Below are 60,948 nucleotides of genomic sequence, written 5' to 3' on the forward strand. Positions count from 1 at the left end.
AAGGAAGAGGAGGTGGTGGACAAACTCTTCAACAATGCCAACCAGTGAGTGTGTGTGGGGGGGGGGGGGGGGGGGATGATGTTTTGTTTCTTTCTTTCTTTCTCAGGTCCATAGTAGAGTGGAAGACTTTAGTGTGTGTGTGTCTCTGTGTCAGGTCTATAGAAGAATGTGAGGCCCGGCTTACTGTAAAATAGTGTAAAGAGTTGCACTGATCGAATCTGGTATCAGGATAAGTATGAGACTGAGTCACCAATTTTATGCTATGTATTTTTTATTAGCTAAGTAATAAGTGGTAAATGCAATTTTTGTATATACGGGTCTGCTGTAACACCACGTAGGGTAGAACAGAGAACTGGCCAACACCCTAAAGATATCTTCTTTAAATACTCTGACAGTAGTAGTTCCTGCTTCCGAGCTGGCCTGTCAGAGTAGAGATCAAGTGTGGTTTAAACTTACTCGACCTATGTTGATTGTTGGCACCCCAACTGGTCCCAGCCCCCGGGCGTTCCCATTGACAGGTGTAGTTGTTGCTGGGCAGAATATCTATGCGCTCATACCCTAAATACCGTACCGTTATCTCACATCTGGTTCTGGTTACTGCTAAGTTTGAGTTCTAACAAAAGACAGTCTGTTTAACTGCCTATCATGAGTTTTCTTCCAAAACTCATGATAGCTGCCTATACCTCAAGGCCACCCACAGCGTTTTCGCTAGTCACATCATATGTTGTAAAATGTTGCTTTTAACATACACAGACACCCTCATGATAGGCCAAGCATATTTTCAATCCTCACAATAGGACTGTTGTGTGTGTGTTACCGTCTGTGTGATTCTCTCCATTGTGTCTGTGTGTTGCAGGTCCATAGTGGAGTGTGAGGCGCTGGTGAAGTCCACCTACAGTAAAATGGGTCTGGTCTACAAGGAGAGTTCTTCAGAGGACGAGGGTGGAGTGGGAGGGTTTCAGTCCTCTGATGTCATAGAAATTGACGATGATGATGACGATGATGATGTCATCGCTGTGGGCTTACGTACGTACTGCCACTTACTCCCAGTGAGCTAAACAATATGTTTACCAAAGGAAACCTGTCCAGGGGTGCAGCTCCAGGATAAGACACAGGAGTGAATGTCTAACCTGGTTTCTTTTCTCTCTTCTCTGACCTCTTTCCTCTCAGTGGTTCCACCCAAGAAACCTGGGATGCCTGTCCATGATGCAATGGTGAGAACAAATAATTAGTCACACACACACTCGTGTTAATTGACCCTGTTATCTGCAGCTTTCCAGTGTTCCTCCCAGCCGGTGTTGAAGCTAGTCTCTCTCCCTTCGCTGTCTCTCTCTCTCCCTTCGCTGTCTCTCTCTCTCCCTTCACTGTCTCTCTCTCCCGCCCCATCTCTCTCTCTCCAGCCCTGTCTCTCTCTCTTCCCCATACATGCATACATACATGCATACATACATACATACAGTGGGGCAAAAAAGTATTTAGTCAGCCACCAATTGTGCAAGTGCTCCCACTTAAAAAGATGAGAGGCCTGTAATTTTCATCATAGGTACACTTCAACTATGACAGACAAAATGCGATTTTTTTTTCTCCAGAAAATCACATTGTAGGATTTTTCATGAATTTATTTGCAAATTATGGTGGAAAATAAGTATTTGGTCAATAACAAAAGTTTATCTCAATACTTTGTTATATACCCTTTGTTGGCAATGACAGAGGTCAAACGTTTTCTGTAAGTCTTCACAAGGTTTTCACACACTGTTGCTGATATTTAGCCCCATTCCTCCATGCAGATCTCCTCTAGAGCAGTGATGTTTTGGGGCTGTTGCTGGGCAACACAGACTTTCAACTCCCTCCAAAGATTTTCTATGGGGTTGAGATCTGGAGACTGGCTAGGCCACTCCAGGACCTTGAAATGCTTCTTACGAAGCCACTCCTTCGTTGCCCGGGCGGTGTGTTTGGGATCATTGTCATGCTGAAAGACTCAGCCACGTTTCATCTTCAATGCCATTGCTGATGGAAGGAGGTTTTCACTCAAAATCTCACAATACATGGCCCCATTAATTCTTTCCTTTACACGGATCAGTCGTCCTGGTCCCTTTGCAGAAAAACAGCCCCAAAGCATGATGTTTCCACCCCCATGCTTCACAGTAGGTATGGTGTTCTTTGGATGCAACTCAGCATTCTTTGTCCTCCAAACACGACGAGTTGAGTTTTTACCAGAAAGTTATATTTTGGTTTCATCTGACCATATGACATTCTCCCAATCTTCTTCTGGATCATCCAAATGCTCTCTAGGAAACTTCAGATGGGCCTGGACATGTACTGGCTTAAGCAGGGACACACGTCTGGCACTGCAGGATTTGAGTCCCTGGCGGCGTAGTGTGTTACTGATAGTAGGCTTTGTTACTTTGGTCCCAGCTCTCTGCAGGTCATTCACTAGGTCCCCCCGTGTAGTTGTGGGATTTTTGCCCACCGTTCTTGTGATCATTTTGACCCCACGGGGTGAGATCTTGCGTGGAGCCCCAGATCGAGGGAGATTATCAGTGGTCTTGTATGTCTTCCATTTCCTAATAATTGCTCCCACAGTTGATTTCTTCAAACCAAGCTGCTTACCTATTGCAGATTCAGTCTTCCCAGCCTGGTGCAGGTCTACAATTTTGTTTCTGGTGTCCTTTGACAGCTCTTTGGTCTTGGCCATAGTGGAGTTTGGAGTGTGACTGTTTGAGGTTGTGGACAGGTGTCTTTTATACTGATAAAAAGTTCAAACAGGTGCCATTAATACAGGTAACGAGTGGAGGACAGAGAAACCTCTTAAAGAAGAAGTTACAGGTCTGTGAGAGCCAGAAATCTTGCTTGTTTGTAGGTGACCAAATACTTATTTTCCACCATAATTTGCAAATAAATTCATAAAAAATCCTACAATGTGATTTTCTGGATTTTTTTCTCATTTTATCTGTCATAGTTGAAGTGTACCTATGATGAAAATTACAGGCCTCTTTCATCTTTTTAAGTTGGAGAACTTGCACAATTGGTGGCTGACAATACTTATTTGCCCCACTATACGTACGTACATACATACATACATACATACAAACAAACACAGGTGGTAGTTAAAATTCAGAAAGAAGTTTGAACAATATCCACATGTATGTGTTAATTGTTTGTGTGTCCTGTAGTTTAAGGAGGCGTCGGCAGCTCTCCAGCGTTCCTCCCAGCAGGTGTTGAAGCTGGCCCAGACAGTCAACAAGAACTCTTCTTCCGGGCCTGCTATACAACAGACAGGTAATGGCACCAATGTGCAATTCTATGTCTGTGATTGATGTATACCTCCGGGTCATGGCAGTGTCTTTGTGTGTGTACATACTGCACAAACGTGCACATGCATTCTTTATTTTGTGTAGGTGGCCCAGTGCCCATGCCAGCAGTGTTTGTGTCCCAGGCCACACCCAGGAACACACCCACCCAGCCTAACCCCTCCCTGAAGGATGATGAAATCAGACTGGAGATGAGTCTTCTGGGAAAGAAACGCACCAAGACCTGGCACAGTGGAATGCTCATCGCCATCAACCCTGTCGGTGAGACATGCATACACACACCTCTCCACACACACACACACCTATGCACATGGTGAAGTTTGACATTGAATGTGTGTGTTTGTAGGTAATGGTTACAGTAAGTACAAGGTAAAGTTTGAGAACAAGGGGAAGAGTCTACTCTCTGGGAACCACATAGCGTTTCACTACCACCCCACCCTGGAGAGGCTATACGTGGGAGCCAGGGTGGTCGCCAAGTACAAGGACGGCAACCAGGTCTGGCTCTACGCTGGCATCGTGGCAGAGATGCCCAACAACAAGAACCGCATGAGGTGAGAAGCTGTGTGTGTGTGAGCATGTTTCAATATCCTCTGTGTGTTTGGTGAAGGGTTGTGAAGCTGTTTCAAATATCCTCTGTGTGTTTGGTGAAGGGTTGTGAAGCTGTTTCAACAGTTGTCTATGTGTGTTTCAGGTTCCTGATCTTCTTTGACGACGGTTATGCCTCCTACGTGACCCTGCCTGAGCTCTATCCTGTCTGCAGACCAAGTAAGAACCCTCCTTTCTGTCTTCATGTCCTCTCTTTCCTTTCAATATGCTCTCTTTTCTCCTATCAATCTGGTTTTGGGATGTGACCTCAGCTTACCCTCTTCACATCTTCACTCACCATCTCTCCTCTCCCCCATTGTCTCCTCTCACCATCTCTCCTCTCCCCATCTCTCCTCATCTCTCCTCTTCCTCTCCCCATCATATTTTCTCCCCCAGTGAAGCGTACATGGGAGGACATAGAGGATGCATCGTGTAAAGACTTCATAGAGGAATATATAACATCATACCCCAACAGGCCCATGGTGCTGCTGAAGGCAGGCCAGGTCATCAAGACAGAGTGGGAGGGGACGTGGTGGAGGAGCAGAGTGGAGGAGGTGGACGGCAGCCTCGTCAAGATCCTCTTCCTGGTATGATGACATCATCACTGGGATTTGATTACCAGCCAACTTTATTTATAGTCTGATTTAACATGACGGTCGCAGCATGTTATAAACAGGGATAGTTTAGTTTCTGGTTTTGAATCATGTTTTTATACTACTTCTGCAGACACTCAACAAAATATGAAAATAAGGTAGATAAGATAAAGCAATTGAATGACTGACAAGTGATCTCCGTGGTAATCCGTTTGTATGGTTATTTGTTCTCCTTCAGGATGACAAGCGTAGTGAGTGGATCTACCGCGGTTCAACCAGGCTGGAGCCCATGTTCAACCTGAAGACCAACTGTGCCAACACCCAGGAGAAGAAGATGGCTGGCCAGCAGAGGACACGCCCCAGCATGGGTAACACTCACTATATTCAATCAATCATTTAATATATGAACAATCAAACCAATCACTTAACCAATCAATCCATCTTTAATAACCCAGCAGGATCACATATTATACTGTACATGACAGAACCTTGACCTGTCCTTCATTGGATAACTCTAGTCTCTACTTCATTGGATAACTCTAGTCTCTACTTCATTGGATAACTCTAGTCTCTACTTCATTGGGATGTCGTTAACCATTTTCTCTCTGTCTGTAGGAGCATTGAGGACCAAGGGCCCCGTGGTCCAGTATCACAGTGGGGGGAACACCATAACCCCCAGTGGGACCCCCACTAAATCCCCCCATCCCCTCTCCCCACCCTCCTCCATCCCTCCTACACCCTCCCAGCCCAATCAGCTTGCACGAACAGAGTGAGTATCACACACAGTGTAAATCTTGTGACATTCCTTGAAAATGGACATCCTCTCTCCCCTCTCGCTGCTACATTTACCCCTTTTCTCCCTGATCCCCCCCCTTCTTCCCTCCTGTTCCCCTCTGTCTTCCACACCCTCAACAGTCCTAAGTATCAGATGGCTAAGAAGAGTACTTCTCCATACATTCCCACGCCAGGAGGCTCTCGCACTGGATTGGCCAGTAACAGCCACGCCCCTAAAGCCATGCAGCCCCAACCTCCAACTGGTTCTCCTGGAAACTCATCCAGGTGAGAGAGGGGACAGGAAATGTATGATCATAAAAAAATCATCAAATCTGCATTAATTAGTTCCCTTCTCCTTCTGCTATTGAACATAATCTCTTACTAAAGAGCCACACTCACAAATATGCAGTTTTATAGGAATCTATTTGTAACTCTACTTCACTCTCGCACCCCCCTCCAGAATGTATGTCCTTCAGACTGGCAACATCCAGACTCTCACGTCCCTACAGCCTATCCAACACCAGCAGCAGTCTCTGCCCCCTCCTCCCCAAGCCCCTCCCACCGCCCCCGCACCTGCAGTGACCCCATACACCTTCAGTAACGACCGGATTCCCCACGAGCCCTCGTACCGCGCCCCCACAGACCGCATCTTCTACCTGCCTCACACCTGCCAGCCTGCTTGTCTCAACCGTATCCGGCCCTCCAGACCAGATATGCACCGGGGCAGGAACCCCCTGCTCACCCCTCTACTGTACGAGTTCAGACGCATGACGGGCCGAAGGAGAGTCAACCGCAAGGTAAAGACAGAACAAGAGCTTGGAGAAGTATTTTATCTTTCAGGAAGCAGGAATTGGATTATTATAGGGGGACAGATTTTGGCATTAACTATCTTTCATCCCCCCTGCCTCTCTCTCTCCCCAACCCGTCCGTCTCTCTCCCTCTCCCCAACCCCTCTGTCAGATGTCGTTCCATGTGATCTACAAGTCTCCTTGTGGGCTGTGTCTGCGCAGCATGGCAGAGATCCAGCGCTACCTGTTTCAGACGCGCTGTGACTTCATCTTCCTGGAGATGTTCTGCTTGGACCCCTATGTCCTGGTCGACCGGCGCTTCCAGCCCCAGAAGCCTTACTACTACATTCGAGACATCACCAACGGCCGCGAGGACATTCCCCTGTCCTGCGTCAACGAGATCGACATCACACCACCCCCCGACGTGGCCTACAGTGAGCAGAGGGATTTCTCAATCAGTATATAGGCCTTGAGTTACTATAGAGGCCTCAATCAAACGATTACCCATCAGAGCGCTAGGTCTTCCTGTATAGTACGGGCCAATGGTGGTGCACTAGCTACACAACACGTAAGGAAAGGGGGATACCTAGTCAGTTGTACAACTGAATCCATTCAACTGAAATGTGTCTTCTGCATTTAACCCCTCTGAATCAGAGAGGTGCAGGGGGGCTGCCATAATTGGACATTCTTTGGCGCCCGGCGAACAGTGGGTTAACTGCCTTGCTCAGGGGCAGAACGACAGATGTTTACCTTGTCAGCTCGGGAATTTGTTCTAGCAACCTTTCAGTTACTGACCCAACGCTCTAACCACTAGGCTACCTGGAATAGGGAGTCAATTGAGATGAAGGGTGAAGAATTCCTGAAGACGTCAGTGACTGATGTCTATGTGTTCCCAGGTAAGGAGCGTATCCCTGAAGACGGAGTGTTCATCAACACCAGTCCTGAGTTCCTGGTGGGCTGTGACTGTACCGACGGCTGCAGGGACAAGTCAGTACTATGCCTCTTGACCTTCCTGTGACCCCCCCTCATCTGGGCTCTGTCTTCTGCATGGCCTCCACTACATAGATTTCACCTGTCCAATTGTTAAATCAGGGATTCATTTATTTAGTCAATTGAAAGTGTTGAAATTGGGATTGTGTGTGTTGTGCAGGTCCAAGTGTTCATGTCACCAGCTGACCCTGCAGGCCACAGCCTGTACCCCTGGAGCACAGATCAACCACACGGCTGGATACACACAAAAGAGACTGGAGGAGTGTTTGCCCACCGGGTGAGAGACGCACACAAACAACACACACAGCCACAAACACAGACATCCCTCTTACTAATCTCTCCCCCTCTCCGTCCTTCCCCCTCTCAGGATTTATGAGTGTAATAAGCGTTGTAAGTGCTGCAGTCAGATGTGTACTAACCGTCTGGTGCAGCACGGTCTGCAGGTGAGGCTGCAGCTCTTTAAGACCCAGAACAAAGGCTGGGGCATCCGCTGTCTGGACGACGTGGCCAAGGGGTCCTTCGTCTGTATCTACGCAGGTACGTCGCTGGGTGGTGGTGTGGTGGAGGAGGGGACAGAGCGGTGTTATAGCAGGCGTTACACATGGATAACAGTATTCACACTGCATTACATGTAGGAAGTGGACTGCATGACAAGACCTGTCATTAACATTCATAACAGCACATGGCTCCTTGTCAGTGTATATAATTGTTTAAATGCCTACATGTGAATGCAGAATGAATACTAACGTAGAAAGTCTTGCCCTATTTCCTTTACTTCCCTTCTTATCGTCTCTCTCTCTCTCTCCTCTCCTCACATCTCAATTCAATTCAGGGCTTTAATGGCATGGGAAACATGTTTACATTGCCAAAGCAAGTGAAATAGATAATAAACAAAAGTCAAATAAACAATAAAAAATGAACAGTAAACATTACAGTTTCAAAGGATTGGAGACATTTGAAAGATCATATTATGGCGATCTACAGTGTTATAACAAAGTACAAAAGGGAAAATAAATGTAAATATGGGTTGTATTTACAATGGTGTTTGTTTTTCACTGGTTGCCCTTTTCTTGTGGCAACAGGTCACACATCTTTCTGCTGTGGTGTCTCACTGGGGTATTTCACCTAATAGATGCGGGAGTTTATCCACATTGGATTTGTTTTCAAATAGTTAGTGGATCTGTGTAATCTGAGGGAATTATGTCTCTCTAATATGGTCATACATTGGGCAGGAGGTTAGGAAGTGCAGCTCAGTTTCCACCTCATTTTGTGGGCAGTGAGCACATAGCCTGTCTTCTCTTGAGAGCCAGGTCTGCCTACGGCGGCCTTTCTCAATAGCAAGGCTATGCTCACTGAGTCTGTACATAGTCAAAGCTTTCCTTAAGTTTGGGTCAGTCACAGTGGACAGGTATTCTGCCGCTGTGTACTCTCTGTTAGGGCCAAATAGCATTCTAGTTTGTGTTGTCCTGGGATTTGTGAACAGAGCCCAATGGCCAGCTTTCTTAGGGGACTCTTGTCTAAGTTAATCTCCCTGTAAGTGATGGCTTTGTTATGGAAGGTTTGGGAATCGCTTCCTTTTAGCTGGTTGTAGAATTTAATGGCTTTTTTCAGGATTTTGATCATTAGCGGGTATCGGCATAATTTAGCTTCTGTATGCATTATTTGGATAAGTCTCAATTTGGTGTTTGTCCCATTTTGTGAATTCTTGGTTTGTGAGCGTACCCCAGACCTCACAACCATAAAGTGCAATGGGTTCTATAACTGATTCAAGTGTTTTTAGACGGATCCTAATTGGGATGTCGAATTGTGTGTTCCTTTTGATGGCGTTGAAGGCCCTTCTTTCCTTGTCTCTCAGATCACAGCTTTGTGGAAGTTACCTGTGGTGCTGATATTTAGGCAGAGGTATGTATTGTTTTTTGTGTGCTCTAGAGCTACGGTGTCTAGGTGGAATTTGTCTTTGTGTTCTTGGCATCTGGACTTTTTTTGGAACAGCGTTTTTGTATTACTGAGATTTACTGTCAGGGCCCAGGTCAGATTCTAGTAGGGTAAGGCCGGGTGCTGCAGACTGCCCTCGCCAGTTCGTTGATATATATGATGGAGAGGGTGGGGCTCAAGCTGCATCCCTGCCAGGAGATGAGCTGTAGGTGTATCTACCGTAGGAGTCTCCTCGAAGCCAACCATTGACTATGTAGAGACCCAGCATGCGACAGAGCTGCAGGAGTTGTGACCCATTTTTGTTGGTTGTTTTGTCATAGTTGTGTCTAGGGGGGCATATTTGGGAGGGAATACTGTCACTTCCAGGTAGGTGTTTGTCCCCCTGTGTGCTGAGGGTGTCAGGTTCCTGTCCAGTTCTGGCATTCAGGTCACCACAGACTAGTACATGTCCCTGGGCCTGGAAACGGTTGATCTCCCCCTCCAGGATGGAGAAGCTCTTATCGTTAAAGTATGAGGATTCTATTGGGGGAGTTTAGGTAGCACACATGAGGACATTTATCTCTGTTGGGATAGTTTCCTTATTCATTTCTGGCCAGGTGTAAATTGTTCCTCTTTTGACTAATTTAATAGAGTCCGTTGGCTCAGCGCTACACCAAGTTAGCATTCCCCTGAGTGTCTTTCCTGTTCCACACCTGGTAGTTCAGTGGATGAGACTACCAGCTCTCTGTAACCTAGAGGGCAACCAGCGGGTTTGTCTCCTCTATACCATTGAAGATTCCAATGTCTGTATTTCCACTTTATTTGTAGTCTGGGTTCCTGTTGTTTAGACCAAAGGCAGATGACCTCAGACATGGTATATTCCAGGATGAGATGGTAAAACCTTTGTGTTCCATAGTGTCTAGTGTTGTTTTTGTCTCTCTCCCTCCCTCTCTTCTCTCTCTCCGCCCTCCCTGTCTTCTCTCTCTCTCCTCCCTCCCTCCGTCCCTGTCTTCTCTCTCCTCCCTCCCTGTCTTCTCTCTCTCTTCTCTCTCACTCTCTTCTCCCTCTCCCTCTCTCCCAGGTAAGATTCTGACAGATGACTTTGCGGACAAGGAGGGTCTGGAGATGGGTGATGAGTACTTTGCTAACCTGGACCACTCTCTCTGCCCTCCCTGTCTTCTCTCTCTCTGCCCTCCCTGTCTTCTTTCTCTCTGCCCTCCCTGTCTTCTCTCTCTCTGCCCTCCCTGTCTTCTCTCTCTCTGCCCTCCCTGTCTTCTCTCTCTCTGCCCTCCCTCTCTTCTCTCTCTCCGCCCTCCCTGTCTTCTCTCTCTCCTCCCTCCCTGTCTTCTCTCTCTCTTCTCTCTCACTCTCTTCTCCCTCTCCCTCTCTCCCAGGTAAGATTCTGACAGATGACTTTGCGGACAAGGAGGGTCTGGAGATGGGTGATGAGTACTTTGCTAACCTGGACCACTCTCTCTGCCCTCCCTGTCTTCTCTCTCTCTGCCCTCCCTCTCTTCTCTCTCTCCGCCCTCCCTGTCTTCTCTCTCTCCTCCCTCCCTGTCTTCTCTCTCTCTTCTCTCTCTCCCTCCCTCCCTCTCGTCCCTCTCTCCCAGGTAAGATTCTGACAGATGACTTTGCGGACAAGGAGGGTCTGGAGATGGGTGATGAGTACTTTGCTAACCTGGACCACATAGAGAGTGTGGAGAACTTCAAGGAAGGGTATGAGAGTGAGGCCCACTGTTCAGACAGTGACGGGAGCGGGGTGGACATGTCCAGGCTAAAGAACCCCCCCTCGTCCTCCCTGGCTTTGCAGAACAAGACCCTTCCCAAACCCCCCCAGAGAACCAATGCCGCCAACCCCGCTGGCAAAGGTGAGGGGTCACAATTTAGCAGTCTAGAAAGTGTCTGGCTTTTACTTTTGACCAGAGCCAAAGTAGTGCACTATATAGCAATTATGGTGCCATTTAGGATTCACATTGAGTCTGAAATGACACATTTTGCCGTTTTCCGACTTCCTTCTCTCCGTCAGCGCGGGGTGCTGGTGGCGACTCCTCTAAGGATGGGGATAGTGATGAAGAGTCGAACAATGACAAAAGTTCAGACGACACGTTTGTGAAGGACCCCTACTATAGCTCCAGCTCTGTGTGGAGGAGCTACACCACCCGTCGCCAGGCCAAGGGCGTCATGGAAGGTGTGTGCGCACTTAACTGAACCCCCAGTTGTCACGCTGGGCCTGCAGTAGGAAGTTATGTTAAAGGCCCACTGCAGTCAAAAATGTGATACATATATTTCCACACCGAGGTTGGTGTAAGAGCTATTTGAAAAGACCTCCTGAAATGTCAGCCTGTTGTGGTGGGATGGAGTTTTGTCCTGCCTGATGACATCACCAGGCAGTTAATGAGTTAATAAGGAAGAGTTCCAAACATCTCTGCCAATAACAGCTAGTTATCTGTTTCCTCCTCCCCACTTGCCAGGATCAACTGGGGATCCTTAATAAATACACAAATACCCTCAGACAGTCCTAGCAAGATTCATGCTTGAGAAATTGCCATTTTCTATAAACTTTTATTACATTTTTTACTATTTTAATTGAAAACAATCACAGTAAGATACTTAATTGTTACCCAGATATATTTGATATTGAGAAAAACAGCTGAACCATTTTACATGTAGCAGCTTGATGTAAAATGATATTTATTTGATCTGTCCCCCCCCCCATCCAGGGAGCCAGGACAGTAAGGATGGGATGAGTGTGTCAGTGGGGGGGAAGGAGGACAGGAAGCCGCCCCCCATGCCAGAGGAGAGTGGGAAGAGTAAAGTAGCGTCCTGGCTCACCAACCAACCCTCTACCTCCCAGGCCACCGTTAAGATGGAGGGACTGAAGATAGAGAAGAAGGTAGGGGAGGGGGGGGGGGGGTAGCCCATATCCATCTCAGCTATTTTGTGTAGATCCTATTACATATATTAGGATAATTCAATCATCCTCGATCTCTTGCTTTCATCTGGTGTTCTGATTGGACACCCTCTCACATGATGATTGATTCCTTCTCATGTTTATTCATGAGTGATTTGTGTTCCGGTGCTCTGGTTGGATACTGATACACCTTCTCCTGTGTTCTCTGTTCTAGGAGCCCGGAGACCAGAAAAGGTACGTAATGAATGATTGTGAAATGTAATTTCAACCTATTTAACTCTGGCTTGGCCCTTTTAGGCCTGTGGTGCACAATATCAAATATACCTGGTAGAATGTGCCATATGAATAACGTTCGATAACGTTGAGTGACTCTGTAAATGTGTGTTTTTGCACCCTCCGCAGTCAACAATCAGTGAAGACGGAGGGAGGGAAGAGACAGGATGTGATGACGCTGTCGGACAGTGATGACGTCCAGACCATCAGCTCTGGATCTGATGACAACAAGGAGAGAGAGAAACGCACACAGGGTGAAGATGGGGGAGGTAGGGAGAGGAGAGAATGGGGTAGGTAGGGAGAGGAGAGGATGGGGGAGGTGAGGAGAGGAAGGGGGAGGATGGGGGAGGTAGGGAGAGGAGAGGATGGGAGAGGAGAGGATGGGGGAGGTAGGGAGAGGAGAGGATGGGGGAGGATGGGAGAGGAGAGGATGGGGGAGGATGGGAGAGGAGAGGATGTGGGAGGTAGGGAGAGGAGAGGATGGGGGAGGAAGGGGGAGGAGAGGATGGGGGAGGTAGGGAGAGGAGAGGATGGGGGAGGTAGGGAGAGGAGAGGATGGGGGAGGTAGGGAGAGGAGAGGATGGGGGAGGTAGGGAGAGGAGAGGATGGGGGAGGAAGGGAGAGGAGAGGATGGGGGAGGAAGGGAGAGGAGAGGATGGGGGAGGTAGGGAGAGGGGAGGATGGGAGAGGAGAGGATGGGGGAGGTAGGGAGAGGATGGGAGAGGAGAGGATCGGGGAGGTAGGGAGAGGAGAGGATGGGGGAGGTAGGGAGAGGAGAGGATGGGGGAGGTAGGGAGAGGAGAGGATGGGGGAGGAAGGGGGAGGAGAGGATGGGGGAGGTAGGGAGAGGAGAGGATGGGAGAGGATGGGGGAGGTAGGGAGAGGAGAGGATGGGGGAGGTAGGGAGAGGAGAGGATGGGGGAGGAAGGGGGAGAAAAGGATGGGGGAGGAAGGGGGAGAAGAGGATGGGGGAGGTAGGGAGAGGAGACGATGGGGAGGAAGGGGGAGAAGAGGATGGGGGAGAAGAGGATGGGGAGGTAGGGAGAGGAGAGGATGGGGGAGGAAGGGGGAGGAGAGGATGGGGGAGAAGAGGATGGGGAGGTAGGGAGAGGAGAGGATGGGGGAGGAAGGGGGAGAAGAGGAAGGGAGAGGAGAGGATGGGGGAGGTAGGGAGAGGAGAGGATGGGGGAGGTAGGGAGAGGATGGGGGAGGTAGGGGGAGGAGAGGATGGGGGAGGTAGGGGGAGGAGAGGAGAGGTAGGGAGAGGATGGGGGAGGTAGGGAGAGGAGAGGATGGGAGAGGAGAGGAAGGGGGAGGAGAGGATGGGGGAGGAGAGGATGGGGGAGGTAGGGAGAGGGGAGGTAGGGAGAGGAGAGGATGGGGGAGGTAGGGGGAGGAGAGGATGGGGGAGGTAGGGAGAGGAGAGGATGGGGGAGGTAGGGGGAGGAGAGGATGGGGGAGGTAGGAGGATGGGGGAGGTAGGGGGAGGAGAGGATGGGGAGGTAGGGAGAGGATGGGGGAGGTAGGGAGAGGAGAGGATGGGGGAGGAAGGGGGAGAAGAGGAAGGGGGAGGAGAGGAAGGGAGAGGAGAGGATGGGGGAGGTAGGGAGAGGAGAGGATGGGGGAGGTAGGGAGAGGAGAGGATGGGGGAGGTAGGGGGAGGAGTGGATGGGGGAGGTAGGGAGAGGATGGGGGAGGTAGGGAGAGGAGAGGATGGGAGAGGAGAGGAAGGGGGAGGAGAGGATGGGGGAGGAGAGGATGGGGGAGGTAGGGAGAGGAGAGGATGGGGAGGTAGGGAGAGGAGAGGATGGGGGAGGTAGGGGGAGGAGAGGATGGGGGAGGTAGGGGGAGGAGAGGATGGGGGAGGTAGGGAGAGGATGGGGGAGGTAGGGAGAGGAGAGGATGGGAGAGGAGAGGAAGGGGGAGGAGAGGATGGGGGAGGAGAGGATGGGGGAGGTAGGGAGAGGAGAGGATGGGGAGGTAGGGAGAGGAGAGGATGGGGGAGGAGAGGATGGGGGAGGTAGGGGGAGGAGAGGATGGGGGAGGTAGGGAGAGGAGAGGATGGGGGAGGTAGGGGGAGGAGAGGATGGGGGAGGTAGGGGGAGGAGAGGATGGGGGAGGTAGGGAGAGGAGAGGATGGGGGAGGTAGGGAGAGGAGAGGATGGGGAAGTAGGGAGAGGAGAGGATGGGGGAGGAAGGGAGAGGAGAGGATGGGGGAGGAAGGGAGAGGAGAGGATGGGGGAGGAAGGGAGAGGAGAGGATGGGGGAGGTAGGGAGAGGAGAGGATGGGGGAGGTAGGGAGAGGAGAGGATGGGGGAAGTAGGGAGAGGAGAGGATGGGGGAAGTAGGGAGAGGAGAGGATGGGGAGGAAGGGAGAGGAGAGGATGGGGGAGGTAGGGAGAGGAGAGGATGGGGGAAGTAGGGAGAGGAGAGGATGGGGGAGGAAGGGAGAGGAGAGGATGGGGGAGGAAGGGAGAGGAGAGGATGGGGGAGGTAGGGAGAGGAGAGGATGGGGGAGAAGAGGAAGGCAGAAGGGAAATGCACACGGGGAGAGGGGAAGGCGGAGGAAAACGTGCACCGGTTTAGGAGGAAATTGGAGGGGGGAGGAAGAATGGGAGACGGGGGAGAGGATGAGGGGGCAGGGGGGAAGAAGAAGAATGGTTGGAGGGGGAAACACAGGTGAGGAGAGGGGGAAGTTGGGGCTGTGGGTTCATAGATCTGTGTTTTATCAGGTATTGCCAGACCTGTTCATGTGGTGCTTCTCCCTGAATTGACCCTTTCTCTCCAAATCAAATGTATTTATATAGCCCTTTGTACATCAGCTGATATCTCAAAGTGCTGTACAGAAACCCAGCCTAAAACCCCAGACAGCAAGCAATGCAGTTGTAGAAGCAAGCTCTTCTCCCCTTCATCCTCCCTCTCCTTGCCTCCTGTCTCAGGTGCGGTGAAGAGGCAGGTGGCTGTGAAGTCCACGCGAGGCATTGCTCTGAAGAACTCCCATGGCCTGATGGTGAAGACTGGAGGGGCTGGGATGGGGCCAGGGGGAGGCCCGGGGGGCCACGGAGGGGCACAGGGTAAGGGTGGGGACGGGGGAGACAGTGGACCTAAAAACACACGGCAGTTCTTCGATGGCGAGGAGTCCTGCTACATCATCGACGCCAAGCTGGAGGGCAACCTGGGGCGCTACCTCAACGTGAGTGTGATACGTGTGTGTCACTTTCCATTGGCCGGTAATAGCTGGCTTTTGTCTGATTTTAAAATAAATGCATAAAAAAGCCGATAAATAAAATTTCCGCTGGCCAATAGAAATAATCCCAGTGTGAAGTTTTTGCCTATTCATTGATGGAAATACAGTTGACTGGTCATGCTTATCGGTCTATCACACGTGTACAGCATACAGATAGTCTTTTAGTGGAGCATCTGTCAGACAGCAGAAGAGCTGCTGCTGCAGCAACTTGTGCTGCTTTCAAGACAACTGGGAACTTGTAAAAATACAAGGTCAAATCATGACGTCCGTGAACTTCAGGTCGGAAAGTCGGAGCTCTAGAAAGAGACCCTAGTTGGAATTCCTTGTTGGATGACCATTCAAAACAATTGTTCCGAGTTGGAGCTAATTTTTTCTCCAGTTCCCATTTGTCTTGAACTCACTGAAGTCAGAGATTTCCGAGTTCCCAGTTGATTTGAATGCTGGCATCAAACAGCAACAGAAGGCATGCTTCATCAGCGCGCAACATTCCAGTTTGCAATGGAGACTAAATGCATTTTGACAAAGGGAATTAAGCTCTCTCTCCTCTCTTCCCTCTCATCTCTCCCCCTTACAGCATAGCTGCAGTGCTAACCTGTTTGTCCAGAATGTGTTTGTAGACACACACGATCTGCGTTTCCCCTGGGTAGCCTTCTTCGCCAGCAAGTGAGTGTTCTGTATTAGACATGGTTACATAGACTTGGTAGAAGCCTGTTACTCTGATAAAGAAACATGTATTATTTGAAATGTGGTTTTGTGCTGAGCACTTGTGAATGTTGCCTGTTGACCACTGAGTCATCCACTAACGTGTGTGTGTGTGTGTGTGTGCGCAGGCGTATCCGGGCGGGGACAGAGTTGACATGGGACTATAACTACGAGGTTGGCAGTGTGGAGGGAAAGGAGCTACTGTGCTGCTGTGGCTCAACAGAGTGCAGAGGAAGACTGCTATAAGAGACCACCCTCTATACCTCCATCTCATCCCTCTATTTCTTCATCTCCTCTCTGAGTGTAGAAGAAGCCTGCTGTAAGGACATACTATGCTAGATGGGACACCTGCACCCACAAGTCTCTGTCCATGTGTCTCTTTTGTTCCTCCCCCTCTATCTTTTTTTCTGAATTGTTTGGATGCCTATTGCTGATGTATTGTAATTCTTTACTGTTTTGTCTGAATTCCCAGTTGTATTTGACTGTCTGTGAATTCAGAAACAAACTGTGCTCTTCTCACAACTGAATAAAATCCTGTTTTCTACACATTCCACATAGTTTTTAATGTTTTATACTGAAGGATTTCAGTGTACCTCAGGCCTAGATATCATTTGTGCTCATTACAGCTGTAGTAGTGTTTCCCTCAGGAAAGCAGGAAACCACTTTCATAGACACTGGAGTAGCCTGTTAGTGATGTTGGACTCAGTGTCTGTAGATGAGCCCCTGTGGACATGGGTCTTCATACATGTACACTGAGCAAAAATATAAACGCAACCATTTCAAAGATTCTACTGTTACAGTTCATATAAGAATCAGTCAATTGAAATAAATTCATTAGGCCATAATGAATGATTTCGCATCACTGGGAATACAGATATGCATCGTTAGGTCACAGTACCTAAAAACCAAACGGGAGTGGTATGGATCAGAAAACCAGTCGGTATCTGGGGTGACCACCATTTGCCTCATGCAGCGCGACACATCTCCTTTACATAGAGTTGGTCAGGCTGTTGATTGGAATGTTGTCCCACTCCTCTTCAATGGCTGTGCGAAGTTGCTCGATATTAGTGGGAACGGGAACACGCTGTCAATCCAGAGCATCCCAAACATGCTCAATGGGTGACATCTCTGGTGAGTATCCAGGCCATGGAAGAACTGGGACATTTTCAGCTGCCAGGAATTGTGCACAAATCCTTCCGATATGGGACTGTGCATTATCATGCTGAAACATGAGGTGATGGCAGCAGATGAATGGCACGACAATGGGCCTCAGGATCTCATCAATATTGCTGTGGATTCAAATTGAAATCGATAAATTGCAATTGTGTTTGTTGTCCATAGCTTATGCATGCCCATACCATCACCCCACCGCCACCATGGGTCTCTCTGTTCGCAACGTTGACATAAGCAAACTGCTCGCCCACATGATGCCATTCAGTTGAAACTGGGATTTATCCGTGAAGAGCACACTTCTCCAGCATGCCAGTGGCCATCGAAGGAGAGTATTTTCCCACTGTAGTCAGTTACGATGCAGAACTGCAGTCTGGTCAAGACCCTGGTGAGGACAACAAGCATGCAGATGAGCTTCCCTGAGATGGTTTCTGACAGTTTGTGCAGAAATTCTTCGGTTGTGCAAACCCAGTTTCATCAGCTGTCCGGGTGGCTCATCTCAGACCATCCCACAGGTGAAGAAGCCGGATGTGGAGGTCTTGGGCTGGTTGGACGTACTGGTTGTGAGGCTGGTTGGACGTACTGTCAAATTCTCCAAAACGACTTTGGAGGCAGCTTATGGTAGAGAAACGAAAATTAAATTATCTGGTAACAGCACTGGTGGACATTCCTGCAGTCAGCATGCCAATTGCACACTCCTTCAAAACTTGAGACATCTGTGGCATTGTGTTGTGACAAAACTGCATATTTTAGAGTGGCCTTTTATTGTCCCCAGCACAAGGTGCACCTGTGTAATGATAATTCTGTTGAATCAGCTTCTTGATATGCCACATCTGTCCGGTGGATAGATTATCTTGGCAAAGGAGAAATGTTCACTAACAGGAATGTAAACCAATTTGTGCACAACATTTGAGAGAAATAAGCTTTTTGTGCGTATGTAACATTTCAAGGATCTTTTATTTCAGCTCATGAAACATGTGACCAACACTTTACATGTTGCGTTTGTATTTTTGTTCAGTGTATGTTGGTGTAAGCAGTACCTGTAACTGGGCTTTAGGCTTGGCTGATGTTGGTGATGACATTTGTGTGGACCAGGGTGGTGCCAGTATTGAATGGTCCCACAGTGTTACTTAAACTAGCAAAGAAAGACACCTTTGGTCTCTGAACACCGGGGAGAAACATTATCATTCATTTGTGAGCATTGTTGAGAAAGGTATTCTATGCTCCCATTGCTATAAGAAATAGCAGGTATTTTTTTAGCAAGACAAGGTGACAGATGAGACTTTTCTGAACATCTGTTTTACCTGTGTAGGCCCAGCCCTAACTTGTGTGCTCTCACCTCTGGCCGCATTGCAAATGGCCCAACAAAAAACAATATGGATGTATGATCTCTGTGGTAACTTGTAACTGTTTAAGGTGAACTCTCAACACTATGCAAGAAGGTTTTATTGTCTTTTTTATTATTAAATGTAGATTGTTAAATATTATTCACCACTACAGCTGCCTTTTCTCTCTAGCTCCACCTCTCTCTCTGGCTGTCATCCTGGTTCCCATGGCAGAGCATGGGGAATAAAACAAACATCAGTTGACCCTTATTTCAACCAATGAAAACAAATCCCTTGTTCATAGTCAGACACACTGTATGTTTGCTACCTGAATTCTCTCTCTTCAGCTCCTCCACCTCTCCCTCACTAGCTCTACCTCTGGCTCCAATGGTGGGCAGTTCTGCAGCTGCTTGGGTTGAAAAACCCCATCAATAAACATGAAGGTAATCAATTCATCAGTGTAATGTTATACTGTGTATAATGCTGTTTAAAAATGCATATTGTCATCATAATGTTGAGAAACAACCTGGGCAAGAATCACGAGCTAGAACATGTTTGTTACAGCAATAAACTTTCCATGTAGGAAGAAACCTTGGGAGGAACCAGACTGGCGGAGGGAGTACTGTATATTCTGTTTGTCTGTATATTCTGTTTGTCTGTATATTCTGTTTGTCTGTATGTTCTGTTTGTCTGTATGTTATGTTTGTATATTCTGTTTGTCTGTATATTCTGTTTGTCTGTATATTCTGTTTGTCTGTATATTCTGTCTGTATATTCTGTTTGTCTGTATATTCTGTCTGTATATTCTGTTTGTCTGTATATTCTGTTTGTCTGTATATTCTGTTTGTATGTTCTGTTTGTCTGTATATTCTGTTTGTCTGTATATTCTGTCTGTATATTCTGTTTGTCTGTATATTCTGTTTGTCTGTATGTTCTGTTTGTCTGTATATTCTGTTTGTCTGTATATTCTGTTTGTCTGTATATTCTGTCTGTATATTCTGTTTGTCTGTATATAATTTTTATTGTCTATATTCTGTCTGGATATTCTGTTTGTCTGTATATTCTGTTTGTCTGTATATTCTGTTTGTCTGTGTATTATTTTTATTGTCTATATTCTGTCTGTATATTCTGTTTGTCTGTATATTATTTTTATTGTCTGTATATTATTTTTATTGTCTATATTCTGTCTGTATATTCTGTTTGTCAGTTGTCGTGGAAATTCAACACCAGGGACACTCGAAGTCAATCTTAAATGAATCAGTATTTATTATCAGCAAGCTGGAGAGGTCACAGTCAAACTTAGATGAATCAGATGAATCAGTATTTATTATCAGCAAGCTGGAGAGGTCACAGTCAACCTTAGATGAATCAGATGAATCAGTATTTATTATCAGCAAGCTGGAGAGGTTACAGTCAACCTTAGATGAATCAGTATTTATTATCAGCAAGCTGGAGAGGTCACAGTCAACCTTAGATGAATCAGTATTTATTATCAGCAAGCTGGAGAGGTCACAGTCAACCTTAGATGCATAAAGTACCAGTCAGAAGTCAGCTCCGTCGGGCCAGTCCCATTTGATCTCTAAAATACTGCTTACACAGACAAGTTACCTAGGCATGGTTCATAGGGTTGGTTCCTGCATGTGTCTGTCACCGTCTCCTAACTTAACCTATAGGCCATATTCTGGCCATTCTGACAGATGCCCCCCTCATACCTTTACCAAGCAAAGGCAGGAACCAAGTATTATTTATGACACGAGACAATATGAACATTTTCAGGGCTGTCTCTTCACATAACATTTTCTTCACACTGTATATTCTGTTTATTGTGGCAGCACCATTTCACACTGTATATTCTGTTTATTGTGGCAGCACCATTTCACACAGTCGAATTCCTGTACATGCAAATGTGTTTGAATAAAGGTGATTCTGGTCTAACACTGATGTGCCTGAGACAGACAGTACAGCAACACCAGCAGAGCTACAGCACCCCTCATTCTGAAACAATGTCTCTTCAGAACTAATGTAGTCTACTGGGCTCAGTCCCCTTCTTTATATAGACACTGGTCTCAGTGGACCAATACATGGGAATTTAACAGGTGTCATCTGTGGAACATAGCCAAAGACTCTGTGATGTAATGGAACAAGGGAACATTTTAAAAAACATTCAAAGTTGGGGGTGTTTAAGGCCATGGGAGAGTCAAACCTTTTCAAGATCACTCCTTTTCTCAAAGTTTGCTTATAAAAATCTGTCTAATGCTGTGTTAAATTTGTGTCTGTGTGTTTTAAATTAAATGGATTGAATTGCATTTTGTTACTGCTGAGACCTCCCATCCCATCCTCCTCTCCCCTTTTCTCTCTCTCTCTCCCTCTCTCTGGGTGTCACGGTTGTCTTAAGAACAGGACCAAGGCACAGTGAATATTGAGTTCTACATATTTATTCCTGTAACGCACTTGGGCGTAGTGTTAGGGTCGCGTCAATTCCAATCTGGTATCAGGATAAATATGACAATGAGTCACCGATTGTATACTATGTATTTTTTATTAGCTAAGCAATAAGTGCTAAATGCAATTTTCGTATATACGGGCTCTCTGTCCCACCTCGCAGGGCAAACAGAGAACTGACTTGTTCTTGACAAAGATATTATAAATATACTCTTAACAGAAATAGATCCTGCTTCCGAGCCGGCCTGTCAGAGTAGAGACTGGGCGTGGTTTAGACTCACCCAGCCTATCGTTGATTGTTGGCGCAGAGCTGGTCCCGGCTCCCGGGCGCTCCAGTTGATAGATGTAACTGTTGCTGTGAAGAATATCTATGCGCTCACGCTTGATACCGTTATCTCGCACCTGGCTCCTGTTATCTAACAAAAGACCGTTTGTTCTCGCAACACTACGTTCTGAATGTGCCGCCCCAACTCATTGCACAGTTCCTGTCTTCATGTTATTCTGTATTTTTCCATCATGAGAAAGGCCCATTGCCCTGAAACTGTTGACAATGTTTCAAGTCAGCTATGTTGCATAACACATACATACATCCACACAAGCCAACAGCAGATAATATTCAATCACATATATGGTAACGGGCTATAGTGCATAACACAGAATCCTCATAATCCCCCTTTTTACACCCCTGTGGGGTGTAACCATACCATCCGATATACTAGGTTGCTGATGAACCCAGGAACTTTAAACCTTTATTTTGTGAATATATGAAGTGATGCACGTCCCTTTGTTAATTAACATATATACACTGCTCAAATAAATAAAGGGAACACTTAAACAACACAATGTAACTCCAAGTCAATCACACTTAGGAAGCAACACTGATTGACAATACAGGTGGACATTATAGGCAATTAGCAAGACAGCCCCAATAAAGGAGTGGTTCTGCAGGTGGTGACCACAGACCATTTCTCAGTTCCTATGCTTCCTGGCTGATGTTTTGGTCACTTTTGAATGCTGGCGGTGCTTTCACTCTAGTGGTAGCATGAGACGGAGTCTACAACCCACACAAGTGGCTCAGGTAGTGCAGCTCATCCAGGATGGCACATCAATGCGAGCTGTGGCAAGAAGGTTTGCTGTGTCTGTCAGCGTAGTGTCCAGAGCATGGAGGCGCTACCAGGAGACAAGCCAGTACATCAGGAGACGTGGAGGAGGCCGTAGGAGGGCAACAACCCAGCAGCAGGACCGCTCCCTCCGCCTTTGTGCAAGGAGGAGCACTGCCAGAGCCCTGCAAAATTACCTCCAGCAGGCCACAAATGTGCATGTGTCTGCTCAAACGGTCAGAAACAGACTCAAACGGTCAGAAACAGGGTGGTATGTCCACAGGTGGGGGTTGTGCTTACAGCCCAACACCGTGCAGGACGTTTGGCATTTGCCAGAGAACACCAAGATTGGCAAATTCGCCACTGGCGCCCTGTGCTCTTCACAGATGAAAACAGGTTCACACTGAGCACGTGACAATCTGGAGATTACGTGGAGCATGTTATGCTGCCTGCAACATCCCCCAGCATGACCGGTTTGGCGGTGGGTCAGTCATGGTGTGGGGTGGCATTTCTTTGGGGGGCCGCACAGCCCTCCATGTGCTCGCCAGAGGTAGCCTGACTGCCATTAGCTACCGAGATGAGATCCTCAGACCCCTTGTGAGACCATATGCTGGTGCGGTTGGCCCTGGGTTCCTCCTAATGCAAGACAATGTGGCTCATGTGGCTGGAGTGTGTCAGCAGTTCCTGCAAGAGGAAGGCATTGATGCTATGGACTGGCCCGCTCGTTCCCCAGACCTGAATCCAATTGAGCACATCTGGGACATCATGTCTCGCTCCATCCACCAACGCCACGTTGCACCACAGACTGTCTAGGAGTTGGTGGATGCTTTAGTTCAGGTCTGGGAGGAGATCCCTCAGGAGACCATCCGTCACATCATTAGGAGCATGCCCAGGCGTTGTAGGGAGGTCATACAGGCACATGGAAGCCACACACACTACTGAGCCTCAGGACATTACATCAAAGTTGGATCAGCCTGTAGTGTGGTTTTCCACTTTAATTTTGAGTGTGACTCCAAATCCAGACCTCCATGGGTTGATACATTTGATTTCCATTGATAATTTGTGTGATTTTGTTGTCAGCACATTCAACTATGTAAAGAAAGTATTTAATAAGAATATTTCATTCATTCAGATCTAGGATGTGTTATTTTAGTGTTCCCTTTATTTTTTTAAGCAGTGTATAATATATAGCATATTACATTATTACAGCACTCCTGTGTTCAGACAGACCAAAAGTGGCATTCCATGCTGGTTTAGAAAGAAGGATGGGATCTTTTTCTGATAGTGAAATAACTCTGCACTAATGTCACCACAAATACAGCCCAGTTACAGGTACTGTTTACACACCTGTACATGCATTAACTCACATGTCCACATTGGGTAGTTACAGGTACTGTTTACACACCTGTACATGCATTAACTCACATGTCCACATTGGGTAGCTACAGGTACTGTTTACACACCTGTACATGCATTAACTCACATGTCCACATTGGGTAGTTACAGGTACTGTTTACACACCTGTACATGCATTAACTCACATGTCCACATTGGGTAGTTACAGGTACTGTTTACACACCTGTACATGCATTAACTCACATGTCCACATTGGGTAGTTACAGGTACTGTTTACACACCTGTACATGCATTAACTCACATGTCCACATTGGGTAGTTACAGGTACTGTTTACACACCTGTACATGCATTAACTCACATGTCCACATTGGGTAGCTACAGGTACTGTTTACACACCTGTACATGCATTAACTCACATGTCCACATTGGGTAGTTACAGGTACTGTTTACACACCTGTACATGCATTAACTCACATGTCCACATTGGGTAGTTACAGGTACTGTTTACACACCTGTACATGCATTAACTCACATGTCCACATTGGGTAGTTACAGGTACTGTTTACACACCTGTACATGCATTAACTCACATGTCCACATTGGGTAGTTACAGGCACTGTTTACACACCTGTACATGCATTAACTCACATGTCCACATTGGGTAGCTACAGGCATCCACCCAAATGTTCCTCTCACAACCTGTCATTAAACATGATGTAAAATGACTCACCTCTCGTCTTCTCTTGATGTTTGTAGCTGATAAAAGTATAGAGTAGGCTACAGAAAACAACAAAATCAAGACCAGATTGATTGAACTTTATTAGTGTGTGCACTTTCCTTGTATATTCAGAGGTCATCTGAAGTACATACATGAAATGAATAAATACATGAACACAATAACAACATGAAAACAAACAAAGTGGGTTGGTATTGAATAGGTGCTAGGTTCATTAACATACAGTAAATACCCAATAAAACGGAAGCAGTCATTGAGCAATGGAAATGATTTGAAGTGAGGAGTGATAAGATCAGCATGTTAGGAGCAGGGAGTTTAGTCTCAGATCATCTCAATGTCAGCCTCCCTGGCAGGGTTCTTCTTGTGGTACTCCGAGATGCGGCTCTCCATGACCGGACGGAAGTGGCGAACCAGACCCTAAACAAGGAAGAGAAGGGTGGAGTGACAGAGAAGGGAGAGGAGGTCAGGGTGTTACTTCAACAGTTTCTCCAACTCCAATAGTCTCACCTAGCTAACCTTTGATCCCAGTAGTCTCACCTGTACCTGTCTAACCTCTGACCCCAGTAGTCTCACCTGTACCTGTCTAACCTCTGACCCCAGTAGTCTCACCTGTACCTGTCTAACCTCTGACCCCAGTAGTCTCACCTGTACCTGTCTAACCTCTGACCCCAGTAGTCTCACCTGTACCTGTCTAACCTCTGATCCCAGTAGTCTCACCTGTACCTGTCTAACCTCTGATCCCAGTAGTCTCACCTGTACCTGTCTAACCTCTGACACCAGTAGTCTCACCTGTTCCTAACTAGCCTGATCCCAGTAGTCTCACTTGTTTCTATCTAACCTCTGACCCAAGTAGTCTCACCTGTTCCTAACTAACCTGACTCCAGTAGTCTCACCTGTTTCTAACTAACCTGACCCTAGTAGTCTCACCTGTTCCTAACTAACCTTTGATCCCAGTAGTCTCACCTGTACCTGTCTAACCTCTGACCCCAGTAGTCTCACCTGTACCTGTCTAACCTCTGATCCCAGTAGTCTCACCTGTACCTGTCTAACCTCTGATCCCAGTAGTCTCACCTGTACCTGTCTAACCTCTGACCCAAGTAGTCTCACCTGTTCCTAACTAACCTGACTCCAGTAGTCTCACCTGTTTCTAACTAACCTGACCCTAGTAGTCTCACCTGTTCCTAACTAACCTCTGACCCCAGTAGTCTCACCTGTTCCTAACTAACCTCTGACCCAAGTAGTCACAGACCATGCAGCCCCGTCCCCCAGTAGTCTCACCTGTACAGGCCATGCAGCTCCGTCCCCCAGTAGTCTCACCTGTACAGGCCATACAGCCCCGTCCCCCAGTAGTCTCACCTGTACAGGCCATGCAGCCCCGTCCCCCAGTAGTCTCACCTGTACAGGCCATACAGCCCCGTCCCCCAGTAGTCTCACCTGTACAGGCCATGCAGCCCTGTCCCCCAGTAGTCTCACCTGTACAGGCCATGCAGCTCCGTCCCCCAGTAGTCTCACCTGTACAGGCCATGCAGCCCCGTCCCCCAGTAGTCTCACCTGTACAGGCCATACAGCCCCGTCCCCCAGTAGTCTCACCTGTACAGGCCATGCAGCTCCATCCCCCAGAGGTCTCACCTGTACAGGCCATGCAGCCCCGTCCCCCAGTAGTCTCACCTATCTAACCTCTGACCCCAGTAGTCTCACCTGTTCCTAACTAACCTGACCCAGTAGTCTCACCTGTACAGGCCATGCAGCCCCGTCCCCCAGTAGTCTCACCTGTACAGGCCATGCAGCCCCGTCCCCCAGAGGTCTCACCTGTACAGGCCATGCAGCCCCGTCCCCCAGTAGTCTCACCTGTACAGGCCATACAGCCCCGTCCCCCAGTAGTCTCACCTGTACAGGCCATACAGCCCCGTCCCCCAGTAGTCTCACCTGTACAGGCCATGCAGCCCTGTCCCCCAGTAGTCTCACCTGTACAGGCCAGGTAGCTCCGTCCCCCAGTAGTCTCACCTGTACAGGCCATGCAGCCCCGTCCCCCAGTAGTCTCACCTGTACAGGCCATACACCCCCGTCCCCCAGTAGTCTCACCTGTACAGGCCATGCAGCTCCATCCCCCAGAGGTCTCACCTGTACAGGCCATGCAGCCCCGTCCCCCAGTAGTCTCACCTGTACAGGCCATGCAGCCCCGTCCCCCAGAGGTCTCACCTGTACAGGCCATGCAGCCCCGTCCCCCAGTAGTCTCACCTGTACAGGCCATACAGCCCTGTCCCCCAGTAGTCTCACCTGTACAGACCATGCAGCCCTGTCCCCCAGTAGTCTCACCTGTACAGACCATGCAGCCCCATCCCCCAGTAGTCTCACCTGTACAGGCCATGCAGCTCCGTCCCCCAGTAGTCTCACCTGTACAGGCCATGCAGCCCCGTCCCCCAGTAGTCTCACCTGTACAGGCCATGCAGCCCCGTCCCCCAGTAGTCTCACCTGTACAGGCCATGCAGCCCCGTCCCCCAGAGGTCTCACCTGTACAGGCCATGCAGCCCCGTCCCCCAGTAGTCTCACCTGTACAGGCCATACAGCCCCGTCCCCCAGTAGTCTCACCTGTACAGGCCATGCAGCCCCGTCCCCCAGTAGTCTCACCTGTACAGGCCATACAGCCCCGTCCCCCAGTAGTCTCACCTGTACAGACCATACAGCCCCATCCCCCAGTAGTCTCACCTGTACAGGCCATGCAGCCCCGTCCCCCAGTAGTCTCACCTGTACAGGCCATGCAGCTCCGTCCCCCAGTAGTCTCACCTGTACAGGCCATACAGCCCCGTCCCCCAGTAGTCTCACCTGTACAGGCCATACAGCCCCGTCCCCCAGTAGTCTCACCTGTTCAGGCCATGCAGCTCCGTCCCCCAGTAGTCTCATCTGTACAGGCCATGCAGCCCCATCCCCCAGTAGTCTCACCTGTACAGGTCATGCAGCTCCGTCCCCCAGTAGTCTCACCTGTACAGGCCATACAACCCCGTCCCCCAGTAGTCTCACCTGTACAGGCCATGCAGCCCTGTCCCCCAGTAGTCTCACCTGTACAGGCCATGCAGCCCCGTCCCCCAGTAGTCTCACCTGTACAGGCCATGCAGCCCCGTCCCCCAGGGCACAGATGGTATGGCCCTCGATCTGTTTACTCAGCTCCCAGATCATATCAATCTCAGAGTTGGCCGCGTCGCCACGCACAAACCGCCACATCATCTTATCCATCCAGTCCACTCCTGGTGGGGGGCGGGGGATTAGAACGAAATAGGGAGAGAGAGAGAGAGATGAGATCAACTTATCCACCCAGTCATTTTTGTGGCACTCAGATATCAGATTATCAGAAGTGGGATGGGGTTTTATGTTTGAGCAATAAGCTATGTAGGAGCAAAACCCGTGGACATTCAATTATCAAGACTGTGTGTAGTTCCTTACCTTCCCTGCAGGGGGTGCACTGCCCACAGCTCTCATGTTTATAGAACTCAACCAGACGGGCGATGGCTCTGATTACATCAGTCTGGAGGAATAGATGCAACTATTTGTTTAGTTTGATTTGTCTGAAATATAATGTTCATCAATATAAAGTAAATAGAGTGTGTGAGTGCGTTCTTACAGATTTGTCCATGACGATGACGGCGGCGGTGCCCAGAGCGGACTCTGCGCGGACGAGGTCATCAAAATCCATCATGACATCATCACACACAGAGCGAGGGATAATGGGTGTGGAGGAGCCTCCAGGGATCACTCCCAGTAGGTTGTCCCAGCCGCCCCTCACACCTCCTGCACCAATCAGAGACGAGGGGAGGGTCAGGCGCACAAATATCAGCAGCACCAATAATATACACACTAATACACACCTGCGTGTCTGTCTATGAGTTCTCTGAGAGGAATGGACATCTCTTCCTCTACTGTGCACGGAGTGTTTACGTGACCAGAGATGTTGAACAGCTTTGTCCCAGCATTCCTCTCTCTCCCGAAGCTCGCAAACCACGCTCCACCTCGACGACAGATAGCAGGTGCCACAGCAACCGTCTCCACATTAGCAACCGTTGTTGGGCATCCGAACACCCCTGGAGACCCAAAGACAAGGTGGTACATTGAGGGAAAGTCATTAAGAAGAGCATTTATTTTCACAGTATAGTCTACAGAAAACAATTGAACTGTCAGAAATGTAATGTATACTTCCCTTTCGGAAAAAATCACATGAACCAAGTTAATGTGATAACGTGAAAACATGTAAAGCAACATGTGATAACATGAAACTACACATTTTCCACATGTGAAATCATGTGGTTTTTCTGTTAGGGTTTTGGTAGACCATATTATCATTATTTTGATAGTTTATTTTTTGGTGAGATTTAGGTAAATCCAAAGGTGGTAGGTAATTTCCTCACCTATGTCAGCGGGGAAGGGTGGTTTGAGTCTGGGTTTCCCCTGCTTGCCCTCCAGGGACTCGATGAGGGCCGTCTCCTCCCCACAGATGTAGGCTCCTGCCCCCCGCATCACAAACACATCAAAGTCGTACCCAGAGCCACACGCGTTCTTGCCTATCAACCCTGCTGCATACGCCTCGTTTATCGCCACCTGGTGGACAGGACATACTGTAAGTGTGTGTGTGCTCGTTTGTGGAGGAGACAGGAGAGGACAGGACTCCAACCAGTCTAAGCAGGTAGTCTGACCTGTGTATTGGAGGACTCGTTGTAGAACTCTGACCTGTGTATTGGAGGACTCGTTGTAGAACTCTGACCTGTGTATTGGAGGACTCGTTGTAGAACTGACCTGTGTATTGGAGGACTCATTGTAGAACTCTGACCTGTGTATTGGAGGACTCGTTGTAGAACTGACCTGTGTATTGGAGGACTCGTTGTAGAACTCTGACCTGTGTACTGGAGGACTCGTTGTAGAACTCTGACCTGTGTATTGGAGGACTCGTTGTAGAACTGACCTGTGTATTGGAGGACTCGTTGTAGAACTCTGACCTGTGTATTGGAGAACTCGTTGTAGAACTGACCTGTGTATTGGAGGACTCGTTGTAGAACTCTGACCTGTGTATTGGAGGACTCGTTGTAGAACTGACCTGTGTATTGGAGGACTCGTTGTAGAACTCTGACCTGTGTATTGGAGAACTCGTTGTAGAACTGACCTGTGTATTGGAGGACTCGTTGTAGAACTCTGACCTGTGTATTGGAGGACTCGTTGTAGAACTGACCTGTGTATTGGAGGACTCGTTGTAGAACTCTGACCTGTGTATTGGAGAACTCGTTGTAGAACTGACCTGTGTATTGGAGGACTCGTTGTAGAACTCTGACCTGTGTATTGGAGGACTCGTTGTAGAACTGACCTGTGTATTGGAGGACTCGTTGTAGAACTCTGACCTGTGTATTGGAGAACTCGTTGTAGAACTGACCTGTGTATTGGAGGACTCGTTGTAGAACTCTGACCTGTGTATTGGAGAACTCGTTGTAGAACTGACCTGTGTATTGGAGGACTCGTTGTAGAACTCTGACCTGTGTATTGGAGAACTCGTTGTAGAACTGACCTGTGTATTGGAGGACTCGTTGTAGAACTCTCCTCTGATGTAGATGTAAGCGGCGTGGGCTCCCATGGCCCTCCCAGCCACCAGGCAGCCCTCCACCAGCTTGTGAGGGTCGTGACGCATGATCTCTCTGTCCTTACACGTCCCTGGCTCTCCTTCATCTGCATTCACTACCAGGTACTTAGGTCTGAGATACACAGACACATATACTGTATGTTACACACCAGTGGAGGCTCCTCAGGGGAGGAAGGAGAGGACCATCGTCCTCAGTGAATTTCAGAAAAATGTAAATAGTTAAACATTTAAAAAGTTGTCCTTTTTAGATACAACTATACTAAATATATTCACCTCACCAAAGAATTTATTAAAACACAATGTTTTGCAATGAAGGTCTACTGTAGCCTCAACAGCACTCTGTAGAGTAGAGCCAAAGGCATACCTGGAGGACAGCTAGTTTCCGTCATCCTCTGGGCACATTGACTTCAATACAAAACCTAGGAGGCTCGTCGTTCTCACCCCCTTCCATAGACTTACACAGTAATTATGTCAACTTCCGGAGGATATCCTCCAACCTATAAGAGCTCTTGCAGCATGAACTGACATGTTGTCCACCCAATCAAAGGATCAGATAATTAATCCAGTACTGAAAGCATAAACTACAGCTAGCTAGCACGGCAGTGCATAATATGTGGTGAGTAGTTGACTCAAAGAGAAAGACAATAGTTGAACAGTTTTGAACAAATTCATTTATTCAAAAGTGAATGAGAGGCAAGAGAGAGAGATAGATATATATAGTTTTTTCTCACTTTTGAGCTACCTACTCAAACACCTGGCTCAAACAGAGAGGGATGCTACGTTAGCTAGCTGGCTATCCAACACTGGAACTCTTCCAAGTCAAGGTAAGCTTTTGGTTTTATTAATTTACTGCCACTGGGGCCCGCAGGTGTAACTACTAAACTCCTTGCTGACTGTACACTGTATTGCATGATTGTAGCGGGTTTACTAACACATTAGTTCTAGTGGCTATATTGACTATTTCGTTATAATATGGTGCCAAACGATGTAGGTGGTTAGCGGTTAGGATATGAAGGTGTGCAAAGCTGTCATCAAGGGTGGCTACTTTGAAGAATCTCAAATATAAAATATATTTTGATTTGTTTAGCCCTGTTTTGGTAACTATATTATTCCATATGTGTTATTTCATAGTTGTGACGTCTTCACTATTATTCTACAATGTAGAAAGTAGTACAAATACAGAAAAACCCTTGAATGAGTAGGTGTGTCCAAACTTTTGACTGGTACTGTATGTGGCTGCTATGAAAGTGAACTGTGTTTGTGTGTGAACTGTTGGACTAATTATTACACCCTAGATCAGCTAGATGCAGACAAGAGTGTACAAGGCGGTATTGAATGTATCAATGTCTGTCACCTTGATTACTCAAATTTCTCTCGACCTGTTCACCTAGCGTACCTTGTAAACTTTTTTATTCATAGACTAGGTTGTAGCAATCTCATAATGGGTACAGAGAAAATTTGAGTATCAAGTAGTAGCCTAAAAACCCCATTCAAAAGGGTCAGTCTCTAGACTGTATGATGTGCTACAGGCACACATAGAGGTATCCATTAAAAGGGCTTGGGAACAAGAACTTGGGTCAGAAATCTCAGATGAGGACTGGGTAGAAGCTCTCAGGAATATAAACCACAGTTCAGTGAATGCCAGACACAACCTTGTACAGTGTAAGGTGATACACAGGTTACATTACTCAAAAGTGAAACTGCATAAAATATTCCTGGACACCTCACCACTGTGTGAGAGGTGCAAGCAGGATGAGGGGAAGTTGACCCACTTATTCTGGGCATGTCCTAAGTTACATGTTTACAGGGCTCTCATTTTTGGTTACTTATCTAGAGCCTTTGATAGAGTTCTAGCCCCAGACTCATTGACCGCTCTGTTTGGTACAGTTGATGGGAATAACCACGAAGGGAAAGCTGTCTCTCTTTGTACTCTATTAGCCAAAAGGCTCATATTGCAATTTTGGAAACTGGAGACTGTACCTACCTTTGAAATGTGGTTACGGGATTTAGGGAATGTAATACATATGGAAAAGATTCGATACAATACCTCCAATAGAAGTCCATTGTTTTCCAAAATATGGCAGCCGATACTGGATAAATGGTCTAGTCCCGCTTCATAACTGGGTTGACGATCTGCTGCTACTCTGTGCTGTACTCCACTCAATATTTATTTTTGGCTTAACTACACTGCTTGTAATGACTATATGCTGTCTTCTTATACATGTACCACCTAATAGGATTTAGTTTTATTTTGTGTATGTGTGAGTTAAGTTTTGTTTTGTCCTCTACATTGGCCATCCCATTCAACAGTACAATCAATGTCATTGTTAGTATTGCTGACTTTTTTATTTGATTTTTTATTGGAAAATAATAAACATATTATAAAAATAAAAAAAGTAGTAGCCTAAACCTATCGATGTTACATTGAGCTGGGTGAATGGAATATGAATGACAGTCATCCAATATGCTGTAATAGAAATAAGGCCATGCTCATACAAAAATGGTACCAACCGCCACTGTTACGTGCACATGCACACACACTCTCTCTCTCAATCTCTCTCTTTCTTACCTGCCGTCGCTGGGTTTGTTCATGAAGCCCCACTTCATGCCGGTGGGGAAGCCAGCTCCTCCTCTCCCTCTCAGACCAGACACCTTGACCTCATTCAGGATCCAGTCTGTCCCCTTCAGGAGGATCTCTTTAGTCTTATACCAGTCACCCCGACGCAGAGCACCCTTCAGACTGGGGACACAATGGGAAATATAGATCCCGTTTTAAATAGACCACATTCACCTAATAATTCCTATGTACCTGATGTATGTATCGTTTTCACATATCATGTATTCTCGGGTAGGTTGAGGGAAGGGGACAAGGAGACTTTATGGATGGTGGAGAAGAGGGCAAGGGTACTACTATATGTGCATAGAATTGATGGTATCCAGTGTGTGTATGCGCAGAGTGATGTTACGTTTGGGATGTTACTACCTCCAGTCATGACGGCCATACAAGTTTGTGAAAATTCGGTCTTGATCACTCAAGGGCCCAAATTTAGTCTTCTTTGGATTCTCCTAGCAACCCAGATAAACACACAGACATATAATAATTTATGTAACGATAATAGGCTAGATGGAGACCTAGGCAGCTGTAGCCTAGTCTCGAAAACAGAAATAGTTTTAAACTACACTAGGTGATAGAAGGCTACCTGTTGCTTTGCTGCGGTGCTGTAGCGCTGGGCCAGATGAGGCGAGACGCACTGCTGCGCCGCGGCCGAGTGCGCACCTGTGCTCGCTAGCATCCGACGTAGCGTCAGCATCCTGGAACAGAGAACTTTGTTTGGAGCAAAGCTAGTCCAGTTAGCCAGCTACAGAGTTATTGCCCTAGTGCTCATTTAACAATCTATACTTGAATAAAGTTGTATGTAAGATATCAGCATATGGCATCTTATTATATGTAAATTTGGCCAAACAAATTTTTAAAAGCGCACTTGCTGGTCCAGATAAATTAGCCTAGTTGAGCTAATTTAACTGCTAAAAATGTTCTCGCTAACTAATCTCCATTCACCTTCCTGCCATTAGATGACCAATGATGTTGTTGATTAACCTGAAAGGTTTCCCTCTTTGGGTTGTTGCTTCTCTCCCAGACTTGGTCACTGCTGTCTCAAAAATGACAAAACGTTCAGTTTCGTTAGCAGTTCAGTCGGTTGTTGTCCAGGCTAGCTAGTTGGGTTAGCGAACTCAACTAGTGCTGCTAATTGGATTATGACGTTCCGTCTGCCTGCGTCAACCCAAAGCCACCCGTGTCGAGGCTGGTTGACATTCCTCCCTGCATCATCCGCAGAAGTGAATCTGGGTACAGTGTGTGAAAGACTGCAGCTGAAGAAGTTAGGCCTACTCAGTGCATGAACTTTTGTCGTGAATAATAATCTACTATAATTTAGTACTTTTTGCTGTGGGAAATCTATTGCATTGGGAATTAGGCTCTGATCTTGTATCGGATGAATAAATGCACTAAATAAACGTTCAGAGACCAAATGACAGATCGAAGTTACAACTCATTTTCTACAATGTAATACAGTAGGAAACAGGCTGTAGACTAATACATTAGGCCTACCTAGGCTACCAGCTATGGATATGGAACCATGCACTAGTGTCAAACAAATAAATAACACAAACAGACAGGGATAGATCTTTGTTTATTTATCTGTTTTCTTTACATGATCTGAAACAAATGATGGGAAAATGAATTAATATCTCTGACAGAAGGTCCACTAAAAACGGAAAGACAAAAATGTATCCCTGATAGTGGTGTCTCTATTCAAAACAGACCCCAGATCCCTTCACCAAAGCCAAATAAAACTACATACAGTTCCATAGAAACACCACGCTTCACAGCTGGCATAATGTTTCCCTCTCATTCACTCACCAAGCTCTCTAAATGCTGGTAGCAACACCCCTCAGCACAAAAAAAACTTTCAGCACAATGTATGTGACTGGCTGGTGTCAATTGATGTACACAACATTGTACATGTTTTACCATACAAATGGATATCTACTATTTCTCGATTTGCTTTTATCTGACTTCCTCATAGTCATGTGGTACAAGGTGTTATATTGGAACCGTACTATTGAGTGAAAGGTGTCACTACCTCTTCAGACACATGTATGAACATACATAGGCTACATATATATATACACAGCATATCTCCCCCACAATTTTGCATAATTACTTAGTGCATTGCTCAAGATTTCCTGAGAATAGTTGCAGCACAAAACCAAAAGTCCAAGGCAGCTTCACCCCTTTACATAGCAATCTCTTATCATGATTATTACACTACGCAGTAGAAAGAATATAGACCAATGTTATTATCAAGAATTGAAGGAACAATATACAGATATCTTCTCTTACAATCATAAACGATACTGAGTGACGTCATGGAATGGATAAGGAGGTGAAACAAAAAAAAATTAAAAGCTCTCAATATTTTAGTGCAAATAAATCAGAAACAAGGAAAGTCTAAATAGCGTGGAATGGATAGCACACACAGGTCCAGTCTGCTAGAGCTACATAAGCTTCAGGCTAGAGTTACAGCCCTCATAAATAGTTGTAAATAAAGAACATAACTCACTATCACCTAAAGAGTGACAGACTTTGAAGAAATAGTTGATTATCTGTAAGCAAAGTAGCCTTACACCTGCAATGGGCCACGCTTGATGGTCGCTGGTCTCCTAGAGACAAAGGGCCTATCTGTGACTTATACACACAGCTTTGACAGATAACACAATAACATACAGTACATGTTGAATCAACAACACAGTTCTCTCCCTAAGTGCAGTTGATGCTTATCTCTTTAACTGAAAGTGTGAAACGGCTACGGGTGGTGCGACAGTTGTCTTGTGCTCTAAAGAGAGAGAGAGAAAGGCTCGGTCTGTCTCTTTTCTGATCCCTTCCTTCTCCCCCGGAGGATGGAATGTGCCAGTATTATTGCAGTACCTTTTCAGGGTGTGATGTGTTGTGCAAAACAAATGCAAAAGGAGGAAGAATAGCCAACAGAGGACCTTTCACCCAACATGGCACCGGGTGGGTCTTTCTTAGCCGTCACGTTAAGCACAATGCAGTTTCTCTTAAGACTCTAAAGGAAGCAGGTACAGAGCACTTCAACTGTGCCAGAAGGGGACCGAGCCTAGTGGTGTTGCAGGTCACTGTATCAAACCCAGGGTAAGATCACTGTGGATACCCTGGGTCAGGTCACTGTGGATACCCTTGGTCAGGCCACTGTGGATACCCTGGGTCAGGCCACTGTGGATACCCTGGGTCAGGTCACTGTGGATACCCTGGGTCAGGCCACTGTGGATACCCTGGGTCAGGCCACTGTGGATACCCTGGATCAGGCCACTGTGGATACCCTGGGTCAGGCCACTGTGGATACCCTGGGTCAGGTCACTGTGGATACCCTGGGTCAGGTCACTGTGGATACCCTGGGTCAGGTCACTGTGGATACCCTGGGTCAGGTCACTGTGGATACCCTGGGTCAGGTCACTGTGGATACCCTGGGTCAGGTCACTGTGGATACCCTGGGTCAGGTCACTGTGGATACCCTGGGTCAGGTCACTGTGGATACCCTGGGTCAGGTCACTGTGGATACCCTGGGTCAGGCCACTGTGGATACCCTGGGTCAGGCCACTGTGGATACCCTGGGTCAGGCCACTGTGGATACCCTGGGTCAGGTCACTGTGGATACCCTGGGTCAGGTCACTGTGGATACCCTGGGTCAGGTCACTGTGGATACCCTGGGTCAGGTCACGCACACAGTTTCAACTGGAAAGCCACAATAAATAACAATAAATAAATAAATACAGAGCAATCAAGAGATCAAGGTCTCTCCCTCACTCCCTCCTTCCCTTTTGGTCTCTCCTTTTCTCTCGCTCTCTCCTTTTCTCTCGCTCTTTTTGCAATAAAAAAAACCGAGGAGTGCATGATCAGAAGACATTCTAAAGAAGGAAACTTTGGAAAGGAACTGTCCCTTGTCGATGTCAAAAAGTAAACGCTAAAGCAACAAACACACCTCTCATTAACAATCATCCAATAACCCTGCAGATGTAGTCTAGTTTTGGTCAGTCATTTTTCACAGAGCACTAGAGCTCCACAGAGAATCTAACCAATGGAAGCAGTGTCCAACCATTCTAGCAGTCTGCAGCAGAGAACCGGGCAAATGAAGACAGGTCTTTTAACCAAACCTTGGCTCTAAAATCCCAGGATACCCTTAGAGCCATCCCACTGGGCACAGAGATCAATTCAATGTCTATTCCACGTTGGTTTAATGTCATTTCATTGAAATGGAGTGGAACCAACAATGATTCAACCAGTGCGTGCCCATTGGGATCTCAATCTATAGCTCTGGTGCTCCTGTGCTTGATCAAACTGATTGATTAGGAAGAAATAAACTGAAATCTTTGGTATCATCGGTGCCTCATAAAAGGGCATGAAAATCTACTTACAACAGACAGCAAAATAATAAGCCTTAAAATATGACTGTTACTGTTAGATAATGGCTATCTTCAATAGGAAACCTGGTGACTTGTTGCCCTTGGCGACTAGCTCCACCAATAACCACTAGAGGGTAGTAGGGTACACCCAAAGTGAAACAGCAGATTCCACACCTACTACTATACTTACCTAACTTAGCAGGCGTAAAACAAACGCCTGAGTGGGTCGGAAGGAACCGGAAGCTACCGGTTTTCAGGCTTTGTGTCTTCTCTGCTTTTCCACTGAAAACCGGATGATTCTGGTTTCTTACTACCCCGCTGAGAGTGCTAGTATAGTGACATGAAGAGTGATAGGGTTTAGTAGTGCCAGATGGATGTTGTACATACATTGTTTGAACTTCAATAACATTTGATTGTTATATTACTCTAACAGCACTCTTTTTTTTTTACATCTGGACATCATTTCTCAGCTCCTGACTTCAGTTTGCATAGTGAGAGAAAAGAACCTCATATCCCCATCAGCACATCTATGTGCAAAACATTCCCTCAATAAAGCCTATTTTTATGTACAGCTAATAAGAATAACCACAGCATGAAATAAAATAGAAATAATGGAAAATAGAAATAAAAGACAACTGAAATAAAAACAGAGAGCCATGAAACAACAATAACAAATCAGAAAACCCGTTTTCCATTATTCTTTTTGTATCGTTTAGTCATTCTCTATCGTTTAGTCATTCTCTGTTTAGTCTTTCTCTAAGCGCTTTGTAAGAAGGAGCAGGTCCAGTCACCTGAGTGAGATCCCCATCCATACTGTAGGTGACACACACACACACACACACACACGCACACACACACTTATGCATATACAAATGCACATACGTGCACACAAACACATGCACACGCATACACATCCATGCACGCTCTTCTCTTCCTCTCTTCTCACCCGTCTTCCTCATCCTCCTCTGCCTCCTCCTCTGCCTCCTTATCCCATCTTGCATGCTGAAGTGCAGGAGAGTGGCCCCCGCCTGCCTCCTCCCCCTCCACCCCTCTCACCCCCAGCTCCAGGCCTCTCCACAGCAGACCAGGGTAGGGTAACCTGTGAGGCCCTAGGAGGGCTATAGCTTGCTCCCCGTCAGCCTCCTCCTGGAACACCATTTGACCTCCAGCCCCAGCCTCAGCCCCATCCCCCAGGCTAACAATTCCAGCACGGGGGTGGAATGCTGAGGCGTGGGGCTGCAGGGCCAGATTCTCCAGCGGGTCGAGTTGGTCTGGAGAATACCCTCTTCCTCCTCCTCTAACCCTTCTGCCCTCTTCCCCGTGGTCAGCCCCAGGCCCGCGCCTCGGCCGTGCCCGGGTACGGACCTCCAGGCAGCTGAGGCCCTTGCGGTGGCGCTGGAGGTGGTCCTCACGGGCGAAGGCCTTGTGGCAGAGCGGGCACTCGAAGGGGCGTGCCCCACTATGGAGAGACAGGTGGTTCTTCAGGTCGTAGGAATGCAGGAAGCGGGCGGGGCAGTGGGGGCAAGGGTACGGACGCTCCCCTGTGTGTTTACGCATGTGGATCTTCAACTTGTCATTCCTGAGAGAGAAAGGAAAGATGATAATAGCTCAGCATCATATGTAGAACAATGCTAGCCCTGTAATCTGTTATAGATAATAGTGTTAAAACACACAGGTACATACCTGGTGATAATAGTATTAAACACACAGGTCATACCTGGTGATAATAGTGTTAAACACACAGGTACATACATACCTGGTGATAATAGTGGTAAAACACACAGGTACATACCTGGTGATAATAGTGTTAAAACACACAGGTACATACATACCTGGTAAAGCGGACCCCGCAGGTAGAGCACTCGAATGGTTTCTCCCCGGTGTGTGTTCTCATGTGTCTGGGCAGCTTCCCTGCTCCGTGGATGATCTTCTGACAGACAGGACACTGCTGGGGGGTCTGAGACTTCCTCTTCCTACCCCCTCCTCCTGCCCCTGTGGCCACCCCTTGCTCTGCCAGGGGGGCTGAAGTAAAGCTGGGCACCCCACCGTTCCCCACTCCCTCCATCTCCTCCTCGTCTTCTGACAGCCTGTCGTCTGAGAGGGGAATAGGGGGGTGGGGGGCGAGGAGGCGCTCCTGAGGCCAGTGCACCCCTCCATTGACTGCTGTACTCCCTCTCCCTGCATCCCTGCCCTGCTTCCGCTCCCCGTTCTGTCCCGTGGTGGGGGGGTGTTCATCCTGCTCAGGGCTGGGGGGTCGGGTGGAGGGATGAGAGTGGGCCCCGTCTTGAACAGGTGAGGGGTGTGGAGGAGGAGTGGAGGGGTGCTGGTGTGTGTTAATGTTGGGGCGATGAGGCAGTGGCTGGTGGTGCGATGACTCCACCTTGGTGACTCTCCGTCTGTCTATCTTCCTCCGGGAGCCTTTCTTCATCCCACTCTCCACCCTTCTCTCCCTCTCCGCCTGTACCCTCTCCTCCCCCATCTCCCACTCTACCTCCCCTGCCGTCTCCCCCAGTATGTCTCTACAGGCATCAACCACACACTGGATCCCCAGTAACTGAGCTCCTCTCAACACGTCTCTCATGCCAGAGCTGCGGATGGTCAGGGTGGCCGTGTAGGCAAACTCCAGCAGGGCATCCAGGGCATCGGGCGCGACACAGTCCAGCTGGCACACACTGAACCCTCCTCCTCCCCCCGCCTCACCCCCTGCCTCGGCCCCCTCCTCTGCCCCAAACAGCCCGCGGAAGTAGAGGCTGACGGCAGCCATGACAGAGCGGTGGGTAGGGTAGCGGGCACCCCGCGAGGTCAGGGTGAGGTCACAAAGTAGCCCCGCCCTGCGCTGGGCGTTGAGGCGGAACAGAATCTCGCTGCTGTGCTCTGGGAAGGGGATCCCGATCAGACCGTCCTCTCCTGGAGACATCGCCACCTGCAGGAGGGAACAGTTGGTTAGAATAACACAGACATTGAAGTTCAGGCTGAATCAAAATAATTCGGTGGCCACAGATGTTTGTTTTTTTACATGAAAAAAAACAAGAATCAGACAAAGTTTTTTTTACATTTCTTCTGGTGTGGTGAATATCAAGCAATGACATCAGAACAATATTGTGTATGCTTTTGATATAGATCACATTTCGTGGCTTTGAATACCAGGAAACAAATGCTGACATACCTAGAATACCTCAGTGCATGGACGTGTCCTTTGTCAAGTAAAACTGTGTTAGTTAATGCGGTCACAGTGCAGAGATATTTTGGTTGGTACTGTAGCCTTTCATTACTAGCGTGACTTCCACAAAGAGCTCTCCTTCACGTGAGGGACCATATTAAACAAGAGCTTAGTGCTATCCCTCCTTCACGTGAGGGACCATATTAAAACAAGAGCTTAGTGCTATCCCTCCTTCACGTGAGGGACCATATTAAACAAGAGTTTAGTGCTATCCCTCCTTCACGTGAGGGACCATATTAAACAAGAGCTTAGTGCTATCCCTCCTTCACGTGAGGGACCATATTAAACAAGAGTTTAGTGCTATCCCTCCTTCACGTGAGGGACCATATTAAACAAGAGCTTAGTGCTATCCCTCCTTCACGTGAGGGACCATATTAAAACAAGAGCTTAGTGCTATCCCTCCTTCACGTGAGGGACCATATTAAACAAGAGCTTAGTGCTATCCCTCCTTCACGTGAGGGACCATATTAAACAAGAGTTTAGTGCTATCCCTCCTTCACGTGAGGGACCATATTAAACAAGAGCTTAGTGCTATCCCTCCTTCACGTGAGGGACCATATTAAACAAGAGCTTAGTGCTATCCCTCCTTCACGTGAGGGACCATATTAAACAAGAGCTTAGTGCTATCCCTCCTTCACGTGAGGGACCATATTAAACAAGAGCTTAGTGCTATCCCTCCTTCACGTGAGGGACCATATTAAACAAGAGCTTAGTGCTATCCCTCCTTCACGTGAGGGACCATATTAAACAAGAGCTTAGTGCTATCCCTCCTTCACGTGAGGGACCATATTAAACAAGAGCTTAGTGCTATCCCTCCTTCACGTGAGGGACCATATTAAAACAAGAGCTTAGTGCTATCCCTCCTTCACGTGAGGGACCATATTAAACAAGAGCTTAGTGCTATCCCTCCTTCAATCACTCCTCCCTTGTCCCTCGAACTACCACCCCCTCAACCCCAGATTACGACATCAGGAAAAAGTGATTTTGGCAGAGGGGATGGGAAGGGGGGACAACTGGGAGGATCAGAGGGGGTAGAGGAGAAGGGGGTGCCAGAGAGAGGAGAGAGAGAGAGAGTGTGTGTGTGTGTGTGTGTGTGTGTGTGTCAGTGGTTGATAGTATTAGCTCCTTGATTAAAAATAGAGAGAGAGAGACGTAGGAGAGGAAGAGACAGAAAGAGGAAGGTGAAAGAGAGGAGTCAGACTGTACTGGGGACGACGTCCACACACACACACAAGGTGCTAGAGATTTTGCGTATGTCACATCGTCAAAGGAAGATTCAAGTTATATGGATGTATTTCAAGTCAGGATTCTGCTCACTGAGTCTAACCTTAACAGTGTGCGTGTGGTATTTCCTGAAACAGAACTTTGACTTTAGGAAAGTGAAAACAGAGAAGAGTTCATGTTGGGTAAAACAAGAAGTGTTTATGTGGGGATAACAGAAGCTTGTTCTTCTCCTCCCTTCTTTTCAAGACCTCATCACCCACTCCGTGTCCTCCCTTTCACACATGCCCTCCAGGGGAGGTGTATACTGGAGGAAGAGAGTGAGAGAGTGTGAAACAGAGAGAGCATTTAGGCCTACAGCGGAAGTTTGTGTCTTACTCCATTTTACTAATCCATAGACTACTTTCTAGGTAGGTTACCAGGTCTATAGAAGTCTATACTGTCTATGTATCCATATGATGAGGTTCATTTATAACACCCAAGGGCTCTCCTCTCCTGTTCCCCTGGCTCTCACCTAACCCCCTCTCCTGTTCCACAGTACCACTCACCTGAGCAGACTACATTTTCCACAAACAACAGACTAACTCCCCCCTCCTCCCCCACCTTTGTCTCCCTCCCATAGCAACCACCAACAGCCCCCTAACCATCCTATAATACTGTCCACATAGCACCCTGGGGGGGCTCTCCTCGACAACAGTACATTCTGTTTCACCTGACTAACCTGCTCCAAGACACACCCCGTTAAATACACACACACACACACACACATTGCGTGTCTCTCTCTTGGCTCCCCGAGTCCCCATTGTTCAGTTTGTGGTCTGTTGATCTTCATGCAATGTCAAAAACACACACACCCCACCCATACAGTCCACACACTAACGTTCATATTGTCGCACTTCAACAGAAACCCCAATCCCACCTGTATCAACAGAACCTTACCCTCCCAACCTCAACCCATCCGCTGTGTCTAAACCCAAACGGCACCCCTACCTTTCCTGCCTTCATGGCTGATAGAGGGACCGTCGACTGGAGGCGATGCTGTGTCTGTGTCATGGCATAAGTGTTTTTGTACTTCAGTCTTCCTCGCTCTTACTTGCTTCTTCCTTCCTATATTACAGCCTTCTACTCTCCCTCGCTCTCCTCAAACAGGCCCGCCTGCACCTCTCCTTAAACCTTTAACTCTCAAAGTTCAGAGAAGTTGGGGTTACGCGTTCATCCTTGGGGATGTCTACCTCTTTCTCTCTCGCTCGCTCTCTTCCTGTTTTATGAAAAGAAGGTGCTTGGCGGCGGAGAGAGATTGAGAGATACCCCTCCCCCTTCTCGCCCACGCGCCCCTCTCTCCAAAATACATTGGGTCCATTTTCCGAAACGAGCGATCGTAAGTTTCCGAAATACATAACTTCCTGGCCTTCCCCTCCCCGACCACAGATCTGACCTCTGACCTTGGCTGATGGACAGGTAGGAAGGATGTTTGTCCATCTGTCTAGACAGGTGGGGGGAACTTGGGTACAATAGTCTAAAGTGGCTTCTTCTCCTCGAAGAAGAAAGAAGAGGAAGGAAGCCATGCTGGACTATTGAGAAGCAGCCCGTGGTCTCATCCTTCAGCCACCAGCCACTTATGCACAGAATTAAGGGTCTCTATGTACCTACATTACCGATGAGGGACCTTGAAAGAAGCTCAAAAATACCCTACAACATTGTCAAATATGAGCAAATTTAGCCAAGTCAGCCAACATCAAAATTGTTCAAGTAGAAGTAACGTAAGAACCAAAATCATATTGGTGCTGTGAGTCATAATAGACCCAGCCACAGACATCAAGGCAGGTATTAGATGAAACAACCAACATGCCATATTACAGATGGTCTGTGATGATGATAAAGTCACATTAGAACAATCCATAAGGCAACTTTGTTGACTCTGTGAAGTCTTCTCCAAATGAAAGCTTGTTCACTAAAACAACTCTAACATGTAACATTCTCGGTTTGATGCATCAAGCTATCGACGCTGGCATGGGTTTGTGCCACCGCCGCTCTCAGAGCAGGTAGGAAGTGATTTCAGGGAGATTTGTTCGAGGTGTTTCCTACGCTCGTAAGCATCTAAAACAACGCCCTGGAAAAAGCTGTAGACGAGGAGGACATCGACGGTGCTGCCAGAAAGGTCAAAATCCCCACCGAAAACACTGTGTGTGTGTGTGTGTGTGTGTGTCTGTGTCTGTGCGTGTGTGTGTGTGTGTGTGTGTGTCTGTGCGTGCGTGTGTGTCTGTGCGTGTGTGTGTGTGTGTGTGAACCTGTCATGAGGCACAAAACAATAAGCCAATAGAAAAGCTGAGATGAGGTTTTGTTAATGTTAACAGAATCCCCCTCCTAGAAATCAGAGGAGATAAAAAGAGAGATTAAGTGAACAGAGAAGAAGAGGGGGAGTGAGAGATAAAGACATATGAAGAGCATACTAGTGTTTAGTTTCCGGTGTAAAATAAAAAAAAAGGGGTGGTTTTTGATTCCTCAGAAGGGTATACGTGTTGTTCAGAAGGGTATACGTGTTGTTCAGAAGGGTACACGTGTTGTTCAGAAGGGTATACGTGTTGTTCAGAAGGGTACACGTGTTGTTCAGAAGGGTATACGTGTTGTTCAGAAGGGTATACGTGTTGTTCAGAAGGGTACACGTGTTGTTCAGAAGGGTATACGTGTTGTTCAGAAGGGTACACGTGTTGTTCAGAAGAGTATACGTGTTGTTCAGAAGGGTATACGTGTTGTTCAGAAGGGTATACGTGTTGTTCAGAAGAGTATACGTGTTGTTCAGAAGGGTATACGTGTTGTTCAGAAGGGTATACGTGTTGTTCAGAAGGGTACACGTGTTGTTCAGAAGGGTATACGTGTTGTTCAGAAGGGTATACGTGTTGTTCAGAAGGGTATACGTGTTGTTCAGAAGAGTATACGTGTTGTTCAGAAGGGTATACGTGTTGTTCAGAAGGGTATACGTGTTGTTCAGAAGGGTATACGTGTTGTTCAGAAGGGTATACGTGTTGTTCAGAAGGGTATACGTGTTGTTCAGAAGGGTATACGTGTTGTTCAGAAGGGTATACGTGTTGTTCAGAAGGGTATACGTGTTGTTCAGAAGGGTATCCGTGATGTTCAGAAGGGTATACGTGTTGTTCAGAAAAAGGGAAAAGATTCCTGTTAATCGAATTGTGAGTCACTTAAACGAGACACCCTGAAATACACACACACACACACACACACACACAAAGTAGGAATGGTCTTTGTTTGACGGTAAGACATAACGGCAAGACATTTTCTCTTTCTCCCCTCGTCCCCTGTCCTTTCTCGCTCTCTCTTAGTCACCCTGTTTCTAGTTTCTAGTTGTTCAACAGCCCCTGTTCTAACAGTCAGGGACAGCCACCTCTGGCTGCTGATCCCTCTTTAACTAACATATAGCACTATAGATTACGCAGCCACCCAAACTGACATGTGTTTAACCAACACATTCAAATGACTACAAATCATCTGAAACACAGCTCCTTTTCCCACAAGAATGGAAGTAAAAAGGAAGAAAAAACAACCAAGTGGAAAGTATGTGGAAAAACATGTCGTCAGACTGTTATGTTGAAGAAGACATAACGGCACACCACTTTACAAAACACTTTGTGGAAATGTGAAAGACATTAGGAAGCAGTGAAGACAAACAAATGTGACAAATGAATATAATAGTAACTAAAACCCATGTTAAGAATTATTGTTGAAATATGCTGTACAATTGGTATAAACTGTAGGCTATATTACAGTGAAAGACTCACTCCTCATGCTTCAAGTGAATTAAAACCAACAAATTAAACTAAAACTATAAACAATGGAAACAGTTGAAAACTGTTTATGTAGTAAATAAGTTCATTCTATTTTCAAAAAATAAAACACTTCGTCATCCCCTTTTCTTTAATAATGATTGGTGGCCAACTTATCTCTCGGTTTCAGAGCGGATTCTCAACTCCCACTCCTCTGTCGACAGTTGACTACCTTTCCTCCCCTCCGACAATACGGCTTCCTCTTCCCTCGCCTTCGTCATGTACGCCACGCACTCTCTAAAAGCTCTTATAATGGTTCACTGCCCCATTCTAACTCAAAATGTACTGGAGAAATATAGATGAATCTGGACAGGAAATAACAACACTTTAAATGGGGTCCTGATAGAATGAATAAGTAACAAAACAACTGGACCATCAAAATAATGATTAAATGTATTGTCCTTTTGATTGCAACTTGAACGGAGTTCACCAAGTGAGAGATAAATAGTAGTTGACACAAACAAGACAGACTATTATTACACTGGTGCTTATTTTCACTTACAGCCTGTAACGTCTCCCAATCCACAGCAGTTATATCAGCTCTGCTCTGAACGGCCCAGGGGGGAAATATGACTGTACTCCATTGACAGAAATGTGTTTAAATTCCTTCTGATGTCAGATGCTTTCCGTGTGCGTTCATTCATAATATATTCAAACTTCTAATGCTCTAATGTATTCCACAGCCACAATTCACAGGCCCTAACAATCCACACCTCACCAGAAATACTGTACAAATGTCAAATGCAATGTAAGTTTACAAAATATAGCTACTTCTTCATTTAGTTTCATTTAGTTTAGTTCATTATTTTTTTTCCAGGGAAGGCTTAAATAAATGACTACCAAGAAAACAAGGAAACAACGTTTTGGGAAATAATTACACAATGTACGAACATAAACTCAATAAAGGATATTTGTAAACAACATTTGTAACCCTGAAATATGTATTTAAATTGTGTGTGATAAAATATATATATTTTTTTGTTCTGATACAATAAAACGATTTATGAATTTCTTAATATGTAATAAAGATGATTATGCAAAGCTTAAGAGAGGGGTGGGTGGCAGTGAAATGTATTATTCCATGATGGCTGAAAGAACACACACAGCAGACCTACGAAGATGTGTCATTACATACAACATGAAAAATACTCATGGGAGGATAACATACTATAGGTCCATCAGAACTACACACAGCAGACCTACGGAGATGTGTCATTACATACAACATGAAAAATACTCATAGGAGGATAACATACTATAGGTCCATCAGAACTACACACAGCAGACCTACGAAGATGTGTCATTACATACAACATGAAAAATACTCATAGGAGGATAACATACTATAGGTCCATCAGAACTACACACAGCAGACCTACGAAGATGTGTCATTACATACAACATGAAAAATACTCATGGGAGGATAACATACTATAGGTCCATCAGAACTACACACAGCAGACCTACGGAGATGTGCCATTACATACAACATGAAAAATACTCATGGGAGGATAACATACTATAGGTCCATCAGAACTACACACAGCAGACCTACGGAGATGTGTCATTACATACAACATGAAAAATACTCATAGGAGGATAACATACTATAGGTCCATCAGAACTACACACAGCAGACCTACGGAGATGTGTCATTACATACAACATGAAAAATACTCATAGGAGGATAACATACTATAGGTCCATCAGAACTACACACAGCAGACCTACGGAGATGTGTCATTACATACAACATGAAAAATACTCATAGGAGGATAACATACTATAGGTCCATCAGAACTACACACAGCAGACCTACGGAGATGTGTCATTACATACAACATGAAAAATACTCATGGGAGGATAACATACTATAGGTCCATCAGAACTACACACAGCAGACCTACGAAGATGTGTCATTACATACAACATGAAAAATACTCATGGGAGGATAACATACTATATATAGGTCCATCAGAACTACACACAAACCAAAATAAAGGAGAACTCAATTAAACCAAGAATCAGTTTAAATATGTATAACCAGAACAGCACAGGTGGAACCAAACAACTGCTGTTCCCAAACAAAACAACACAGCAAGGCCTGAGAGAAGGAAATTAGGAGTCATGATTCTCTGTTCATACCGTTTCTCCTCCTCCACGTGCTCCTCTGGCTCTCAGTGCTTCTCTATCTCCTTCTCTCATTCTCCTTCTCTCACACACTCGTTTTAGCCTCTCTCCCCCTCTTAAACATAGGAGGCTGGGAGAGAGGTGTTGGTTTAGGTGCATCTTCTCAGAGGAAGGGTGAAAGAGAGGTAAAAGAGGGGATGATGAGAAGAGTTCCTGCCCACACAGAACCTTATTCAGCCCAACCCAACACTATGTACCTCCTGTATGTAATGAACTATGAATACATTTACAGGCATTTATAAAGCAGCTATAAAGCATTCGCAACATGTCATGAAGGCTTATTGCAAGTATGAATTGTTATTAAATATGAGACACATCCCCATTCTCCATCTCTTCCTCCATCATCATCTTCATCATTTACAGTATATCTTGACCCTGCACCGTTTCTGAAGTACAATAAAAGCCAGACCCTCTCTACTCCCTCCACTGATAACTCTCCCTCAACCGTTTCTGAGTTACAATAAAAGCCAGACCCTCTCTACTCCCTCCACTGATAACTCTCCCTCAACCGGATATTTGCATCTTACAAAGAGATATAAAAACAGACCCAACCAGAGAGAATTTGAATCTTCATTTGAATTCGTTAAAAGTCTTGATAACGAGAATAAAGACAACATTATGGTAATTCCCGGTACATCCATTTCCTCCAAGACGTGGCTAAAGCAATTCTATAAAGATGAAAACTATGTGATTATATAGGGAATAATAATTGCACTCAACCATGCAATCTGCCAGGATGGAGGACATTCTTAATAGTGGCAAAGTAACAAAAACACACAAATCATATCCAGGAAAAAGGTTCCAATCTTACGATCCTTTTGTACCTGCATCCAGCCCCTCTGCTTAGCTAAACTGGGGCAGTGTGTGTGTGTGTGTGTGTGTGTGTTGAGGTCTTAGTTCCAAGAACACATTACATTATTCATTTGGCTGGCAGAGCAGTACAGAGCGGAGGCCATTAACCCAGCCCTCCCACCACACCGAGGACATTTTGCATGTTATCCCAATTTACCGATGGGAATCAAGGGTTTAATTCAGGAGGGACGAACGGTACAGAACCTTCACATAGAAACGTATTGTATAGAGCAGACACGCCTCTCTGCCAAAAACAGGAGTGAGGAGAGAAGAGGGAGAAAAAAAAGAGAGAGAAATGTGCGGTTGGAAAGAGGAAAGGGGGTCTGAGATTTGAAGGGAGATCAAGGAGATGAGAAGAATACGGCTGAGGTTTGTTTGACTTCAAAATAGACGTGTTCCTAGAGAACATACCAGGAAAGCAGAGTGGGAGAGGAGAGGTGGTAAAAGACTGTCAGCCAACGAGTGAGTGAGGGGTGGGGGTAAAAAAGATGTAAAGATAGGTATAGAATGTGGCAGGGTGGGGGTAAATCTCACAGGAAAATCAAGCCTTTACCAACAACCTGTGTCGGAGACAAGAAATAAGAGAAGAGTTCTGTTACAAAGAGAGGGGAGAGGAGGGGGGAGAATGGGGGACAGAAAGGCAGAGAGAGGTGAGACGGAGAGGAACAGTGACGTGAACAGAGGTTAGAGAAACAGAGAATGTTAGAAGAGAAAAAGAAAGGGGGAGGGAGCGAGAGACTGTGACAGGAAGTAGCTGCAGTGAGTCCTTGCAGGTGTGTGTCTGCAGATGTCTGAGGGGAGATGTGGTAGCAATCGCTATCATTAGCAATCAGTGAAAGGGAGTTTCACAAAGATGGGGAACACATACACACACAGGCCTGAGAAAGGATTATTTGTGTGTGTGTGTGTCAATGCATATATATATGTGTGTGTGTGTGTGTGTGTGTGTGTGTGTGTGTGTGTGTGTGTGTGTGTGTGTGTGTATGTGTGTGTGTATATACACACACACACACACACACACACATACATACATACATATATATGGGAGGGCCTTACCAGTTCTAACACATGCTGACAAAGTGGTTTCACACCTATCTGTATCTGGTCAGCAGTTTCAGCCAGCCCCCAAGACAACATGTGTGAACAGCAGTGTGTGAATGAGTGGTTCATTTATGTGCAGAACTTGTGTGAGTTTGTGTGTTTTTACAAACGGGTGAAAAAAGCTTGTGTGTCTTTCAATGTGATAGTGTTTGTGTCTGTGTGTGACTTGTGTACTTGATGCACTGTGTGTGTGTCTGCTTGTTGGGTGAAGTTGCCACATCATTAGGGAGGGTCTCGACAGCTGTTCCTCTGTCTTACACATGACCTCCCTTTTCAGAGAATGATGTCGCAAAACACACGCTAGGATGGGGACACACACACACACACACACCCATACACAGAGATACATGCTCATAGACACATACACCTACAAACAAACACACACAGACACATACACACCCACACAGACAGACACACACACCCATACACAGAGATACATGCTCATAGACACATACCCCTACAAACAAACACACACAGACACATACACACCCACACAGACAGACAAACACGCACATAGACACAAACCCCTACAAACACACACACCGATGTCGCAAAACTAACTGATCCTGATCGGCTTCCTCTTCCTCTGCTGTGAGGACTGACAACCACAAGGTGAGATGGAGAGATAAATGGATGACAAAACAGACAGAAAAGTAAAGGAGGAACAACCATGTCAGCTATTAGAAAGAGACAGTATATAACTCATACGGTATATGCCTACAGGAAAAAAGAGAGAGATATTGATAGCAGTAGGGGACAGGGAGAAAGAGAGATATTGATAGCAGTAGGGGACAGGGAGAAAGAGAGATATTGATAGCAGTAGGGGACAGGGAGAGAGAGAGATATTGATAGCAGTAGGGGACAGGGAGAAAGAGAGATATTGAAAGCAGTAGGGGACAGGGAGAAAGAGAGATATTGATAGCAGTAGGGGACAGGGAGAGAGAGAGATATTGATAGCAGTAGGGGACAGGGAGAAAGAGAGATATTGATAGCAGTAGGGGACAGGGAGAAAGAGAGAGATATTGATAGCAGTAGGGGACAGGGAGAAAGAGAGATATTGATAGCAGTAGGGGACAGGGAGAGAGAGAGAGATATTGATAGCAGTATGGGACAGGGAGAAAGAGATATTGATAGCGGTAGGGGACAGGGAGAAAGAGAGATATTGATAGCGGTAGGGGACAGGGAGAAAGAGAGATATTGATAGCAGTAGGGGACAGGGAGAAAGAGAGATATTGATAGTGGTAGAGGACAGGGAGAAAGAGAGATATTGATAGCGGTAGGGGACAGGGAGAGAGTGAGATATTGATAGCGGTAGGGGACAGGGAGAAAGAGATATTGATAGCGGTAGGGGACAGGGAGAAAGAGAGATATTGATAGCGGTAGGGGACAGGGAGAAAGAGAGATATTGATAGCAGTAGGGGACAGGGAGAAAGAGCGATATTGATAGTGGTAGAGGACAGGGAGAAAGAGAGATATTGATAGTGGTAGAGGACAGGGAGAAAGAGAGATATTGATAGCGGTAGAGGACAGGGAGAAAGAGAGATATTGATAGCGGTAGAGGATAGGGAGAAAGAGAGATATTGATAGTGGTAGGGGACAGGGACATGGAAACTAGAGTATAAAAAAACAATGACAGTTAGTCTGATATCCTCTCCAGACCATGTCAACATGTGACGAACAGTGTGTGTTTAGTTTAACAGTCCCAATCAGAGGTCGTAAAGCTCAAAAGGCGGAACACTTCGTTGACATCATCAGGACGATACTGTAGTAGTGTTTTCTGGGCTTTGTCAACAGGGGGGTGAGCGGTTGCTTTTACTGTGATCCGTGGCTGAAAGGGTTGATACATAGAATATGTGGTTATTTCAACTGTCCTTTGAGAAACACAACAGAATGTCTGCCTTACTGTCACTGGTCAGAACACCCACCCATCTCTCGTCCAATCACAGCAGTACAGCACTTTGACTAAAGATTCAAACGTTGACGGGGAAAATTCTACTGGTGCTTAGCGAATTAGAGCTCATCGAATACCGCACTCTCAATGTCTGGAATAGTGCCTTCTCATGGTACTGTACTTACAACAGCTACAACATCAAGCTGTAATTTCTCATCAAAACGGATCTAAAAGGTTAGGGGTCATTTTCACAACAAGATACAGGAGATGATTCTCTGCGGTGTGTCATTGTCTCTCTTTCCCTGAACCGCTGGCTCACTGTACCTGTTTATGAGCAACGCCCCCTCACTATCTACACCAACATTTACACCATTACCAGAAAAACAAATCATGTTCTCTGTCACTACTTTTTGACACTCTTTTCATCTTTAAGGTGTGTCTGTCTTTCTTTACAGGAAGTAAATTATTGCCACTTCCTGCTCTTCCATCCCCCCCCCGGCAGTAGGCGGGTGGTGTGAGTTGGTAGGCTGGCAGGCCGGTGGTCGAGAGAGAGATAGGGCTGTGAAACACAACAGAAACTGGAGACTGAAAAAGGAGAAACGCCATATGCACTACTTCCTCTAGTGAGACAGATCTACTGGAGGCAAACTAGAGGCAAAAAGTTTGAAATATCCAATAAATGTCGTTCCACTTCATGATTGTGTCCCACTTGTTGTTGATTCTTCACAAAAAAATACAGTTTTATATCTTTATGTTTGAAGCCTGAAATGAGGCAAAAGGTCGCAAAGTTCAAGGGGGCCGAATACTTTCGCAATGCACTGTATGAAGGGAGTATGGATGGATGAAGGAGCTGAGCAGATAAAGGAGGACTGAATGGGTGGTGTAGGGGAACAGGGAGAGGTATGAAGGGAGTATGGATGGATGAAGGAGCTGAGCAGATAAAGGAGGACTGAATGGGTGGTGTAGGGGAACAGGGAGATGTATGAAGGGAGTATGGATGGATGAAGGAGCTGAGCAGATAAAGGAGGACTGAATGGGTGGTGTAGGGGAACAGGGAGATGTATGAAGGGAGTATGGATGGATGAAGGAGCTGAGCAGATAAAGGAGGACTGAATGGGTGGTGTAGGGGAACAGGGAGATGTATGAAGGGAGTATGGATGGATGAAGGAGCTGAGCAGATAAAGGAGGACTGAATGGGTGGTGTAGGGGAACAGGGAGATGTATGAAGGGATGATGGGGGGATGAGAGGAAGATACATTTGATATGAAGGAGTAAAGGTATAGAAGGAAAGGAAGGGAGGGAGGAAGCTCTTAAATCTGCTGATGCTGAGTAAAGAGGGGGACTTTGTCCTCCCCCTCTCTCCCCACTCTTCCCTGTCTTGTCCTCCCACTCAGCCTACTGTATGTATCTGAAACTGAAACCCCTATTGTGAACAGGGGTAATTTATATATGGGGCCACATGCCCTAATTCATATACTTACTGGAATTGGGTGACTGCCTGCCTGTGTGTGTGTGTGTGTGTGTGTGTGTGTGTGTGTGTGTGTGTGTGTGTGTGTGGTCTTAAAACGTTCCTCTTTCCTTTAAAGACCACTTACTGTTGTTACACCACCCTACTATAACACACACACACACACACACACACACACACACACAGGTCACACTTCTGCATGGCCATGACATCACATGATCTGTCGCTCACTCGCGAACACACACACACCCACCCACACACTAACTCTAAGTACAGCGTTTGCTAAATGACTTTATGTAAATGTAGCCATTGCTGGCCCTTGGATTTGCGTGTTCAAGTGAACCGTATTCCAAACACTGAGTCCAAAACCCTGGCTGAGTATCAGTGAAAGAAGACAGAGTGAGACACAATATACTGTACAGTACACATCAACTCTGGAGGGTTCCTTCCTGACACATACTGGACTGTACCAAAATCAGTATCTTATGGGGGTGCCCTCATTCAACACATTTTAACATTGAGGTTCACAGATTTTTTTTATGAGAGTGGCCTGCAGCACCCCAGGGCAGCCATGTCATATAATCTCTAGTTTCTATACCTATAGTAGGACAGGCGCTGTCAGCAACTGGGACAATAATACTTTATTTAGTTCAATGCAGTTATTGTGCAACACTCAACATTCCACACCTCTTACCTCCAGTCCATAAACTCAGAGGAGGACGGGTCCCTGCTCTCTTCCTCCCTCTCTATTTTTCACGTCTTCCTGTTTCTGTTCTTCTCCAGAAGAACCAAAAGATTTCCAGGGATACAAAGCCTAGGGGATGAGATGTTTGGATAGTTAGATGATTTGGATTTGAACAAACTTTATTGATCCCAGAGGAGTGACAGATTGACACCAAGATACACATACAGTGCCTTCAGAAAATGTTCAACCCCCTTGACTTTTTCCACATTCTGTTGCGTTACAGCCTGAATTTAAAATTGATTAAATTGAGATTTTGTGTCACTAATCTACACACAATATCCTAGAATCTCAAAGGGGAATTTAGATTGACATTTTTATAAATTAATGTCTTGAGTCAATAAGCATTCATTCTTGAGTACAAATTTGCTTAACAAAACACAGAAATTGCAGCGACTCACTCTGTGTGCAATAGTAGTGGTTAACATGATATGAATGACCACCCCATCTCTGTACCCCAGACATAGAATTATCTGTAAGGTCCCTCAGTCGAGTAGTGAATTTCTAACACATACTGTACAGTGCATTCTGAAAGAATTCAGACTCTCACTTTTTCTACATTTTGTTACATTACAGCCTTATTCTAAAATTGATGAAATATTGTTTTTCCCTCATCAATCTACACATAACACCCCATAATGACAAAGTGAAAAACATTTTTTTAAATTATTTTGCTAATTTATTCAAATATGAAACAGAAATACCTTATTTACACAACTACTCAGACACTTTGCTATAAGACTTAAAATTAAGCTCAGTTGCATCCTGTTCAAATGATAATTATTGAGATGTTTCTACAACTTGATTGGAGTCCACCTGTGGTAAATTCAATTGATTGGACATGATTTGGACCGGCACACACACCTGTCTATATAAGGTCCCATAGTTGACAGTGCATGTCAGAGCAAAAACCAAGCCGTGAGGTCGAAGGACTTGTCCGTAGAGCGCTGAGACAGGGTTATGTTGAGGCACAGATCTGGGGAAGGATACCAAAACGTTTCTGCAGCATTGAAGGTCCCCGAAAACACAGAGGCCTCCATCATTCTGAAATGGAAGACGTTTGGAACCACCAAGACTGCGCAATCGGGGGAGAAGGACCTTGGTCAGCGAGGAGACCAAGAACCTGATGGTCACTCTGACAGCGCTCCAGAGTTTCTCTGTGAAGATGAGAACCTTCCAGAAGCACAACGGTCTCTGCAGCACTCCACCAATCAGGCCTTTATGGTAGAGTGGCCAGACGAAAGCCACTCCTCGGTAAAAGGCACATGACAGCATGCTTGGAATTTGCCAAAAAGCACCAAAAGGACTCTCTCACCATGGGAAACAAGATTCTCCAGTCTGATGAAACCAAGATTGAAGTCTTTGGCCTGATTGCCAAGTGTCACATCTGGAGGAAACCTGGCACCATCCCTATAGTGAAGCATGGTGGTGGCAGAATCCTGCTTTGGTGATGTGTTTCAGCAGCAGGGACTGGGAGACTAGTCAGGATTGAGGGAAAGCTGAATGGAGCAAAGTACAGAGATCCTTGATGAAAACCTGCTCCAGAGCGCTCAGAACCTCCGACTGGGGCGAAGGTTCACCTTCTAACAGGACAACGACCCTAAACACACAGCCAAGACAATGCAGGAGTGGCTTCGGGACAAGTCTCAATGTCCTTGAGTGGCCCAGCCAGAGCCCGGACTTGAACCCGATTTGAACATCCCTGAAGAGACCTGAAAATAGCTGTGCAGGGACGCTCCCCATCCAACATGACAGAGCTTGAGACGATCTGCAGAGAAGAATGGGAGAAACTCCACAAATACAGGTGTGACAAGCTTGTAGCGTTATATCCAAGAAGAATGGTGGTGCTGTCCGGGGGTACCACCCATGTCCGGGGCTATCATCGGATGGGGCCAAAGTGTCTCCTAACCCTTCCTGTCTCAGCCTCCAGTATTTATGCTGCAGTAGTTTGTGTCGGGGGGCTAGGGTCAGTTTGTTATATCTGGAGTACTTCTCCTGTCTTATCCGGTGTCCTGTGTGAATTTAAGTATGCTCTCTCTATTCTCTTTCTGAGGACCTGAGCCCTAGGACCATGCCTCAGGACTACCTGGCATGATGACTCCTTGCTGTCCCCAGTCCACCTGGCCGTGCTGCTGCTCCAGTTTCAACACTTCTGCCTGCGGCTATAGAATCCTGACCTGTTCACCGGACGTGCTACCTGTCCCAGACCTGCTGTTTTCAACTCTCTAGAGACAGCAGGAGCGGTAGAGATGCTCTTAATGATCTGCTATGAAAAGCCAACTGACATTTACTCCTGAGGTGCTGACTTGCTGCACCCTCGACAATTACTGTGATTATTATTATTTGACCATGCTGGTCATTTATGAACATTTGAACAGCTTGGCCATGTTCTGTTATAATCTCCACCCGGCACAGCCAGAAGAGGACTGGCCACCCCTCATAGCCTGGTTCCTCTCTAGGTTTCTTCCTAGGTTTTTGCCTTTCTAGGGAGTTTTTCCTAGCCACCGTGCTTCTACACCTGCATTGCTTGCTGTTTGGGGTTTTAGGCTGGGTTTCTGTACAGCTGTTTGAGATATCAGCTGATGTAAGAAGGGTATATAAATACATTTGATTTGATGCTTCAACAAAGGGCTGAGTAAAGGGTCTGAATATTTATGTAATGTGATATTTCTAAAAACCTGTTTTGGCTTTGTCATTATGTGGCATTGTGTGTAGATTGAGAGAAATGTTTTAATCCATTTTAGCTATAAAGTAACAATGTGAAAAGTGAAGGGGTCTGCATGCTTTCTGAATGCACTGTTTTCAACCACAAAGACCAGGGAGGTTTTCCAATGCCTTGCAAAGAAGGGTGCCTATTGGTAAATGGGTTAAAAAAATTAAAGAGCAGACATTAAATATCCCTTTGCGCATTGTGAAGTTATGAATTAGACTTTGGATGGTGTCCCAATACACCCAATCACTACAAAGATACAGGCGTCCTTCCTAACTCAGTTGCTGGAAAGGAAGGAAACCGCTCAGGAATTTCACCATGAGGCCAATGGTGACAAAACAGTTTAATGGCTGTGATGGGAGAAACCAGAGGATGGATCAACAGCTTTGTAGTTACTCCACAATACTAACCTAATTGGCAGAGTGAAAATAAGGTAGCCTGTACAGAATAAATATTCTGTACAGGCATCCTGTTTGCAACAAGGCACTAAAGTAATACTGCAAAAAATGTGGCAAAGCAACTCATGTTGAGGGCAAATCCAACACATTACTGCGTATCACTCTCCATATGTTCAAGTATAATGGTGACTGCAACTTGCTATAGGTATGCTTGTAATCGTTAAGGACTGGGGAGTTTTTCAGGATAAAAAAATGTTAATGGAGCTAAGCACTGGTAAAATCCTAGAGGAAAACCTGGTTCTGTCAGAGTATTTTGTTTAAATCATTGACAAAAAAAACAATCCATTTGAATCGCACTTTGATGCAACAAAACTTTGGATAAGTCAAGGGGGTTGAATACTTTCTCTAGGCACAGTATTTAATATCTGCTTCGTGAGACAGAGACACAGGGAAGGAAAGGAACGGGGTCAAATACTGAGGGAATAAGGTGAAGGAAAAGAGAGACAAACAGGAGATCAAAAGATAAACGAGAAGTGGTATATAAAGAGTAAATAAAAAGAAAGAAAATGAACCTAAACACACAGTGTGTCAGATGATGTGTTAGACATGGTGAGGGGTTCAGGGAGGAGAACAGAGAAGGTGGGGGACGGAGAAAGACCACTTCCCACTTCACCAGGCCACAGAGCAGAAGTGGCCTACACTAACAATGAACAGGGCTGGGAAACAGGCACAGCACACACCTGTGTAGGACCACAGACATCCTCAGACACACACACTCTGCACTATTCCATACTCAGTGGCAAGAGCAGCGACTATACCCATTATCTGTCAGAATTGAGAAGGTGCGTGTAAATGTAATTTGGTGTTTGTGAGTGTGAACATGTGAACATGTGTGTGGTAGGGAGAGAGAGGGGTCATGTGACCAGAGTAATTCAGTTACTATGACACCAGAAGGAGAGATGAGAAGAGAGAGAGAGGGGTCATGAGAACAGTCCGATCTAGTAAATGACCGGAGTAATTAAGTTACTATGACACCAGAAGGAGAGATGAGAAGAGAGAGAGGGGTCATGAGAACAGTCCGATCTAGTAAATGACAGGAGTAATTCAGTTACTATGACACCAGAAGGAGAGATGAGAAGAGAGAGAGGGGTCATGAGAACAGTCCGATCTAGTAAATGACATGAGTAATTCAGTTACTATGACACCAGAAGGAGAGATGAGAAGAGAGAGAGGGGTCATGAGAACAGTCCGATCTAGTAAATGACAGGAGTAATTCAGTTACCATGACACCAGAAGGAGAGATGAGAAGAGAGAGAGGGGTCATGAGAACAGTCCGATCTAGTAAATGACAGGAGTAATTCAGTTACTATGACACCAGAAGGAGAGATGAGAAGAGAGAGAGGGGTCATGAGAACAGTCCGATCTAGTAAATGACAGGAGTAATTCAGTTACTATGACACCAGAAGGAGAGATGAGAAGAGAGAGAGGGGTCATGAGAACAGTCCGATCTAGTAAATGACAGGAGTAATTCAGTTACCATGACACCAGAAGGAGAGATGAGAAGAGAGGGAGGGGTAGATCAGTTACCACTAAGCCAAAGACAGTCTACACAGACTTTCCAGGTCTCCCAACTGTCATTTAGTTGGTAGTAAGACTGCTTCAATTCAGACAAGTGGCAATTAGGGTTGACAGTGCAGAACAGTTTCTGCTTCTCGCTCTCTTTTCCCTTCCATCTCTCACACTAAATAGTGGAATTATTCACAGAGTTGGGGTTGGTGACAAATCTAATCTGCATCGCAGACGTCAACAATACCTATTTGTCAAGATCACACACGGAATCCCACAGTACAAATATTAGCCTACATACTGTTACAGGGCAAATGTTTTCCTTATTCCTTCCAGGTGCACTGAAGTTCAGGTCTAGACCCAACACTGTTTGGAGAACTATTGTGTGAAAAATAAACATTTCAAACCACCAAATGAATATTGTAGACCAGAAACCCTTCAGTGGATTGGACTAATATCATGGTGTCCATAAAGTGGTATATCAAACAACAAACTCAGACAGAGGACCAAACCCAAGCCAGTTTGGCAGGTTCAGCAGGTCTGTCTGTACCACAAGAGGGGCGAGTCAGCAACCCACACACACACACATGCAGTCACAGGCACACATGACAGCCTCCCACCATCCATAGCCTAAGTTTTATACATTTAAAAGCCCTCATCCATCCAGCATTAATATACATTTAAAAGCCCTCATCCATCCAGCATTAATATACATTTCAAGAACATTACATCAGCAACAGAGCTATACAATTTAAGATAAAGGATATGTCAACGTGTCGTGACAACAGCATAGCCCACTGAAAGGGTCGTGGAATAATAGAATTCGTGGCCAAAGTTGCCCTGTGGTGGAGCACATGGCTTATTCCCTACAGAGGCCGGCGATGTGCGTGAGAACAGGTTAGGTTTTGGATGTCAGCCGGTGTTCGCTGCTATAATTAGAAGCCAAGCCTCCAGAAGTGTACCCGTCGACCCTGCTTGTTCACCTGGCCACAGCCACACAGGTAGCAACACAGAGCAACTAACCTGAGATCACATAAATATTCTCTGTTAATGTAATTGAAATAGTATGCGTTCTTGTGTCAAAATAAGCCTCTAGGAAAAGAGAGCGCGAAAATCATAGGGAGAAATTATTGTAGACACGTCACACGGGAGTTACCGAATACCCATGACGTAGTCCTCCCGTAACCCCGGTTAGGACCGGGGGGGCGGTTGTTATAGAAAATGGGAACGACAAGCGTTGAATCCTAACTTTAAGAATTCCATAATAACCCCCCAAAACAGAGAGCGAGTGAGGGAGCGGGTTTACCTGTGCGCCGGTGTCACCTATGTTATCTCGTCGCGTCCCACCTGACCGGCTTCTGTACTTCCTGGATTCACTCCCACCAGTCTCTCTCCCCCCGGGGGTCACCGCTCTCTCCGCACTGTCCAAAGTCTCACACCAGTCCCTTTGACGAACCACGTATCATCCGGGAGTTCTCTGTAATATCCGCCTCTTCTTGTCTCTCTGCCGGCGTTTATATCCCCCTGCCTCGGCTCTCTCTTTGCAGACCGCCGGCTCGCTGGGCTGTTCTCCCCCCTCTCTGACTCCGCTGGCCCATTCCAACTCCAGGCAGCTCCTCCTTGAACCAGGAAGCGGCTTGCCCTACTTTACACCCCGCCGCGGATTGGCTCTGGCGGGGCTGGAGAGGGACCGCTGGGGTGGGCAGGGCACAGGGGTCGGCCACGGTGCGATAGGACAGCGGCAGTGTCTGTCGTATCGAGGTGGGAGGGAAGGAGGGCCGAGGTGGGCATGTTGTTATAGAGACTCCCGGGGCAGGTTGAAGGTCTGTGAGGGATCACAGCGGGGCTAAGAGGTTGGCACAGAAAGGGAGAGAATCGTTGGAGGGCATATGCGTGTGCCAGCTGCAGCGGACATTTCCACTTGAAATAGATCGCCTTATTTAAACGCGCTATTTATGGTGCTCGTGCTGTTTAATAACTGCCCCTGTCTGGCTGTTACTGTACATCTCTCCCTCTCTCTCTCTTTCCCGTCATCTCTCTTTCTATGCGCTCCTAAAGCATTTAATTTGCAAATGAAGCCATGGCGACCAAGACAAGAGGTGACCATAGAGACAGAGAAACCAGCAGGTGCACATACAGTAGCACATACAGTAGATATGTAAGCTACTACTCAGCCTCGGTCACAAGTCACATCCCCTGCCATATTTACCGACAGCTATGACAAAGCAGCAGTCTCATGGCGGCTTGCTGAGTGTTAAAATAACTCCAATCTCCTTATAATAACTTAGAGACTTCGCCCCAAATTCTGAGAAGACTAGAAGCAGTACAGGCTACAGTAGCTGGGGGACACCCACTCTACTGAAACAGCTGGGGGACTTTCATGTAAGAATAATATCTCACTGTGTGTGTGTGTGTGTGTGTGTGTGTGTGTGTGTGTGTGCGCGCGTGTTTGTGATCTTGTGATATACTGAAGGCAATTCAAAATCCAATTTTTGGTAAAGAGGACATTTTCTACTGTAAGTGATTCACTGTTTCCAGTGCAGAGGGAGACTGAAGAGTGTATGACAACACAGGGCTGATGCAAGAATCTTGAGACACACTAGAGAGAGAATGAGGTTAGCGTTACACACACACAGCGCACACACCCCTCCCCTCGTAGCAAACTACACACACATCAGCTTCCTGTTTGAAGTGGTAACTACACAGCAGAAGGAATCACCTTATCCTTTCTAAGTTTTGCATCTTGTGCTCTTTGCTCCCGCATACACCCCCCCTTCTCTCAAACACCTCCCCTGTGTGTGTGTGTGTGTGTGTGTGTGTGTGAGAGATGGCAGATTTTGAAGTGATGGGAAGTCTAAATATAACATCTTGTGGTTTACCCACCCAGCCCACCCAGCCCACCTTCCCCTTGCCGCCCCCTAACCTTAAATCTGT

At 46.5% G+C, this 60,948-nt stretch overlaps 3 protein-coding genes across 8 annotated transcripts in view; 1 reads left to right on the plus strand and 2 right to left on the minus strand.

Annotated features, from left to right (window-relative positions):
- The window catches only part of LOC110520820 (histone-lysine N-methyltransferase SETDB1-B), a 17,883-nt gene extending 1,244 nt beyond the window's left edge, over window positions 1-16,639 (plus strand). For 2 of the 4 annotated variants that reach the window (XM_036968170.2, XM_090230678.1), the window contains exons 2-25: window positions 1-44; window positions 857-1,026; window positions 1,171-1,214; window positions 3,174-3,279; window positions 3,399-3,572; window positions 3,658-3,862; window positions 4,003-4,076; window positions 4,293-4,483; window positions 4,728-4,857; window positions 5,105-5,258; window positions 5,405-5,548; window positions 5,724-6,060; window positions 6,224-6,485; window positions 6,948-7,038; window positions 7,202-7,318; window positions 7,409-7,578; window positions 10,569-10,826; window positions 10,985-11,146; window positions 11,679-11,851; window positions 12,084-12,103; window positions 12,272-12,411; window positions 15,082-15,335; window positions 15,964-16,052; window positions 16,220-16,639. The exon at window positions 1-44 is cut by the window's left edge and continues 160 nt beyond it. In XM_036968170.2, coding sequence (XP_036824065.1) covers window positions 1-44; window positions 857-1,026; window positions 1,171-1,214; window positions 3,174-3,279; window positions 3,399-3,572; window positions 3,658-3,862; window positions 4,003-4,076; window positions 4,293-4,483; window positions 4,728-4,857; window positions 5,105-5,258; window positions 5,405-5,548; window positions 5,724-6,060; window positions 6,224-6,485; window positions 6,948-7,038; window positions 7,202-7,318; window positions 7,409-7,578; window positions 10,569-10,826; window positions 10,985-11,146; window positions 11,679-11,851; window positions 12,084-12,103; window positions 12,272-12,411; window positions 15,082-15,335; window positions 15,964-16,052; window positions 16,220-16,337 — 3,627 coding nt within the window. In that variant the 3' untranslated portion in view covers window positions 16,338-16,639. Of the gene's footprint in view, window positions 45-856; window positions 1,027-1,170; window positions 1,215-3,173; window positions 3,280-3,398; window positions 3,573-3,657; window positions 3,863-4,002; window positions 4,077-4,292; window positions 4,484-4,727; window positions 4,858-5,104; window positions 5,259-5,404; window positions 5,549-5,723; window positions 6,061-6,223; window positions 6,486-6,947; window positions 7,039-7,201; window positions 7,319-7,408; window positions 7,579-10,036; window positions 10,827-10,984; window positions 11,147-11,678; window positions 11,852-12,083; window positions 12,104-12,271; window positions 12,412-15,081; window positions 15,336-15,963; window positions 16,053-16,219 lie in introns of those variants that run through there. The other 2 variants (XM_036968181.2, XR_016494950.1) reach the window with 2 other exon arrangements.
- Window positions 16,640-24,280: 7,641 nt separating this feature from the next.
- On the minus strand, window positions 24,281-33,619 carry LOC110508594 (NADH dehydrogenase [ubiquinone] flavoprotein 1, mitochondrial-like). The gene is made up of 11 exons (XM_021589228.3): window positions 33,395-33,619; window positions 33,036-33,147; window positions 32,819-32,901; window positions 32,405-32,575; window positions 29,764-29,947; window positions 28,619-28,808; window positions 28,082-28,294; window positions 27,838-28,004; window positions 27,660-27,741; window positions 27,318-27,463; window positions 24,281-24,638 (listed from the first exon to the last, which is right to left on the minus strand). The coding sequence occupies exons 1-11, from the start codon at window positions 33,403-33,405 to the stop codon at window positions 24,543-24,545; spliced, it is 1,455 nt and encodes a 484-aa protein (XP_021444903.2). The 5' UTR covers window positions 33,406-33,619; the 3' UTR covers window positions 24,281-24,542.
- A 387-nt stretch (window positions 33,620-34,006) lies between these two features.
- Window positions 34,007-60,379, minus strand: LOC110508584 (zinc finger and BTB domain-containing protein 7B). 3 transcript variants are annotated; one of them, XM_021589213.3, is made up of 4 exons: window positions 59,321-60,379; window positions 53,293-53,412; window positions 38,649-39,739; window positions 34,007-38,395 (listed from the first exon to the last, which is right to left on the minus strand). In XM_021589213.3, the coding sequence occupies exons 3-4, from the start codon at window positions 39,731-39,733 to the stop codon at window positions 37,759-37,761; spliced, it is 1,722 nt and encodes a 573-aa protein (XP_021444888.2). In that variant the 5' UTR covers window positions 39,734-39,739; window positions 53,293-53,412; window positions 59,321-60,379; the 3' UTR covers window positions 34,007-37,758. The 3 variants fall into 3 exon arrangements, with proteins under 3 accessions (XP_021444888.2, XP_036824103.1, XP_021444879.2); XM_036968208.2 differs by having other exon boundaries at window positions 53,286-53,412; window positions 59,321-59,699; XM_021589204.3 differs by lacking the exons at window positions 53,293-53,412; window positions 59,321-60,379 and adding an exon at window positions 42,248-42,524.
- Between the last annotated feature and the right edge of the window lie 569 nt (window positions 60,380-60,948).

The sequence above is a fragment of the Oncorhynchus mykiss genome, chromosome 3, assembly GCF_057628025.1.
Source record: "Oncorhynchus mykiss isolate SJ-2025 chromosome 3, ASM5762802v1, whole genome shotgun sequence".
Lineage (NCBI taxonomy): Eukaryota > Metazoa > Chordata > Actinopteri > Salmoniformes > Salmonidae > Oncorhynchus > Oncorhynchus mykiss.

Coding starts and splice junctions, on each gene's coding strand:
- LOC110508594 (XM_021589228.3), bottom strand. Junction 32,902..33,035: donor GCACCGCAGCAAAGCAACAG/GTAGCCTTCTAT, acceptor CTGGGTTGCTAG/GAGAATCCAAAGAAGACTAA. Junction 27,742..27,837: donor TCATCGTCATGGACAAATCT/GTAAGAACGCAC, acceptor CTATTCCTCCAG/ACTGATGTAATCAGAGCCAT.
- LOC110508584 (XM_021589204.3), bottom strand. CDS start 42,310: ATGACACAGACACAGCATCGCCTCCAGTCGACGGTCCCTCTATCAGCC. Junction 39,740..42,247: donor CAGCCATGAAGGCAGGAAAG/GTAGGGGTGCCG, acceptor TCCCTCCTGCAG/GTGGCGATGTCTCCAGGAGA. Junction 38,396..38,648: donor TGCGGGGTCCGCTTTACCAG/GTATGTATGTAC, acceptor TTTCTCTCTCAG/GAATGACAAGTTGAAGATCC.